A 69,662-nucleotide genomic window follows, 5' to 3' on the forward strand; every position below is an offset into this window, starting at 1 on the left:
CTACCCAGGTACGGTGTAGGAGCTGTGTACCCCAGAAGAAGAAAAAAATCTTCGTAAACTGAACCGATTGATGTGGGCGTGAACCCTGGCAGACAGGCCATTTTGATGACGTTCCTTCAGTGAAGGTGTATGTGGCCCAACTGAATTGGGATGGGTCTTAACCCTTTTCCTGAAGGCCTTACAGGGAGGGCCATAGGAAGCTGGACCCAGGAAGCAGCCAGAAGCCGGAAGTCAACAGACCCAAGGGGCCAGGAGAAGCTGCGTGTGCATCGCCATGGGACAGGAAAGACAAGGACCTGGGAGAGCCGGCAGCCTGCCTCCAGGCCACAGCCTTCTGGGAGAAAGCATCGCTTGAGGACGCCTTGATTTTGGACTTCTCCTTGTCTCAAAGCTGTAAGCCAATCAAGTCCTATTATCCAAGCCAACTTGTCATCAGAGTCGGTGTCTAGGTACTTGGCTTTCGTTGCTAGAGAGAATGGAAGGACTGGCCACAAATTAATCAATTTAAGCAATTAATCAATTAAGCAAGCAGAGAATTTATTGGGTAAAGCAAGAGAACAGAGATACACCTTCAGAGTTGAAGGCAGGGATTCTCAAGGGAGAGAAATGCCAAGGTCTGTCCTGGGGTCCCCTGTTTTAGGGGGATATGGGACTCCAGGGCCTGTGCTGATTAGCATATTTGAGAGGAAGCAGGGGAACTCTACTGGGTGATTTGGTTTGCTTAGGGGGTGGGGGTTGCTGTCCAGTGGGGATTGGCTTCCGGCTGCTGTCCATGAGCTCTGCAAGGCATGCTGGCCAGTGGGATTGGCCAATGGTCAGTGTCCACTAGATGTCTGATAACCTGAAAGGAGATGGGGGGAGGTAGAACCCTTCTTCTTTCCTGCCATGCAGTGATGTTGTGGCTGCCTCCTGATAATGCAGCCCTTGGGTGTGTGCTGTTGTAGAAGTCAAGAGAGGTTCAATTATTTGTGTATAGAAAGGCCAGGACTCAGGAATGATTTTGAGAAGGAAAATGACTTATTGATGGCCGGCTGGACTCGGGAGCTTTCTGATTCAAACCCGAGCCTGGAGCCTCAAACAAGATTTTCAAGTTTCTTTTATACAGGGTCCAGAGTCTAATGGTGCTTTTAGGAAAGAAAACTATTTTCTTTGTTAGTTAACTGTTTGCCTGAGTACTAGATAGGTTTTGAATTAACATATCACTCACATTTCAGGTGAGCTTGAATTAGCATCTCCCTGATGTGGGCTATGGGGGGGAGGCTGTTTCTTCAGAGATAACCTAAGCTGTCTGTGACTTGTGGGTGTGAGACAGTAAGAAACTGCAGTCCTGCAGTTGGTGACCATGGCAAGACTCCAGTCCCAGGAAACAGTTTAGCAATGCAAACTCTATAAACTTTAAATATTCTGGGAAAATGCAAACCAAATGTGCTAAAAGCTTATCTAGAATGTATGAAGTCCAAGCTAAATGTTTACCTAGGATGTGGAAGATATATATGCTAATTCAAGCCTATAGAGCACTGAAACAAAGAACGATTTAGCCCTTCCTCTGTATAAAAGGAACTCAAAATTCTTGTTCAGGGCTCAGGTTTAAAACAGAAAGCTCCCAAGTCCGGCCGCCATCAATAAACCATTTTTCCTTCTCAAAATCATTCCTGAGTCCTGGCCTTTCTATACATAAATAATTGAACCTATCTCAAATTCTACAACATCTCCACATTCAATGTGGATGCACCTTTGAATACACATTCAGCCTTACATCCTTCCTGAACATTCAAAACCCATAGGGCCTATATCATGTAACTGGATCTTTAGAGACTAGGCACACTTGGATACAGAATTAGGTGGTTTTGAATTTATGCACAGGCTGCATAAATTTATTTCCCATTCAAGGCCAAGGCCAAGTCCCCTTAAGCTTTGGCATCACCACCATCAGAGTTTCCCTGGACTGACTGGTATGTATATAGAGCGTGCATTGCTAAATTGCCTCTGGGGACTGGAGTCGTTGCCATGGTCACCAAGGGCAGGACTGCAGCCTCTTACTGTCCCACACCCACAAGTCAGGACAAAAAGAGATGAACAGCCCCCCACCCATAGCCCACATCAATACCCAAATTATGAACATATGTAGGTTTTCCATTTTCTCCCTGTATATGAAAAGCTTCAAGTCAGCTGCTTTTCTCAAGGTCTGAAAAGCATAAAACAAAGAAACTGCGCCTTAATTTTCATATAGGAGCATAACTGAACATATCCAAAACTAAAGCAGAAACTGGTTAAGTGAGAGACAAACACAGACTCCAGTTCAGTTCTTGTCCAGGCCTTCCAGCTCACTCAGGACAAGCCAAATAATCCCTCACCGGGACCTACAAGCCCCCCAAAGTCTGCTTCCTTTTGCTTCCCTGCCTTATCTCCTGCTCAACAGCCACTCTGGCACCTCAACTCTCTCGCACCTCTTTTCCGAGTACATCCGTGCAGCTTGCTTCCTCAACTCTTCCAGATCTTGGCTGAGCTATTATCTCCCAGTACAGTCTTCACTGGTTACCTCATCTAAATTGTAACTGCCCAGGAACTCCTCATTCTTCCTTCATTGTTCTCCTTCTGATCATCTAACATACTACCTATGATAGTTATGTATCTAGTTTATTATCTGTCTAGCCCAGAGTTTAGTGTAAACTCTATGAGAATGTTTGTCTTTTTGGTTCTCCATTTATATTCCCAAAAACAGAACAGTGTCTGGGACGCTGTAATCCCTCAACAAGTCTCTGTGGAGGTGTAGCAGCAGAGAAGTCAGGTGAACACGGTATGGAAGGCCAGGAGGTGAGAACTCTGAGAAGGAAGATGATTTATTTCGACCGGCTGGACTCGGTGGACTCTTGTCCTGATATAAACCAAGCCCCGAATAGAATTTTTGGGTTCCTTTTATAGAGGAAATAAGAGTGGGGAGTCAACCGGTGCTTGTATGCAAAAAGACTTTTTGTTCGTTTCTTCAAGTGTTTTATCTGAGTATTAGATAGGTTATTTCCTCCAGGTCAGCTTGAGTTAACACATATCCCCCATATTCCAGGTCAGCTTAACATAGAGTCCCTACATTCCAGGTAAGCTTTTAGCAGGAACCCCCACATTCCAGGTAAGCTTGACACATTTGACTTACATCCTTCCTGAATATCCAAAACCTATAGAGTTTATACTTCTCAATTGGTTTTCTAGGCATATTTGGATATAACATAAGTTTGAATTTATACACAGGCTATATTAGAGGAAATAAAATTCCAAGTTCATGAACGTGAAAGAAATATTGATTGTTGGGGGGATAACGTGATATTGTAATTATGTTTTAAAATGATAGAAGTGTACTGAAATACTGAGAGATAGTATTAGATGGTTGGCTTTGCAACAATCAAGGCAGTGTGGTGGCGGGGGTCTAGATAAAGCATACCAGCCAGTGATGTTGAGGCTGGATGAGGAGCACATAGAATTTATACCGTGAAACTGGAATGATCCATGATTTTACTAACCATCTTGATTTGCTTGAGCTCCCATTTTATCCAGGAAATTATAAAGAAAAAACTGGTTAACTGAAACAGGCTGATATACCAGTGATCCTTTGCCGTGCTGATAAAAACCCTGCCTCAGCCTGGGAGGAAGAACTATAGCAAAGAGTTCAAGCTGACTCCAGCAGGGGCTGCTGGTCTTCAACAGATGACCTCACCCTTACACCAACATCCTGCTTCATAATTAGCTGGGTCTCCAGGCCACCCTGCCCCAACAGTCCCTAAAGCCCTGTGTAGCAACCACAAATCTTGTCCCCTTTACCCTTCCCCATTCCCCACCCCTCCCCTTTGTCTCAAGCAGCCACATAAGCTGCTCTCCCAGCTCATCTCTTCCAGCAATAACCTTTTAGCAATGCTCTTGCATTAATGCAACTTTAGCTCAATAAACTTGCTCTGTGCCCCTTTGTAAGTCTTTATTTTGTTTTTAGCACAATACTATTTTCTCTACTTTTACATATTCTAAAATTTCCCATAAGTGTGTTTTTTTTGGGGGGGGGGGCGGTTTGTGCACTCTTTGTTAGGGTAATGAGAGAGGGAAAAGCATTCTGCAATTTACGAATGGCATATTTGTATATATTCCCTCTCCCTGGAGTTATCTCCATTTTACAGAAAAAAGAAAAGTGAGGCCAATGAGTGCAGAAAACTCCCCACAAGTATGTGGCTTGTATGCCGGGCACCTCAGCCTAGTAAGGGTCTCCGCAGACAGACCTGACCCCCGACAATCTCTTGCTGACAAGGCAAGCCAGGAACCCATATTTAATCACTTCAATATCTGCATGAAGAGAGACGCGGTGTAGACAAGACAGAGGAGAGCGCGGGGTGCCTGGACTTGCCAGAGAGGCCCGCCTGTCCTACTGCTCTCGTGTTGTAGATGTCTAGAGGGGTTCAATTATTGCATATGGAAAGGCCAGGAGTCAGTAAAAATTTTGGGAAGGAAAAAATGAGTTTATTTACAACCAGCCGGGCTCAGGAACTTCTCATCCAAAACCCAAGCCCCGTATAAGATTTTTGAGTTCCTTTTATACAGAGGAAGAGTTAAATAGTTCTTTCTTTCAGTGCTCAGTAAGTTTGAATTAGCATATATTCCCCATTCTGGGTAAGCTTTTAACATGACCCTTATACATTCCAAGTAAGCTTTTAACCTATTTTGTTTGCATTTTCCTTGAATATTTAAAGTTTATAGAGCTTCCATTGTTTTTTTTCCAGAACTGTAGTGGTTCCCATGGTTACCGTCAGATGCATACAGCTTAGGTTATCTATGAAGAGATGCACAGCCTCCCACCCATAGCCTACACCGTTAGTGGGTGCTGAGGGGCATGCGGGGCCTCCAAAGCTGCAGGTGCTTCTCTCCTTGCTGGGGGCCCTGTCCCCACCCTCAGGCACAGGTCTGCTCAGGGTGGCTGGGCCAGGCGCCGGGAAGGCGGGCTGAAGGGCAGAGCGGGCACCCAGAGGAAGGTGTCGGTTGCACACAGATCCCTGGAGGGTGCCCAGAACAGCCTGGCCCACTCCATGGGCTACAGGCTGCTGCCCCCCAAGGCACGGCACCACAGCCTGTAGAGAGCAGATGCACAGGCTTGCTGTCCTCTGCAGAAGGCAGCTGTGGTGGGCCCTGGAGAGCAGGGCCGGCCAGCAGGTGGGCTCCACGGTTCAGCCCACCCCGGCCTTGCACGACCCCGCGGTGGCCTCGAGGCCGTCGCGCTGGCCGCAGAACCTCCATGCACAGCTTCTGGGCCAGGATGAGGGGGACCCCACCCACCTGCCCAAAGGGGCCACGTCCCAGCAGAACACAGGTGAGGGAGGGAGCGGGAAGCCACACCTGCTGCGTCGGTCCGCAGTCCCAGTGGGGACACAGCAATCGTCACCCATCCCAGGTGGCGCAGGCGCAGGAGCAGTGAGGGGACCCCTGCCCCGCCGGCACCCCCTCTTCAGGACATCACTCCTGCAGCTGGTGGTAGAGGAGCAGGAAGGAGGGCCCCTGCCCAGTCTGCAGCCCGCCTAGTGCACACAGCTCACAGAGTGCAGGTACTAACTGTAATTCAGGTTCCCTTTATCATATTCTAAAATTTCCCAAATAAAAGTTTCTAGAAATGAAAATGACAAATTGTGTTAAAAAAGAAAAAAAGAAAGCCATGGAGGGAGACTAATTGGATACCCAGAAAGACTCTTGGGCTATTTTGTACGGGAAAAGCCCAATGTGAAGACAGAGGTATTCTCAGGACATCTGCCAAAAGCTCAGGATGGTTCCTGGTCCTTTATGTAACCATCTGGAAAACCTCGTAGTCTTTAGCCTTGCACTCAGAAATTGCTGTAAGAGCCAGGAGCCATTTTATGCAGAGCAGTGATCAATCAGCTGTCAAGAAAATTCTTTTAGAAATCAGTCTATTTTCTTGTTAAGTCTGGAATCAAACAGTTGATTACAGGCTTGGTACTTAAATAGCATTAAGTCTCAACCCTAACTGCCCGTGGGAAGCACCTGAGCCGTTTTAAAACTTTTTGCCAGGCCCACCCTCAGACTGATTAGTTCTAAATGGGTCCCAGGCAAAGGAGCTGCTACACAAGGTCCTCAGGTGACTGTAATGTGCAGTCAATGTGGAGACCACTGATCTAATGAATCAAACTACTTTATGATCTTGAGGTGCGCACTCTTGCTTTAGGGAATATTCAATTATTTTACATAAATAATGAGTTCAGAGGCAGGCTCATTTTCTTGAGACCTCAAAAGCACCATTAAAAAAGTTTCTTAAACTATTTTGAATTATGGATAGTGTTCATGTTAATCACCTAACTTGACCTAACTGCAGAGTCTGACTCAGATCTGGGTGGGATTTGAGATTCTACATTTCTAGCAAATTCCCTCCCAAGTGTTACCAGTGAGTAGCAATGCAGCCATGGGCTCTGCCAAGATGAGCTCATTAGAAATCCTAATTCTTATTTTTAAGATGGGAAGTTAGTTGCTGGCATAACAAAGCACTCCTTGTTTTCTATGTTGAAGGCCAAACTTATTACATAGGAAAACCAAAAAGTCTCAGAATTTTTACACAGTGGCAGGGATTACGTCTTCAGACATAGAAATGAGCAAGAAAATGACCGATAAACAAAACATGGGCTCTTCCTTATCAGTGTCCAAACCAATGGGAAAGAGATTCAGAAGGGAAACCAATGCACACTGTCGGGTCCAAGTTGCTCAGCCAGTGATGGACACTCTCGTCCAGTAGCGAACTGCAAGAAAGCACGCGGGGCAGCTGGTTGAGTGTTCATAGTTTAATCATCTTTGCCCTCCCTATTTTTCCCAGTGAACAAGCCATCGGCTTTGATACATTATATACAAAGGTGACCACAAGCCCACTGGTTATAAAAGTGTACACGTGAGGATTACATCGGTTGACTACATTAAGACATTAGATAAGACATTCTCGACCAGATATGCGTGGCCGGCAGCTGGTTACCACTGAGCAGGCTGCTTAACAGCTTCTTGCTCGTTTCCCCCTGCATGAACCCCTTAAACGGCCTGCGTTTTAAGGGGCACTCCTTGCCATAATACGGCTCCTTGGGCCCAGAGACCACAACAATCTAAGGAACAGCGAGCAGCATTCCACCAGTATGCCCGCCATCCCAGCTAGCAGTTCCTAGCCACCTCCAGGTGAGGGTTAGAGAGGTCCCCATTGGTGTAAAGGGTCTCGGGATAAGGCCTGAATAGCCTGCACTTCCCCATCCATTTCTAACAAAGCTTCAGCAACAGGATTCTGATGGTCAGGGATGTACACACAGCAATTCACATGTAGCAGAGCCCAAGTTCCACCCTGTGCATCCGTTACGAGGTCTAAAGCCATCTGACTCTGCAAGACATCTTTTCTCCTGTGGCTGGTTTCACCCATCATGAAGGTTAAGGCCTGGCGGGTTTGATTAAGGGCCTGGGTAGTATGCTCAGCTAAAGCCTCAGTATCTAATTCCACCTTGCTGGCACCACCCCCTGGCAAGAAAAGAGCCAAAGAGTAAAACCACCAAGCAACTCTTTTCTGACGGTCCCAATTTTGAAATGTTTCTGGCAGGGAAGTCATAATCCATCCCGGTACATATGGTGGGTCCCACGTACAGCGCCCAGTACAATTAGCACGTAGGTAAGGTCAGCCATGCCTCCCACACACCCGAAGATACGCCCATGGGAGCCTATCAGTAGGTTTAGTACCCACATACTTTTGTCCGTTCTACCAATCTCCGGTTAACATTAGATACCACACTGTGATTACATAGGAATTTAGGGGTCCATCCCACCACCTGCTGGGAATCTCCAAAATTTTGTTCAATACATTGTGGTGCTTTGTCCCTTAAGTCCACACGTTCTGCAGCTAACCAACCCCATCCATTTCGGATAGCATACCCAATAGGAAGATGGGAATTGTCCATATGCCAATGTAGTAGTTTCTCTACTTGACATTTTTACTTCCTCCCATTCAGAAGTACTTTGGTTGGTAGTCTGAAGCCACATCCCAATTACTTGCTGTAGCAAGGTGTACAAACAGCAACCCGGTATTGGTATCTACAGCCATAAGGGCATATTTATACCCTGAAGAGGAAGGTAGAGACCCTAGATAATCGACCTGCCAATGCTGCAAATGTTGACCTCCTCTCTTAATTACTCCCGTTTCTCCCAAGTTGATATCAATGCGAATTAGCAGCACAAGCCGGACACATCTTACTGGCATCTACCACTTCTGCTATAGAGATAGGGGTGCCATATCTACGGGCAATCTGTAATAGGATATAGGGCCCAACTATGTCAATGGAGTCACATAGCTTTTTCCCCTCCTTGTGTACATAATACATGTACCTTAATCAAAGCATCTGCAACATCATTACCTGGGTAATATTGTGGCCACTGTCCAGATACGTGAAACACAGTGACTTGACTGTGAGCACCATGCTTCCATAAGTCCTCCCACATTGGTTGTCCCCATATTGGGCGACCACTCACAGTCCAATTCCGAGCTACCCACTGGGGCAACCACAGGGTCAGCGCTCTATAAACTGCCCAATTGTAATTGTAATAAGTATTACAAATACTTAAAGGTCTGGGCTCATGCATAATGACCGTCCACTCATCCCATAATTCAGTCCAATGACTGCTTTATCCCATTCCAGTTTCAAACCAGATGTCTCCTGTATGTAGCCTTATCCCCCTGGCAGCCTATTAGGACGGGTTACCTCAACTGGATCCATCCACATACCAGGCCTCATCTGGTATGGGAAGTCAACCTTCTCTGTATGGGCTAGGCTGTTCAGGCACAGAGCTATCGATAGATCCTAGTATTTCCTGAAATGTTATTGGGCCTAAAGGCCTAAAGGTGAGTGGCCAATGGGCTGGTGCTCAAGGCACTAAAGAGGCCTCCCATTCACAAAAGTAGACATTTGAACCATTCCAGTACGGAGGGCCATCACCCATGACCATACCCAACAGGCTATGAAAAAGTGGTATAAACTGCTATCTTTTGAGAGTCAGAAACTGGTTCAGTAGCAACATACACAGCAGCCAACTGCCACTCAATAGGTGAATACCTAATTCCGCTACCTCCCATAATTGTGACCAAAATCCTATCGGAACCCTACGTTTACCATGCGATTGCCAGGATGCCATCTGAATCTTGTCTCATGGGAAGTAACATCCAACTGGAAAGGGAAAGTTTTGTCAATTATCTGTAAAGCTTGGGCCTGTGCTATTGCTCTTTTTGCAGCCATTAATGCAGTTTCCTGATTGTTTCCCCAGTCCCAGGGGGTCCCCTTTTTTATCAGCACATAAGGGGGGCACAATATTTGTGCTAGGTGAGGTATAAAGACCTCTAATAGCCCAACAGGCCCAAAAAAGCCTATAACTGCTTCACAGTAGTTGGTCTAGAATATGCCAGAACCTTTTCAATAAATGCTCAGTTGGGATTACTTTGGTCTTACTCAACCAGACAACTCCCCAAAATTTTACAAACAATCCAGGTATCTGCACCTTTGTCTCATTGATTGCCCATCCCCAGGCATCCAATGCATGGCACAACCGTCCGCATCTTCTAAATCTGTAAAAGAATCAGAAGTTAATATGTTATCATCAATATAATGATATAGGCAGACCCTAGGCTTTCCCTGCCAGGTGGCTAAACCTTGTGCCACCAATCCATGGCAGATGTTAGGACGATGTACATATCCTTGGGGTAGAACCACAAAAGTCCATTGTCATCCTTCCCAAGTAAAAGCAAATTGATTCTTACTTTCTGAAGCTAAAGCAATAGAAAAGAATGCATTAGCTAAGTCCACCACATAGTGTTATCATCCCAGTGAGGCCATCAAGTGGTCCATCAAATCCACTATTAAAAGCACAGCAGCGTGAAAAGGCAGGGTGACCTTGTTCAACTCTCGGTAGTCCACTGTCATCCTCCATGTCCCACTGGGTTTCCTGACAGGCCAAACAGGAATTAGAAGGACTACGCGCCATCTGCACAATGCCAGCCTTTTCCAACTGTGAAATAGTCTGTCCAATTTCTTCTTCACAGTCGATACTGACATACCTTCACTACCCATCTAGGTGTGGGCAACTGTACTGGTGAATGATGTGGATGACCATGAACCATGGGCCTGGCTGACTACTCTTACCCATAGCAGGAATTCACCTTGAGTTGTCTGCAATGTCCATCCCTGCAGTTTACTCACGCCCGAAACAACATTCTGGGATAGTGGAATCGTACACAATACATGGAGTTGTCTGATTCCCAGAACCAGCTTGTTTACCCGTATTGTTCAGCCTCCATACCCATCAATATAAGTTGTTGGACAGTTAAATCGGTCAGGATTCCCATATAATAAAATACATTCAGCTCCAGTGTCTACCAGGGCAAAAATGTGCCACACATTCTGGAGGGGAACAATAAATGGACCATTCTACATGTGGCCTCCGGTCTACCGAGTCCCCCAACCAGGCCCCTCAGCCAGCGCGTCAATCCAAAAAGTCTGACTCCTCTCCAACACTGGATAGCAAAACATCCCGAAACCGTAAGGGGCGATTTTCTGCCGATTTTTTGCCTTTCAATTTCGTGTACCGCTGCTGGGGGGCTAACTCCCTCCACAGGGACAACAATACTTCATTCGGTTGCTGGTCAATTTTCTCTGGATCCACCCCTGCGGCTAAAAGGTCTACCCACATCTGCAGGCGAGATACCTTTAGGGGGCCTTCATTTCTCTTAGCCCTGGGCCTCGGGGCCACTGGCTTTACACCTTGTTTTACTGGATGTGCCCGTCTCTCCCACCTCCGTACCTCTACATCTCCCAATCGGGCCATGGCGGTAGTTACCTCATATATATTACGGTCCACGTAAGGGGCTAAGATAGCGGTCAAAGCCCCAAAAGTCCCAGGAGGGGCGGTAGCTAATATCATGTCCTTCATGCGGGTAGTAAATAACTCATCATCCGGACCACGATACTCCTGTTGGAAGACCATCTGTCGCATTCCCATTTCCCGTTTATGATGGGCACCAAATCTATATATGTGGCCCACCTGCTGACGGTCTCAGGGACTTCACCTGCATTTCTCCATACTTGGCGGGCCAAGCTCATTAACCAATGAATAACAGAGTGGCTGCCTTGCGCCAGCAGCTGGCTGGTTTGTATAAGCCGTCTCAAAGTCGGGTGGGTGGTAATGGAGCTTAACTGCTGCATCTCCTCCCCCGATAATTCCAAACTGTTCATCCCATCGTCCCAGAGACCCAAAAGCCAAGCAGGAATGTCTCAGTAGGCTTCTGCCGAATCTGTCTAGCCAGCGCCCTCAGTCCCTCCGAGGTGTAAGCTGTGGATGTGGTCGGCGGCTGCACTTGGGGCGCTGCGGCCGCTCCACCCTCAGGTGCCACAGGCTGATCAGGCTCAATCTGCCGTTTTGTTACGGGGGGGGTGTGTGGCAATGGAGGAGTACTTGCCCGAGACAACTGCGACTCACTTCCTGCACCGTCAGCGCCACTCGGTGGCCGCACAGCCGCCTCTTCTTTCAACGCGTGTATCTGCGCCTCCAGGTCCTCCTGGGCGGCCTGCAGCCGCCGCACCTCTTCCTGTGCTGCCAAGGTCTCCTTATGTTGTTCTCTCAACACGGTAAGGAAGAGGCACGACACTTTGCCTGCCTTCTCCCGCCTGGAAGTCGATAAGCCGGGTTCAAGCTTTTTCAGGGCCTCGGCTATGGACTGGGGGGTACGGTCGACATGCTCCCAGCTCTGCGGAGCAGACCACTGCTGCAAAACGGCTGCCACGGGAAACCACGGGCCTGTGCGAGGCCACATCCCGTCGGGCGCCGGGCGTCCCGGAGCACAGGGCGCAGTCATCCTCACCGTCGTCGTCTTACTTCCCAGAGGCGGGGCCCGGAATCCTTAGCCGCAAAGGGACGCTGTAGCACAACGGCTGTAGAGAAACCCGGGACAAACGGGATATCAATCATCAAGCACTCCGATCCTCTCTATTTTCCTGTATTTTTTCCTCCAGTGAACAATCCATGGGCTTCTATACACCGTACACAAAGGCGGCCACAGCCAATTGGTTAAATAAGTCCCCACGTGATGACGTCAGAGGTTCGCTAACAATGCGGACTCATTCTCGGCCGGACAGCCGCGGCACGCAGCCCCTGCACCCATTGCGTAAGCTTTCCTGCCTAACGCTGCACACGCTTCCGCCTTTGGTGAATTCAACGCTGGATGGACACTCCCCACGACCTCTGACCAGGACCCAGGCTTTCCTATTGGACGGCCCTCGGACGAGCTGAAACCAACTAGTCATTGGAGGGATCCCTTCGCGAGGTCACAACCCCTACTTAAGACGCCAGTCGCCATCTCCCCGGCGAAAGCGCCATTTCCTCATAGTAAGCAAATTGCTTTGTCTACGATTTCGCTGTACCAAAACTACAGATGTGCAGGAATAGAGCCGCTCAAAACCACTTCCCACATGTACAGCAAGCCAGCATCAACAGGGTGGCTGAGACACTTATGAAACCACGCTCGCAAGATAAACCAGGTTAAAAAGCACCTTCTAGCCAGCCGCACTTAACTACATCTTCTAAGAGATACAGCTACTTTCTAGGCCACGTGGGTGGCTCTTAGAAGAGCCTTTGAGTTGGAAGTTAGACCTGGTAGAGCAAAGTTTTACGCCCTCTCGCCGCGGATGCGGCGGGCGAGCTGGATGTCCTTGGGCATGATGGTGACGCGCTTGGCGTGGATGGCGCAGAGGTTGGTGTCCTCGAAGAGCCCCACCAGGTAGGCCTCGCACGCCTCCTGCAGCGCCATGACGGCCGAGCTCTGGAAGCGCAGGTCGGTCTTGAAGTCCTGCGCGATCTCGCGCACCAGGCGCTGGAACGGCAGCTTGCGGATCAGCAGCTCGGTGGACTTCTGGTAGCGGCGGATCTCGCGCAGCGCCACGGTGCCGGGCCGGTAGCGGTGCGGCTTCTTGACGCCGCCCGTGGCCGGCGCGCTCTTGCGGGCCGCCTTGGTGGCCAGCTGCTTGCGGGGCGCCTTGCCGCCGGTCGACTTGCGGGCCGTCTGCTTCGTGCGGGCCATTGCGAAGAAATTGGATCGGTTTGGTAAACCTGACAAGAAAAAGGAAAGAAGTTCTCCTTATATATACGCAGGCGCATTCTGATTGGCCTTGCGACTTTTCAAAAGTCCCGCGCAGTAAACCCATTGGCTGAAGAGTGAGCAGCGTGATTGGTGAATTATTAGGCACTCTGATTGGATGAATAACTCCACAGTTCCATCCTCTCCTTTGTTAACAGTCTGAGATTCGAGGAAGCTAATTTTCTAATATCCTGGTTAAGCACTTTTCAAGCTGTATGGCCGTAACAAACAAGTGCTCCTGGAAAGATACTGATTGACTGAGCAGATCTGTGGGGGCCTGAGATTTCGAGGATCACGCTTTGAGAACGTATTTCCTTGAATTTTATTCCCTTTGCTCGCACAGTCCTGGATTAATCCACTGAACGTCTGGACTGCCACTTCCAGTATCCACTATATGAAGCCTTTTCCCGATGTGGCAGCGTTTCTGGGTGGAGGACCTGGAAAACTCGAGTAAAAGCGGCTGGTCCGGGTATTCCCGGTGGCGCAACGAGAGTTAATTCCTTTCCCTGTGTTAACCACGTGGAATTTAACTGTAGTCACAATTTGAAAGGCTCGCTGTTTTCCTGTCACTTTCGACATAACTGGCCCCTTGACATTACCACACACACTGTACTTTGTACTGGGTGAATGTTTCCTCGGAAAATTGGCTTGCTTCTTACTTTTGGCTTCTCTCCTCTACAAAGAATATCGATAGACTTGTCCGTCCAAAAAACCCAACGTTTTGTAAATGCTCCCTAAGTTCCCAGCTATACTAAGAACTGCCCTTACAGCATTACCCCGTTTCCCTATACCACATCCAATGGCACAGTATTTATGTCACTAAAAACCTTGAGACCAGCCTAGAACAATGCCACTTGCACTGAGTTAGGTGCGTTTAGGGTGCAGGTTGTGAAAACTGCCTGAAGTGCGATACTTTAAGAAGGCAAGTAGTTACAAGTTCCTTACGTGAAAAGGTGGATGGCTCTTAAAAGAGCCTTTGGGTAATGAACAGTGGTACTGAGTCAGACAAACTGTAGTTTGTTGCTTCACTTGCCCTTGGCCTTGTGGTGGCTCTCGGTCTTCTTGGGCAGCAGCACGGCCTGGATGTTGGGCAGCACGCCGCCCTGCGCGATGGTGACCTTGCCCAGCAGCTTGTTGAGCTCCTCGTCGTTGCGGATGGCCAGCTGCAGGTGGCGCGGGATGATGCGCGTCTTCTTGTTGTCGCGGGCCGCGTTGCCCGCCAGCTCGAGGATCTCGGCCGTCAGGTACTCGAGCACGGCGGCCAGGTAGACCGGGGCGCCGGCGCCGACCCGCTCGGCGTAGTTGCCCTTGCGCAGCAGGCGGTGCACGCGGCCCACGGGGAACTGCAGGCCGGCCCGCGACGAGCGCGTCTTGGCCTTGGCGCGCGCCTTGCCGCCCTGCTTGCCGCGTCCGGACATAGCGAGCTAAACAAACAATTGCCGATAAAGTAGAAAACTGTCTTCTAACTCACAAGATCTAGACAGTTATATTCTGCGGTAGTTTGGTAAACCAGCCTATAGTGTCGGTGGAACAGAAGTTGCAGCCAATCGAAAAGTAGGTTGAAAAACCTAATTTACATAAAGAATTTTTCATTGAAAGGTCAAATTAGTAATGGTTGAACTATGGGAAAAGCCAATGAGAGTTTGGAATGGAGAACTAGCCTATCAGAGGTTCGGATACAAGAATGTCCAATCAGAAACTTATCTCCGCAACCCTTAGTCTGCATATACATCTAACAAATAATAGTGGCGTTTATTCTGGGACACATTTTGTTTCCTGCCGCGAAGTGCCGTTGGTTTCTCCTTACAATGCCTGAGCCGGCCAAGTCCGCCCCCGCCCCGAAGAAGGGCTCCAAGAAGGCGGTGACCAAGGCGCAGAAGAAGGACGGCAAGAAGCGCAAGCGCAGCCGCAAGGAGAGCTACGCCGTCTACGTGTACAAGGTGCTCAAGCAGGTGCACCCCGACACCGGCATCTCGTCCAAGGCCATGGGCATCATGAACTCCTTCGTCAACGACATCTTCGAGCGCATCGCGGGCGAGGCGTCGCGCCTGGCGCATTACAACAAGCGCTCGACCATCACGTCGCGGGAGATCCAGACGGCCGTGCGCCTGCTGCTGCCCGGGGAGCTGGCCAAGCACGCCGTGTCCGAGGGCACCAAGGCCGTCACCAAGTACACCAGCTCCAAGTAGGCGCCCCCGGCAAGCGCCTTTCACCTCACCCCAAAGGCTCTTTTCAGAGCCACCCACGTTGTCGTTTAAAAGGTTGTAACTCGAATTCTCCACCCTCAGAAATTTTGTCTCCCTACTTTGGATTATTATTAATTATCTTGGTTGGGAGTAACTGAAGGCTACTTACAAAACCTTTCTCACTGTGGTTGATCCTGAGGCAATCTTAGCCGTTCTAAATCTTCTCGTTCCAAATCTACCATCTTTAAAATCCTGTTACTGAACATGTGTGTTTTCTTCCTTACATTTCATTATATTTCTTTGCAAGGTCAGGAACTCCCATCATCCACTCGAGTAGTCTACATGGCAGAAAATGGAGAGGCATCTGGCAACAGGACCACATGGTATAAAGAAAAATACCAAGTCCAGTGCTATACCATGTGTGATATTGGGGGTTTGGGGGGACCTGTCGATTCTCAAAACAGTGTGGAGAATGGCATCCAGTTGCTTGATTCCCAGAGAATTAGAATTTTGAGACTGTGACAAGAGCAGCAGAGAACATGTGTGGCCCCTTTAGCATATGTTGTCATTTGTTTTATCCTGCAGTCACCTGTGAGATGGGTTTTGCGGTTTACAAGTGCATTCCCTCAAGAATTAATGTTAAGTCACTTGCCTTTATACAAATCTAATAAAACCAAGGTTTGTTTCCCCACACCATGATTCATGGACCCCTCACCACTCCCACATTAAGACCTCTAGGGGGCTGGGCTGCACTGGGGAGGGAGGGGGTGAGAATTTAGGCCTAAGGGGAAGTAGAGTATGGAGTAAGAAGAAAGTAAAAACAGTCAGGAAACACACTTTCTTTGAGACAAAGCATATTCCTTACACCATTAAGAGTTTAAGTGAAAAATAAAAGACAAAAATATTTTTGGGAACTAAAGATCACTTGAAAGCAGGTTTAACTTTTCTAGGCATCGTGGTACGGAGAGGAAACCATAGGCATAGGCAGTGCTAAACCTAAGGACAAAAATCTCATTTTCTATTTATTTGTAGGTGTCTTTACTTACAAAGGCCTACATAGATTACTGTAAACACTGACCTGAATAAGTAACCCAACTTGATAGTGGGGCTGGTGGAGAAAATCCCGTAAATCCTCCATATAATTAAAACATTTACTTCTTGCTCTCCAAAAGCTAATTTTAAATACACCTAAAAGCAATGTATTCATGAAAAGAAATGTGCAAGTATGGTTAAGGGTGATAACAGCCCTGATTGTTTATGTTTGAATCCTGAACTTGGACAAATTACTTAACCAAGTTTCCTTCACTCTAAATCAGGAATAAAAATAGTATCTATCATAGGGCATTGTTGGGGTGTTTGATAAAGGAATACAGATAAAGCACTAAGAGCAATGCTTGGACAAAGGAAGTCCCCAAAAATGTTGGCTGTGGCCAAAGCCTCTGGTTGAAGCAATAAAAAATGCCTCCTTGGGCCAGTTGGGATTCCTTGTCTTGTCAGTGTGGCTAATATTCAAGTTCTTACAGTCCACAACCATCTTTAGAACCATCTCTTAAGATATCCTAGTTCTGTAACTGAGCGCCTTCCCTGCCTTTGATTATCAAACCAAGCAACATGTGTCATAATTTCTGGGGACCCTCCCATGTCCTCGTAACCAAGGGTTAAAATGTAACAAATAATTATAAGTACTAAATCATTATTTTGATGCCTTTATATTATAAAATAGCAAAAGGTTAATACCTGAAATTACTGAAGCTAGCTAGAGTGGTCCACCCCTGTTTATGGTTACTGTAAACTTAACTTATGGTTACACCTTGTGTTTGCTGAACTTTGTGATGATAATTCTAGATTGGCCTTACCCTTGTTTATAGATTAGGCTCACTTTTTGGCACAGACAATACTACCCATGGATAAGCATTTGGAACCACTGATTTGTTAAAATCCCTTCATTTCAATATTGAAAGTATCTCCAAGCCAGCTCAGCCAATCGGTGGAAGTAGCAGAGTTAAAGCAGAGATTTCTTGCCTATTTCTCCTAAAATTGTACCAACTTCTCACTTCTATTGTGTTTTAAGCATTTATATTCTGGTTTTTTTTTTTAATATTTATTTATTCGCCCCACCCCCGTCTCTGTGTCTATTTGCTGTGGCTGCATCTTGTTTCTTTGTCTGCTTCTGTTGTTGTCAGCAGCATGGGAATGTGTGTCTCTTTTTGTTGTGTCATATTGTGTCAGCTCTCCGTGTAGGTGGCGCCATTCTTAGGTAGGCTGCACTTCTTTCACGCTGGGCTCTCCTTACGGGGCGCACTCCTTGCACGCAGGGCTGCCCTACACGGGGGACACCCCTGTATGGCAGGGCACTTGCGCGCATCAGCACTGTGCCTGGGCCACCTCCACATGGGTCAAGGAGGCCAGGGGTTTGAACTGCAGACCTCCCATGTGGTAGACAGACGCCCTAACCGCTGGGCCAAGTTTCCCTATATTCTGTTATTATAAGTAGCCTAAACTTCCAGTCATAGAATTAATGCACACAATGAAAATTATACTTAATATTTTGTTATACTCTAGCAAAGCACCTTATGATATTTAAAAAAAGAAAAAGGCAGCCAGCAAAGCCACTATGGACAAGGATAATAGAGGGCCACTGCTGTAGTGTTAAAAAGTGTGGTCAGGAGAGCCTCAATAGGAGGCTCCTGACACAAGAAGTTGGAGAAGCAACTCCTATGGAGATGGGGAGCCAAGATGCCACACGGAGGGGATGGTCAGCACACAATCGCTGAGAGCTGTGTGCTTTGCCTTCTGGAGGAAATTCAAGGTGCCGGTAGAGCTGGGCTCAAAAGGAGAGGGGAGCATGTGAACTTGAGCAAGTATGGGAACTTGAAGCTGAAGAGGTAACAAGGGCCATTGAGTGGGATCTTGTAGTTCCCTGAAAGGACTTGGGCTTTTACTTGGAGTGAAAAGAGGCAGTGGAAGATTTTCAGCAGATGAGCGACATGATCCAAATTACACTCCATTGCAATCTCTCTGGCTGTTGTGTAAAAGCAGGAGAGCAACGCAGAACATGGCAGTGAGTGGGCTGCAGTAACAAAGGTGAGGAATGGCAGTGGCTTGACCAGATCCGTAGCAGCGGGGATGAGAAATGGGTGGATTCCACTTATACTTTCAAGGTAGAGCTGAAAGGACTTACTGCTAGATGGAGTATGGGGTGGGGAAGAAATAGAGAAACAAAAAATGACTCCAACAGAAGGGATGGAGTTGCCACTTACTAAATTCAAGGTGATGAGAGGAGCTGTTTTGCAGGGGTATTGTCGAAAACCCTGTTTAAAGGGGATGTTAACAGAAATGTTAAAGAAATGAGATATGTCCAGTCGGGACCTGAGTCATGTGTCTGGTTCAGGGGAAAGCTCTGAGCTATTGATTTTATTTTGTCACAGCAAAAGGACACATCAGGCCAGCAGATTCAGAGATCAGCCTTCTCAAGGTCACCTTAGAGGATACCAGGAGCAGCCACATCAGCGGAGGAGAGGCAATGCCAGAGCTAGGGCTTTCAAGCTGAGTTCCACAAACAAGCTTCAGGACCCCTGAGAACAACCAGGAACTGCATGCACAAACAGGCTCAGGAGGGCGCATTTGGGGAAGGGGGTGTGCCTGGATCTTCCTGTGACTCTAATTTTCAAGGCCTGAGTAAGAGATCCAATTTCATCACCACTGTGAAATCGGCTAGTAAGAAATGGTATCTATAGATGGATCTGGAACCCGGCAAAGAGTCCATGTGGCCATCAATAACCCCAAGATGGCTGCTGGAAGACCCCCACCCCCACCCCAAAGATTCTGCCACTCAGAACTAGATTTCCTCCGGGAGCCAGGAGAAGCCCCAGATGTTTCCCAAGGACTTCAAAACTGGGCCCTCCTGAGGGACTGATTGGTGGGGTAATCAATCAAAACAGCAAATCGCTGCTGTCCTCCCCTGCCATTAGCAAAGGGGTGGAATAATTAATGGTTTAAAAAGCCAGCAGGAAGCCCTCTTGCTCTCTTGCCTTCGCCCTGTCCCCGTGCCAGTCCTGGTGCGGGTCTTGCCTTGTTCCTGCCTTGTGTGCCTTGCTCTCGCCGTGTCGCCCCGCATGGATCAACACACTAGTAAACCCGGGGATTTATAATCTGTAATGGGGAATTGTAGTGTGTCAATCAGCCTGCTTTATCACTTTCCAGCCCTTTCCTTTCTACCTGGGACCCACGATCTGTTATTTTCTCCCATTTCTCTTCCCTCCCTACCTGAATAAATTATTGGCCTAACTCACCCGATATGCTCTTGAAATTCATTTCTACAGCATAGTCAAGAACGTAGACAAAATCCAGTTACAACTGACGACATTTTTCCATGACTGTAAAATAAGGATAACGTGTTCTGATTGGTTCTGAAAATTAGAAAACACACATAAAACTAAATTATGAATACGAATGCATGAATACAGAACAAGCATTCCTTTTCTCTCTGACCTAGGGCTCCAGCCTTGAACTGCTTCACTTCATTGTCAACCCTCTTCCCTAAGATCTCGCCTGATCTTCAGGCTTTTTTTTCTGGCAACTCCCAATTATGTTTCCAGCGCAGATCTCTCTCTTAAGCTCCAGACTATTATATCCAACTGGGTATTTCATATCTTCCTCTTAGATATTTAATGGACAGCTCTAATTCTACATGAATAAGATTAAACCTGTGGTTCTCCCCAAAACTTGCTCCTTCCATAGTTGTTGGGGATTGAGTCATGTCCCCCACAAAAGGCATGACCCCTGGTCCTATGGTGTGAACCCCATTTGTAAACAGGACTTTTGCATATGTTATTAATTAAGGTCTTTTTGATCTGAATGAGGGCGGGCCTTAATCCAATATGGCTGAAGTCCTTATAAGCCAAGGAAATTGGACACAGAAAGAAAAGCCAGGAGGCTAGAAGCTGGAAGTCAGCGGAACCCAGAAGAGAAGATGCAGCCAGGTATGTGCATTGTCATGTGAACAGAAAAGGCAAGGGCCAAGATCACTGCCAGCCAGCCCCAGAATGTCACCGTCTTCAGGGGAAAAGCATCACTTTGCTGAGGCCTCAATTTTGGACATCTAGCCTCAAAACCGTGAAGCAATGATTCCCATTCTTTAAGCCAACCTATTGTATAGCATTGGATTCAGCAGGGAGAAACTAAGACAACAGTCTTCCCCATTTGAGCAACTGGCACCTCCATCTTTCCTGCTGTGGTGCCTAAAACCATTGGAATCATTCCTGAATCCTGTTTCTCTCACAACTTACATTCATCCCTCAGAAAATCCTATTGGCCCTACCTTCAACATATATACAGAATCCAGCCACTTCTTCACAGCCTCCGCCACTGATACACTGGTCCAAGCCACTGTCATCTCTCAACTGGGTGACTGTGGTGACCCGACTGTAACCTACCACAACTACTGTGATGACCCTGCTCCCACCTGTCCCCATCACGGTCTCTTCCCCAATGGGCATCCAGATAGCTCATGTGAAAATATGTGCAAAACCCTGCAGTGGCTCCTACTTCACTCAGAGTAAAAGCCCAAGTATTTAATTAGCTTACAAGGCCCTAGAGGAACAACCCACCTTCCCCTCCACCTACCTCCCACCTTCATCATTTCTTCCACCCTCCTCCCCTCAGTCCAGCTACAATGCCTCCTTGTTCCCATGGGCCTTTTGTATTCCGCCTTCCTTCCATTTGGAATAATTTCCCAACACTTTATCAGTAAAGCCTGACAGGGCCATACCCTCTATAATACCTCCTCCTTCCACTCCGCATGCTCTTTCCTTACTCCGATTTCAAGTTTCCCCCTATAGATTACTTTCTGGTCACAGGAAGGAAAAACCGGATTTTTCAGTGGAATTACCACCTTAACCCAGTAACTTCTTTTAGTATCTTGAATTTGGATCAGACATCATCCACTCTTGATGTCATTTTTGAACTGTTCTGACAAAAAAAATAGCTTGATTTCAATAAAGTCTAGAAATCACTTCGTTTACGAGACACACAAAGTAAAGACAACAAGTAACAATACCCCTTCAGAAACAAAGTTCAGAAGGGGGACAGACTATAAGGCAACTGTCCTGGCAAGTCTCTTGACACATCAATGTAAAAAAAGAGGGGGGAGGGGGAGACGACAACGATGCCTCGGGGATGGGCGGGATTAAGAAAATCAAGACAGAACCAAAGGCATGATTGCATCCTTTTGAACAAACCAGCTATAAGACATCTGGAACAAACTGGGGACTTTTTATGTGGACCGAATATTAGATATTAAAGAACATGGTTTGATTTAGTTAGCTGTGATTATATGGGAGGTTCCCTATTAAATAATTACTTCATAATTTCGGGTGAAATATTGTGCTGCCAGACGCACTGCAAGAAATGCTGGGTCTGCTTAACAATTGCTAAAATTCAGGTGATGTTGACATTGCTTTTCATTAAACGCATTTCATTCTCATCATTCCTACCTACTTTTCTGCTTTAAAGTTTTCAAGCCGAAAAGCCAAACGCATTTAGGGTACACACTTAACACTTGCCAGCTCTCCCTGCATTTTAATTTCCCCCACGGCTTTTTGTGCAAAGCTTATACAGCAGGAAGGAGTGGCAGCGAACACCACCGCCTGGGGCCGAGCCCGGGGACTGCCCCGGGGAGGCCCGGGGAGGCCCGCGGCGCCCGCTCCCTTTGTTCTCCAGCTCCCTTTGTTCTCCAGCCGCGCCGCCGGCCGCCCGCCCTCGGGCTTTGTCTCCCGCTCCCCGCCATTTTGAGCACTGCAACCCTGGAAAGAGGGGGCGCATGGCCGGGGCAGCCTCCGCCAGGGGCACTTAAATCCGACTTCACCTTACTGGCTCACGGCCTCGAAAACACTTCAAAAGCAACAAAGTCCCCAAAGCAAAGGTGATAAAGCCAAGCCCCTCACTACCACCTGAGCGTTAACAACGAAAGGCTTGTTCACAGCAGGCCGCCACGGCAGGAATGGCGGTGGCGACAGGAGCCCTTACTCCAAGACCAGCTCCGAGACTTTTATTTACAACCAAAATGTTTAGCGCAAACCCAATCAACAGACCAGACCACTATACAACTGCAAGGAGAAGCAGATGTGCGTTACGCTCTTTTACTCGAGATTGTGGGCGGCCCTGAAAAGGGCCTTTAGTTGGAATATATGGACACGGTAGAAAGAGCCAGCCTAGCCGCCGAAGCCATAGAGCGTGCGTCCCTGGCGCTTGAGCGCGTAGACCACGTCCATGGCCGTGACCGTCTTGCGCTTGGCGTGCTCGGTGTAGGTGACGGCGTCGCGGATGACGTTCTCCAGGAAGACCTTGAGCACCCCGCGGGTCTCCTCGTAGATGAGGCCGGAGATGCGCTTGACGCCGCCGCGCCGGGCCAGGCGGCGGATGGCGGGCTTGGTGATGCCCTGGATGTTGTCGCGCAGCACCTTGCGGTGGCGCTTGGCGCCGCCCTTGCCCAGGCCCTTCCCGCCCTTGCCGCGACCAGACATGGCCTCTCACACAACCGAGCGAACTTTGCAGAAATGCGACTAAGCGACCGGCAAATCGCTTATATTTGCAGGGAGCGGACCTCGTTGAGAACCGAAGGCGCGCGCGCGGGAACGTGCCTCCGACCCGCTGACCCCGCCCCTCGCCGCCCAGCGCGGTGACGTCATGGCGGCTCCGGCCCCGCCCCTTCCCGCCGCGCCCTCCCTCCCTCCCCGGAAGCGTTCCCTGCGCTTCCTGGAGTTTCAGCCCCTTTCAAACGACAGGGTGAGACCGAGCGTAAGTGGACATTGCTCACTGGTAATCCGCTGGGGATGCCTTGGAACGACCGTGACGCCTCCCCTCGGTTGGGATGCGAAGGGACCGGCTCTGCTCCCGACTTAAAATTCCTCCCACATTTCCGCTCCCGGCGGCCAAGAGCGCAGTTATCAACTGCCGGCCTTAGCCCTTCTCCACCAAACCAAGGCGAATCTGACCAAAAGCGTTTTCTCCAGAGGCACTTAGTGAGTCCGTGGTGGAATTCTTGGCAGCGCGAAGGCCCGGGGCCCGAGCCTGGCTTGTTTGCTCTTTCCTAAGCACTGAAACATATCATTTTCAGGTAAATATCCAGCCATCCCGCACCTCTGCCCCCAGTAACTTACCAGTTTGTTAATGTTTACTTCTGTACTCCGGGATGTTGGTGGCAAAATCATATAATGGAGAATCGGCCATTTGTGCTAGCCAAAACATGGAAATAAACAGGCGAGCTTTCCCTGGTTTGCTTAGGTAGGGAATGAGTCAATCGTCATTAGGGAGAATTAAAGAGTCTTACAGCCGAGAAGCAGAGTGGCGCAGCGGAAGCGTGCTGGGCCCATAACCCAGAGGTCGATGGATCGAAACCATCCTCTGCTAGCAGCTTTTTTTCCCTCTGGATACGATTGTGTAGTTTAGCCTCACAGTAACATTAAAGAACAAAATGGAGCCAGATGCCAAAGAAATGTATTTGGAATTGACATAATATCTTCAAAATAATTTGAAAGTGTTTACTGTCCAAGTATACAGAACATCTCTCACAGGAGCACAGTTCCCATTAGTGACTAATATGTACTCATAAAAACCAGATTTCTTCTGATTGCCAAGGCAACTGTTGCCAACTACTTATCATGCCACTTCTTCGTTGCACTATGAGGCCGGGAAAATGCTAAAACGGGTTGGGAGCTGGGGTCTGGAATTTTGTTTCCTTCTTTACATAATTCCCAAAGCACTACTTGTTAGATAGTAGTGGCCAAGTGCTAAAAGCAATAAAATTCATTTAACTCTCCCCACCTAGAATCTTTGCAAGTACAAGTCCTTGAGATTAAATAAGTAACAGCTTTGAGAATGAGTACAGGGTTTAGTGGCCATGACTGAACTCTGACCTGATAAAACCACTTCTGCAGGAGCTACTGGTAAAGGTGCCCTCTACTCTCCCTCACATTCTCTAACAGAGATATTCTCTGTGCTAAGTTGGTAAAGCATATGTGTTGAATGGTTTCTATTTCTTTCTCTCAGAAATGATTTCTTGTTCAAATGTTTATTGAGTATTATGTACCAGACATTAGGCTAGGCACTAAAGAGGAAAAAAAAAAAAAGTTTTAAGTAGCCCACAGTCTAGACATGCTTTTAAACAAGAAAATATGTATAGTGCAAGAAGATATTTCTTTAAATTGATTATACAATTAGAGCAGTGGTAACAAAGGAAAATGATAGCTGGCCCCAGGAGCCTCACAACCACCCACTTTTTAATGATTTACTGGAAGGACTTACATGATTCAACACATTCATAGTTAAGATTTATTACAGCAAACGATACACAGGCAAAGGCCAGAGATGACTTTCTTGTCCTCCATATTTGGGAATGACAGGGATGCATCCTTCTCTCCAGCTGTGAATTGCAGGCATGTCTGGGAGATGCCCTCACCCAGCAAAGGCTCCTTGAGTCTTGGAGTCCCAGGTTCTTAAAGGGAGCTGGTTCCATACCTGCCCTGTGAAGAGCCGTGGGCTGGACCTGGTGATGGTTTAGTTCACGTGTCAGCCTGGCTGGGTTATTATCTCCAGGTTGTTCATCGAGCACTGGTCTGCTTGTTAATGTGTGGCCTGCTTTTTAATGTGAGGGTATTACAAGATGAGATTTACAGCTATAATCAGTTGATTGTATTTACAGTCAATAAAGGAGATTAACGTGAGAAACCTGGAGAGAATCCTCATCCAATCCGCTGGACGTCTTAAAAGCCAGAACTGCACTTTTCTGAGGTCAGAAGAATTCAAACTCAACTGTGACATTGTTTCTTGCTGGGATTTCCAGGCAGGTAGATTCACCTGAGAGATGTCAACTCAGCATTATATTTATGGGAGTTTCCAGCTGGGGGCCTGCCCTACTGAGTCCAGACTTGCCAGCCTCACCCCCAAGCCAGATGCTAGTTGCACATCAGAAATCCTCATGTTTACTTTACACATGGTGACACCCTGGTTCAGCTTGACCCACTGGTCCAGGTGTAGAGCATAATGTCATTACCCAGGAACTATGTCAACAATCCAGTACTTTCATTTTCAGAGTTTGACCGGGAGTCATCACCGTGGCTACAGAGCTAAGTGAAAACTCAGTGAACTTCTTAGCAATAACCAAAGATTTAACAGGGAATTAAGGAAAGGTGGCAGGTTTCTGAGCCAAAACTTAAAGGAACAAGAACTTGCCAGGTGAATAAGAAGAGCATTTGAGGCAGAAGAAACAAATAAAGGAGGTACAATGTCTAGGGATTTCTAGAACACTATTAATAATTCAGTGTGCTGGAGTGTGGGGGTAAAGGGAAGTTCTGGGAAGGGGGGATTTGGAGAGAAAAGAAAAGCAACTGGAGTTGTCTCAAAACAGGGAAAAGGCAGATCATAACGAGCATGAGTACTAAATGCAAACAGATTTCAATTTTATTTTCTGATGGAGAGTGGGTAAGCATTGACCAATTTTAAGCAAAGGAGTAATATGATCAGAGTATCTGTTAGAAAAAAATCTTCAGAGTTTTCGTGTTTGTTGTCTGGTCCTTGATTGATTGATTTTCCACCAAGTCATTTTTAGGATCAGAGAAGGGATGTTGGGTGAATATACACTCACCTATAAACGGAACACTCCACATTGGTTGTCTACACTTGAATGTTTAATTACAACTTGAACTTGATATGTCCAAATGGAACTCCTGATCTTAACAGCCCTCCTCCACGCCCCAAAATGCTCCTCCTGCAATCTTCTCCCATCTCAGGACTTTGTTGTTAAGAGAAAAACCTTGGAGATGTATATGACTTCCCTATTTCTCTTGCACCCCAAATTCAATCAGCAAATCCTTCAAAACATATCCAGAATTTAACCACTACCACTTCTCACCACTTTCACCTCCACCACCCTGGGTTAACCACCATCATCTGTCACCTGAGTATTGCAATACTTGAGAAATAATACCCATACTAAAGGCGATTGCAGAATTAAGTATACATATAAGGAATTCAGCACAGTCTTTTTAGTTCATAGTATTTGCCACATACTATTCTATGAACAGAGAAAGAATGAGTCTTTAAAAGGCCCCAGTTTCTCAGAGATGTAGTCACCAAATACAATGAGTGTCTCATGATGATGGAGGAGATTGTTGTTATGGGGGGAGGAGTGGGGTGAGGGGGGTGGAGGGTATATGGGGACCTCATATTTTTTTTATGTAATATTAAAAAAATAAATAAAGACAAAAAAAAAAAAAAAAGGCCCCAATTCTGTGCTCTGGAATCTGCTAACTTACTAGTCAAGAAAGCCAAGACAGTAGCGTGAATGGGCCTAGATGGCCAAGTCAGACACCTCAGGGCTCTGTCCCCCGACACAGGCTTTGAACAACCAGCAAGACCTCATGGAAATATTTTTCTAAAAGTTCCCCAAAACAGCTAAAGGCATGCATAACAGGAGGAGCTCCAAATGAATTTTAAAAAAACACTTAAAAGCCTTAGAAGGATCTCTTGGCCCCTGCCTGGTCCCTCCCCCAACTCTCATTGGCTGGGGCTCACTCCCAGTGCGGATCCCTGCTCCCAGTTTGGGAGGTAGCAGAGATACCCTCCTGCCCAGACAGGGAGCATGTGTGCCTGGCGCAACCTGTTTGGACGTAGCCTGAGGGACTCACTCTCCCAGAACTTGCTCTGCGTGCAGAAGACAGCTCAAGGAGCTCTCCTACAGAGGCTACTGGAGAGCAGTCAACTCGCGCTGCCCTGGGCAAGGGATTGCTGGCTGGAGGACAGACAGTGCCGTGCCAGGATGGGTGAGGAAACGGCTTCCAAGGGAAGAGGGGGCATTGTACCTGTGTAAACAGGGGAATCCCTAGGGCCACACGGCATGCCCAAGACAAGGGGTGTGCACAGAGAGGATCTGGAGAGCCCCCATGTGTTGGCCAGGAGCTATTCAGTTGTCACAAATGCATAAAATGTAATGATAAGTTTATAAATATGTAATTTGTGATGAGCCACACAAAGAGGGGAGCAGAGGGGTACAAAGGAGCATGGTTTGTGTATGCTGTTGAAATTACATTGGTGTCAAAGAAAATGAGATTGTTATAGATTAAGTTCAAGCCCCATGATAACCACAAAGAAAAGAGCAGAGAATATGCAAACTCAAAGAGTCAGAAATTAGAGTGCAGATTACCAGGGATAGGGTGCACGGACAATGGAGCCCTAATGCAAAATGAGTGTAGGGATTCTGTTTGGAGGGAAGGGAAGTTTGTATTAATGGATGGTGGTGAGAATCCTGCAACACTGTGAATAGGATAAGTCACTGAATGGTGTGCTGGAGAGGGGTGGAATGGAAAGATTTATGTTCTTTCCACAAGGAAAGAAAGAGAAAGAAAGGAAGGAAGGAGAAAGGGAGAGAGAAATTAAAGAGACATTGTATGCAATTAAATGCAATACATGATATTGGGTGAGATCTGAGAATGGAAGAAAGGCTCAAAAAGGCATTATTGGGATGTAAGAATAAATTGGAGTAATGTATAGAATGTAAGCTTTATATCAATGTTAAATTTCTTGAACTTGATGACTATACCTAAGGTGATTATATAAGTGAATATCCTTGTTCATAGGAAGTGTACATAAAAGTATTGTGTTCAAGAAGTATGATGTATGCAACCTGCTCTCAAATGTTTAGAAGACAGAAAGATAAGCTGATGATAGATAGAATGATATGGCAAATGCGGCAAAATGTGAATATTGGTGGGTCTGGGTATCTGGGTATGGTGAGGGTGTGTTGGAATTCTCTGTATAGGGTTTACATTACTCTTGCAACTATTCTGTAAGTTTGAAATGTTTAAGAAATGATAACAACAACAAAGCCAAGACCTATCACACATGAGCCAGGAGAGCCATGGCTCCCAGGGTCTGAGATTTAAGAAAATTAAGGAACTGTCTTACATTGACATTATCTTCAAACAAGGTATATGAAGTCACAGAAATTCACTGACCGGCTTTAAGCAGCCACCCAAAGTATACAAACTTTAAATCTGTATCGTGTTATGAGGCCAAGTATTCTACAGAACACTATAAATCCTGAAAATATCCTGTCCATAGAACAATTTTGTTGCAGCACTTTTTTGTGTTTAAAAACCTTATCTGGTAAGTGTAAAAATTAAAGGCCTTACCTTTTCTTTTTCTTTTTTTTTTTTTTTTTTTTTTTGGTAATCCTATTTTAGTGTTTCTTCATTTCTTAATATATGGGAGCCTCGAGCTATTCTAAAAGCCCTTGACCACCCTAAACTCCTGAGAAACCCTAGAAAAGCTTTCTCTTCCTTTTCAAATTAGGGGCAAACTGAAAACTGCTTTGCTGTCACGTAACAGGGAAATTCCAGAAGAGCGTGGGAAGGGGGAAATTGTCCCGCCTGGGAACCTGCAGAAAGCCGTGCGGGGGGACTGGAAGACTGCGCAGGCGCTGCTTGGGGGTAAGCCCTCCTGCCAGGCGGTTTCCTTGACAACGGTCCAGGCAGACACCCCAAAGACTTAAGAGTCTGAATGTGAGTGAGCATGAATAGGAAAGAAACCCTAGGTCAATTTATGTTTGAATATGCCTCAATGCAGAGAAAATACAATATTTTTGGAATCTTTTAAGTCCCATAAACTCCACTTATTTTCCGCCCTCGGGAATCGTAAAGCTAACGACTTTTATCTCCACGCAGTAGCCATGGACTCCAAGATCTGAATGATTGTTCATTCAGTACTTCATAATGTCTGACTCCGTGGCCTCAAATAACCCACATGTTCTAGAGCTTCCCTGTTCCCGGTGACGAGAATCGTAGATGCCACTGTCTTTTTGTCACGGAGTACTTGTAGGAAATGCCCAGGACGGGCAGAAAGCTGTTTCTACCTCACGAGTGTTGCAAGAGAGCCGGTGTGGGAGGACCACGTGGCCTAACGGATAAGGCGTCTGACTTCGGATCAGAAGATTGAGGGTTCGAATCCCTTCGTGGTTGGTTTTTACTACACCTACCCGTAAAATACACCGCCATGTGTCATTTGGGGTTAGGTAGCTGAAACACATTTGGTATATGGGGTTTACAAGACCATTCTTTCATTTTTCTTCCTTCTCTCCTTTGAGAACCAGTGTCATGACTAAAAGCTTAGTCCAATCTGAAATAAGGCCATTGGATAACCGGGTGGATTTCGAATTTTGTAATTTTTGCAATTTTCTAAAATTACAGAGTGGAAATATTAAGGTCATTTAAAAAGCCCAACTGTTTCTGGAACTGGTGTGTAAACAGGAAGTCAGAGAAGATAGTCATGCAAAAATACATAAAAACACATTTTGTGTGCCTAAACAGTTTAATAATAATTCAGGATAAAGGGGGAAAAAATTTTTCAGGTTGTGTGATGTCGTGTTGCAATTTTATTGTGCCTGACTACAAATAAAAAATGTGTGTATCTGAATCACTGTGAGAGTAGTAGGTGCATGCTCCAGGTCAAAGCAAGTGTCTTCCTTTCCCAAGCCTCCTTCTTAGGTCTCCAGCCTGCATCTGGTTTCCTCTAGTCATTTGTCGGCTCCAAATTGATGGTTGGTTCCCAGACTTTAAGATTTCTGGAACAAAAAAAAAAGTCAATTTCATAATGTTATGCAAAGTTATTGCCTGTTTCCCTCTTCTAAGGACATTTTAAGATGAATAAAGTTTTTGTTAAGAAATACCCAAAGAATAGAAAAAAATATTTATGTTGCCCACATTTTTCATGTTTCCTCCCAAAACAGGCAAAAGCTTTTTCCTCCCTCCCTGAGCTGTGCCAGAGGACGAACAAGACTTCCCACAGAGGCTCCACCCCTCTCCAGGTGTTTAAGGGAAGTAGACATTCTGATCTAAGAAGGTAAAAATATGCCTGACATAAATTCTTTTGCTTTCTTCTCTTTCCCTTGCAGAGACAGCAAAGGATGATAAAAGGAAGAAGAGAACTTTTCTAGGCTGGGAGATGCCAAAGAGAAAAAAACTGAAAAAGATAGAGCAATCTGAGGATACCCTGAGTCTTAAATGGTGATTGGCACTCAATGACATGTCCTCAAATCTAGAGAATGAAAACATAAGCACCCCCTGAAATATGTGTAAACCTTTCTGAGAGGGGATTTAGAAAAACAGCCTAACACTCTTTAGAGATGGATTTAAAAAATTGAAAGAACAGAAACAAAGAAGAAAGATTCCTGGATGTAGACCACAAACCCTGGGAGCTGAGCCCTGCTAGACTGGGGATGAACAGGCTCATAAATTTAATAAATGTTTACTGTACACCTGCCCTGTGCCACCTCCCTCCCCATGCACTCTTCTGAGCACTAGGATTCTAGAATCTAGATTCTCACGGATCACAGAGAACAAAGCATGTATAAAAATCCTTGTTAAGAACACAGTGGGCGGGGGTACACGGCAGGGAGAAGGGGAAGGCAGCAACACAGAAAACACAAATGAATAAGTAGATTATCTAATATAGCAGAAGTAGATTGTACTGTATATCTGGACAGATGGGTAATGTGATGATTTGGAGCTACAGGTACCCAAGAAAAGCATGCTCCTAAAGTTAGTCCATTTCCATGAGTGTGAAGAATCCATCATAAGTAGGATGTGTTCATGAAGTTTCTTCAGTTTAAAGTGTGACCATCTCAATCAGGATGAGTCTTAATCTTCTATTGGAGTCCTTTATAAGAAAATGAAATACAAAGAAAGAGAGACCCACAGGAAAGCTAAAATTCAATGGAACTCAGAAAAGAAGGGAGAGGCCGGGAGAGGCTGCCATGTGCATTGCCATGTGACAGAGGAGCCCAGGGCCAAGGATCACCAGCTGCCTGCCCTGGAACGCCCGTCTTCAGGAAGAAAGCATGACCTTGATGATGCCTTGATTTGGACTTCCTTTTAGCCTTAAAACCATGAGTGAACAAAGTCTCATTGCTCAAGCCAATCCATTGCATGGTATTTGCTTGAGCAGCCTAGGAAACTAAAATAGTTGAGGGGATGGGGGTGGGGGGTCGTGGTGTCAAAGACCAAAAAATTTAGAAGGGGATTCGGCCAGTGGTTAAGGCGTCCACCTACACATGGGAGGTCCACAGTTCAAACCTGGGGCCTCCTTGACTCGTGTGGAGCTGGCACACGTGGAAGGAGTGCACCCTGTAAGGAGAGCCACCCAGCACGAAAAAAAGTGCAGCCTGCCCAGGAACGGCGCCACACAGAGAAACACAGACTCCCATGCCACAGAAGCGGACAAAGAAGAATACGCAGCAAATAGACACAGAGAACAGACCACTGGGGTGGGGTGGAAGGGGAGAGAAATAAATAAATCTTTAAAAAAACAAAAAAAAGCAAAGGATTTTTGTTAGGACTTGGATGGCACAAAGACTAGGTATCTTGGTCAACTATTGCTCCATTACAAAAAGCCATGACATCTCACAGGCACATAACAATAAGCATCTATTACTCAAGCACCTGTATGTGCCAGCTGAATGTCAACCAATCTTCATATTAAAGTCAATTTTCATAATTTCATATTATGTAATTATAAATTACATAATAATCTGGCATTAAAAGCTGGGCCTTGAGGTTGCTAGGAGCTGGCCTGGCATTCAGAGCTAAGCCATGGTGTTCTGTTGAATATACACAATTTCCCAGAACAAGAACAAAGAAAAGGACTTCTGCTACCATAATGAAGCATGAAAAAACAAGAACAGTCCCTACCATGTCTGAGCACAGACAAAAAAAAGAACATTGTCCAAATCACAAAAATGACCAGCTGTCCCCTCCTTCCTTGCTGCTCTGAGTCACTGCTGCTCCTTTACCAATTATAGCCATGGCTCTGCTTTGTTCCTCTCACCTTCCAAACAAAAATTAATTTTGTGTGATCTATGTATCTTTAAAAAAAAAAAAAAAGACAATGAAAAAAATTAATAAGACACCAAACATAAAATTACTAAGCCCCTCACAGTCCCCAACAAGCCAATAAATCTAACTTTGTTCAACTGGAAGTATGTCCCTGTTAGTCTTTGGCAGGAGATCATCAATAAACTTGAATTCTGGAACACTAGATATGACAGAGTTGGAGGCAGCTCACGTTTCTACAGCTCCTCACCTTTGCCCATCACCAACAAAAGTAAAAGATGAGTTAAAAAGTTGAAGACAATCACTGCATGTCATATGTGGACAAACAAACTCTGCCAGTTTGCTGTATTTTAACATTGCTTTTTTTGTTTGTTTGTTTAGCAATGGGATGCTCTGAGGCAAATGGAAGTTTTTAACTTTTATGTAGCAGCTTTAGCAACCTTTTCCTTTGTGATTTTTCTGATACAATATAATGTTCATTGGCCCCGTAGTCTTCTATTGTTCTGGAATAACATAGTTTGTATAACTAGTCCCTTACTGATTATACATTGTGATGTTACAAATTATTATAAAGAGTGCTGTGTTGTACATTGCTGTAGCAGCTTAATATTTGTACATGTCTTATGTTGGAGGATAAATTCATAACAGTGGCACTTCTGGGTTAAAGAGTACTTTTGAGACTTTTGATGCCAATTGCCAGTAGTCCTTCAGAAAGGATTTCTGGAGTGCTGTCCACTACTTATCAGAAATGACTTTATTGTATATATAGTGTTGCCTGTCTCTTCTACCGCAAGTAATAATAAAGTGATAGGTTTCTAATTTATTTTATTGAGGTAGCTTAAGCACCTGAGACAGTGCCTTGTTCATAACAGGTGTTCAATCAAGACTTGTTGGAAAAAGGTACTAGGTGCTGCAAGAAAAATCAAGCAAGGGAAGGGAATGGGGCAGTGGTCAGGGAAGTCCCAGTGGAAGTGATCTTTTGAGCATATGAAATGAAGGTTTGAGCCAAGTAACTATCTCAGAAGAGTTCCAGGAAGAGGGAATAGCAAGTGCAAATGCCGAGACGTAGGACTGTTCCTGGAATGTTCATGGAACAGCAAAGAAGCTGGGGTGACTGGAGGAGACTGAGCAACAAAAGGCATGACAGCAGGTAAGGCCGGAGAGGTCGTAGTGGACCAAATCATGCCAGGCCTTCCAGGCCATGAAGTGACTTTGGCTTATACGCTGAGTCACAGGAGACAGGGTGGAAGCTTTGCAGCAGAGGAGCATCATCTGACTTACCCTTTGGTAGGACTCCGCTGGCTACCGGATTGGCAAAAGATCGTAATGGGCAAGGTGGGAAACAGACACAAATTAGGTGGCTTGGGCTTCAGTGCGAGCAGTGGAAGCAGTGAGAAGTGATTTATTCATTTATTTAATGAAGAAACCGATTCAGAGAATTCAAATAATCATATAAATCTATCTATATATGTCAAAAGATTATAATATATTATACACACACATGTGTATATTTGTGTATAATGTCTAAGTAATGGCAGGACCTTAATTTCAATGAGTTCTTGAATGACCCTGTTTTCTTGTACTATTTATTCTTAATAGAAGATTGACTTCTCCTGCTTCAACCATTTGCCATTTTATTGTTTTATTTTTAGCTTTTACTTACAAACATTCCATAACCACCAAGCATACTCTGTCCCTGGTGAAAGTGGTATAAAATAATGAGGAGCAATTCGATTCTGGAGATATTGTAAAGTGTTTGCTCTTTTCTTCTTAATGTACTCCTTTTTCTTCCCCTCTAGGAGTTAAGAGGAGAAAACAGAAGCTTTGGGTTCAAAACGGGGCAGGGGCAGAGGCACAATGGCCGCATTTCCCTCTGTACTCTGTAACGCTGCAAAAGACTTGGGTACACGTAAATCATTGTTAGGTGTGTCATTAAAGGTGTGACAAATGCCCTGCTTTGACAGAATTGCAATCCCTCCCCCCACCACACACACGCAAAATGCCTTCAAGCATTTACTTGTTTATTTTTGATGACGTGATCAGATCCTCTGAGAAGTGGTTTGTAAACCAGCAAGGAAGATGATGCAAAGGATAAAATGTAAATAGGATAATCCAGAAATTCTCAGGACATCGCCCAGTGAATTGCATTGTAACACGTGAGAGAACGGTGCTGGCTGCAGGGCCTGGCTCAGTATCCTCCTTGCTCCCCACTGCCTCTTCTACATCTTCATCTCGAGGAGAAAACCAGCTGGCGTTTTCTTCCCTTCCTCCTCACCCTGTCCTCTGCCTGGCTATTCCTTCCCAGTCTTCGGTGGTGTTAGCTCGTAGCTTTAGATCTTCTCCCTATTTCCTGGCGCCATCACACGAAGCAACTTGAAACTCCGAGTGAGTGGACTCGAGGCAATGTGCTGCGCTCACATGGCTCCTTGACCTCAGTTCAGGGGTCTCAGTTCCAGGTCCTTCACCTTTACTCCCAAATGCTAGACTCCATCATCTCTAAGCATTTCTCTTACACATATCGCTTGAGTATTTACTGCGTACAAAGTTGGAGGCAGAGGATATAAAACGGCGCTATGCCTTGAACCTTATTCCCAAGGATGATTAGAGGGACTGTAGGTAGGTAGGCCCGTCAAGCATCACTGGCTCTGCGTTAGAGAAAGGCACAATACACAAAGCGTTATCACCCAATGCCTGAAAAACACACTTTGGCTTTCAATCTGGGTCAGCACCTGCCAAGTTGTTTTCATTTCCAAGATTAAATCAAAGTTTATAAACCATCTTTGAGCCACGTATGCGTGTAAGGAATATTTTGTTAGGCAAAACTTAGAAACAGTTATTGCCCAAAAATTCTCTCTTCTTAGCCTTCAAGCCGCACACAGCTTTGGGAGATTCCCACTTAATAGAATTTAATTTCAGTAGCGTTTTCAAGGCGTCCCAAGTCACAACCGCGGTCTCAGGATTCAAACCATTTGGTCCAAAACGGCCCTGGTTCCTTGGGCCTTCGTGAGGTAAGCTTGGTTCTGTAACTTTTAAACAATTGGCCTGACTGCTCTTTACCTCAGTTTCCCCATCTGTAAAACAGGAAGAGGTGATAAAGGGGGTTTTTTGTTCGGTGATATAACCTCTAGGGTCCCTGTCAAAGTCGCTAGTCCAACCTGCATGGATGGCACCTTGCTTTAGCTCGCTCTAAAGTGGAAACAGGTGACTGGTGAGATTTTGTGGATTACGTGCTTAAAATTAAGGTCCACGAGGCAGAAGAGGATCAAAGAAGAGACAACTGGAAGCTGTTGGCGCTTAGAAAGGACATTCCATTTCAATCAGTTGAAAGAAATAAAAAAGAAAAGAAAATCAGTTCAGTTCAAAAAAGAGAACGCCCCTTTCCGTTTGCAGCTTCACGGGAAGGGGGACTACACGTGCGCTAGGCTGGCAAAACAGAATGTGCCAGAAAGGAGCGGCGACCGTCCCGGGCAGAAGGCACAGAGCGAGCAAAAGGAGAGCGTGGGGACAGGGTCCGGTAAAGCGAGGGTTTGGCCAGAGCGAGAGGTGGGGAGAACAGGCACTAGGAGGGTCTAGAGCCGGGCCTGGAAGTGTGCGTGGGATTAGCAAGCCGCAGAGGACTCCTGCGAAAAAGTGCCACGAGCGAGTAGGGCCAGTGAGTGGGGAGAGAAGCGCGGCCAGCGGTGCTCGGCCAAGGAGATCCTTTGGAATCACCTGCGGCGCCACCGTCAGAAATTCAGGTTTTACCTGCCCGGGTGGGGCTGAGCGCTCCGCGTTTTGGGAAAGCATCCCAACTGCGTGCGAACTCCCACCACTGTTTGGGCCGCAGGCAGGAGAGAGCACCCGGCCTGCTGGTGCAGGTGTTCACCAAACAACTATGAAGGCCAAAGTGAGAGGGTTTTCCAAAGATTTCCCGTGCAGCGGCTGCAGGAGCCAGAAACACAGCTCGGCCCGGGCGGGGGAGGTGGAAGACGTTTCTTACCTGCGCTTAAACGCGCTGCCAGGGTTTGAGCAAATCTCAACTCCGGAGTCCTCTATAAAATGGAATCTGCACCTACAGCTTTTACGCCAGGTAACAGGTAATGGGGAGGTGTCATTCAAGGAAAGATAAAACCTCAACCTCGCCCGGCAGCGGGAGGAAAGCGAACGACGAGGATGGGATTCGAACCCACGCGTGCAGAGCACAATGGATTAGCAGTCCATCGCCTTAACCACTCGGCCACCTCGTCTGTGGGCGTCCGCTTCCCGGGTGCTCTATATGATTCTTTATAGGGCAGGCTGGCCTTTAGCATCTGGTGTTTTATAGTATGTTTCTAAGAGAAGCGCTTGCCTTTACTCTCTATAAATGAGCCCCTGTTTTAATAAAAGAATAGGAAATAAGCAGGAGACTACAATCGGGAAGTGGGGTAGGATACCTGACAAAGACAAAATAATTTCTCAAGGGAAAGAGGAAGAAACGGGAAAATGGTTAGTGGCCGCTTTCATTTTAAAAATCAAATCGGATTTCCTCATTTCTATTAGGCCATGCATATTAAGACCGTCATTAGGCCAGGTGTGTAGTATTTATTTTTGCTCCCCTGGACGCTCCTCGGCGCAATGCCCACTCTGAACGATGCCCGCCGTATGGGGTAATAAGCTAATTACCACCCCTCTAGGAAGCGTATGGGGTGATAAACTAATTACCACCCCTCTAGGAAGTCCAGGTGGGGCATGGGGTCAAGGTGGGAGAGTTTGAGTTAAGGTTAAATTGTGATTGGTTCCCGAGGTCACCCTAAATGTTTTGGACCTGTTTTAGAGACACGTGGGCATGTCTGAGGGGGCTGGGTTGGGTTGCTGGCTTTCCTTTGCTTTGCAGGGGAAGCTCTAAAGGGGAAAAAGCCAGTTCTCGCTGAGGTTCCAGAGCCGGGATGAGACGGGTGGCTTCCGAGTCCAGGGCGCTGAGCGTTCTCTCCTGGGGGCTCAGGGAAGAGCTTGCTCCTCCGATTCTTAGGTACACGCTCGCATCACCCCGATGCCTTTTGAGAGGGCTCGAGCGGAGAAAGAATCGCAGGCGCATACCTGAAGAGGGAACCAGGCCAGAAGTGGTGGCTGAAGAAAAAGAGAAGATTCAGCAAAGGCTGGAGAAGGATACCAACTGATGCTCTTCAGCGACCACGGGAGAGAGTAAGGGGCGGTAGAGCGCCACCCTTTCTCCTCGGGAGAAGACACCCCAAGTGGAAGGTTGGGTCCACGCACGCCTGGAAATGCTCATTATTTGATTAGTGCCGGGACAGGTGTACCAAAACGAGAGAAGGTCCCACCGAGATTTGAACTCGGATCGCTGGATTCAAAGTCCAGAGTGCTAACCATTACACCATGGGGCCCAGATAGGGAAAAGGTCAGTGAACTATCTATGAATATTCATTACAGCGCATGCTCACTATTCACTGACTTCCAGGTTCAACGTACCTAACAAATATTGACTAAATATCGACTGTATTCAAGACAAACACTTCGAAAAGAACACAGAAACCTGACGGCAGAGACGCACATGCCATACGGACTGTCCGGGTCTGAGCTGATGGTTAGAAGCTGCTGGAACCTATTCAGTAGCTCCAAAAGGAAGAACTGAGGTTGGAGGTGGGGGAGTGGCATGGGCCCTCCAGACTCCAGGGCCATCAGCAAGGAAGGTCCCGGGGCACCAAGGCAAACACCAGCCTCAAAGGCGAGAGGAGGAAAGGAGAAGGGTTGAAGGAGGATTTCCTGTGGCAAGTGTACGGGACGTCTTCACTTGGTTGTTTTATTTCTTGTTCGCTTTTGGTAAAGGGTCTCGTTGCAGATTGGGATAAGGTTTCAGGTTTGCAAGTGACCAGGTACCTACCGTGAGGACTTGGTGGGGAGGAGGAGGAGCGCCAAAACAGGTCCCACCGAGATTTGAACTCGGATCGCTGGATTCAAAGTCCAGAGTGCTAACCATTACACCATGGGGCCAACGACGTTTTGATTTCTTGGGAGGCCTTCGGCAAAGCGTTTTCAGCGTTGGACGCGTGCGGTGGAGAGGTTCCTGGATGCGTGGAGAACTTGTAGGTTCCCGGAATCCAAAATGACATCTTATCTGTGCGCCTTCTTTTTCCTGTAGGATCCAATCCAGAACAAGGCCCCGCTTCCTAGCAACCGCATCAAAGTCACCCCACGCAAGCACAAATGCTGTCATAAGGCCCTTTTCAACACCCTTTTTACTAAGGTTTTCCAACAGCAATTAACCCAATTTCTTTAACTACAGATGTGTTTCTGGTGGTCTGGCTGGAGGGCATTGAAATAGGTAAAATAATAATGATAATAACAATAAAGAATTCTAAAGCCGAAAGTGAGCTCACCTTTACTTGAAATTGGTCTTACTTGCCGCGGAAGTTTTGAGTATGGGCATTCCTTGCAAAATCAAACCTACACTCACTGAATTTCTTATCTGGATCACGAGCGCTTGTTTGTCTACCTGTGGGTTTATAAAGGAAAGTTACATCACTTAGAAATCTCATAGGATGCATGTGGAAAACACATAAAGAAAAAAAAAAGCCAAATAATTACAAGTTTCGGGAATTCACTGGTAATTTCGGGGATTTAAAAAACTTACCTTTAAAATATTTTTTACTTCCTTCTCATTGCTTACCTGCATTTCCTAATGGATGGATGGATTGCTTATGTATTAAAGATAATACTAAATTTCTGCTACACTTACTTTCTTGCATGTGTATGAGAAAGAGAAAGTACAAGAGCGTTTTGAGGAAGGAAAAATAATTTTAAAGAATAAGACTTAGCCAACGTCTGACAACAGTTCTGAAAATTCCCTATCTGGTATTTCCTCTCTGCAATTCTGACTCCGGGATGTAGTGAGAAAGGGGAGGAAATATTGGACATTTCTGCTAAAAATATCGATTCCAGGACATCAGTTTGCTCACGAGTACAATGCACTAAATATACCCAAATTCTTTGAAGATCAACAGGTATAAGAAATCAGAGGCAGGAGAGGCTTGGGGAGTCAGACCTGAGCTGAGCCTTTTCCTACCTCAAGTATTTCAGTTAAGAATGATAATTTTGAAAGTGGTTAAAATGGGAAATTTTATGTTATGTATATTTTACCACAATTTGTTTAAAAAAGAAAGAAAGAAAGAAAGAAAGAATAATAGGGAGAGAACAATTAAAAAAGAATTAGTCAAAACAACATTGATTTGATTATTTCTTTAGTATGTATGTAATGGAATCAGAAATCCCTGGTGTTTTCAGCAAGTTACCAAAACTCATTTTCAAGCAATTCCTCTACTTACTGTTCCACAAAACGTCATTAAACTGGTTTCAATTTTGTGGAGAAAGATAAAAACAACCGAGGGAAACAAACCTATTCGTTGTGATTTTGATAACCGGTGTTCAGATTTGGCCCTGCAGATTTTTCTACAAAGAAAACGCTCGTAGTCGGCAGGATTCGAACCTGCGCGGGGAGACCCCAATGGATTTCAAGTCCATCGCCTTAACCACTCGGCCACGACTACATACACAGACATAATATCCGGATATATTCCCATGAGGAATAATAGGGTTCATATTAGAAAATGTTCGTATTAGTAGTGTCTATAATGAACGCCTGAGTGCCTGTAACCACGGCCTGAAAAAAATAAAAACTAAAGACTTCTGAAGGTGGAGATGATTAGAAAAGTTACAAATACACCAGTCCGAGGTATGACGCACTGTACCTCTTACAAGAGTCACATTCCAACCTTTGGGAGACTTAGTGCTCCCCAGGTCTGGGAGACCGAAAACTGCATATGGAGATCTAAGATATACCTCGAAGTTCAGGGTGGTGTAATTGATTTTTTGTGAAGTCTGTATTAAATAATAGGACTAGCAGAGGATGGTTTCGATCCATCGACCTCTGGGTTATGGGCCCAGCACGCTTCCGCTGCGCCACTCTGCTCCACGAGACAACGGTTGTTTCAGAAATTATACAAGGCTACAATTTCGGGAGTTACGGTTTCCTGTCTTTCAGCTTCCCTTTAGTCTGCCTCCGAGAGCACCTTAACATCCGTACAGTCACACACTACCGTCAAATGCCATCGGCTTAAAACTCTCCCCGGAAAGACGCAGACCCGCCAAAGTCGGAGGAGGAACGTGAACCAGCCCACATCCCCAAGTTCACTGGCGCCCGAACAGGATTAGATGTTTCAGATCTTTGGAAAAGCAAAGCATGCTAATTAGCATAAACTATAAAGTGAGATTGCAATAACGACGGTATCTCTCAACTTCGGTTGGTGGTTTTCAGTGAAAACGTTCTTTTCCTGCAGTATGAAAATTATGATTGCATTGGCCGGGAATCGAACCCGGGCCTCCCGCGTGGCAGGCGAGAATTCTACCACTGAACCACCAATGCTTTACGGGAGACAGGTTTTCAGTTGGCTCCCATATATATACAAGTGATCTCAGTACAATAATGAGAATGTATTTTGAATAAAGAGTCTATTGTCATTTTGTTGCGGAGAGCCAAATTCGGCAAAGAGGTTATGGTCATTAGAAGCGGAAATGATAGAAACAAGCATCTTCCAAAGCGTCCTCCATACCTAACTCCCCATTACGCGCCCAATGCAGAGAGTGACCTCCCGGTGATGGGCTGCTGTAGCCATGAAGGTCCCTTTGGTGTGTGGGGGGCAGGGGACTATTTTGATGACTTTCGGTTGGACAGGAAAAAAGCCAACACATAGACTACGACTGATAAACAACGACCAGTAAATTTTCTCTACTGAAATAAATCCTTAGTTTAGTTTTCAAGGAGGTACTGGGGCTTAGGTAGACTGGATTATAAAAGTGAAAGCTAGAAATTTTTCACATGCCTCTCATTTAATCCCTCTAATCTCTATCTTTTCACCTCTTCTTCAGAATACAGACGTTACTGTACCATGTCCTGGGAGGATTTATTTGGCAACTATGATCAGGAAGCTTTGACAGAGAGGAAAGGCAGGAAACTGCAATGCAAATTAAGAGACTATTGTCCTTTGGAGAGTTCTTTGTGTCACAAACTAGGTTTTTCCAAATCTTAGCAGTAGAAGAATCTGATCCGGGTGGAATGAGTGATATACAATAAACTTGGTTAAGTTACATAATTCTTAGTTTTCATCAGCGTAGAACAGTAAATACTTTAGAATACTGAACTCATGTTAATAGAGGCAGTAAACTGTGAGGATGGTTTCAATTCGCGCATTCAATACAAGGTTCCCATAAATTATAGATGTATTTTCCTTAAGAAACTTAAAAGCACATTATTTTTTTTAAAACTCTGGAAAAAATCAGCTAGAAAATATTTTAGTTGTCTCAATAAAATTTAAAATACTCATTGTGTGAATATGCATCCTATTGGAAATTAAAGCATAGTGCCTGGTATTCCTTGATTCTTAGTTAAACAAGGTTTGGATTAGCATTTTATGGAAAGAATACTTGGGTATCCGCTTTGAAATAGAGGCAGAATACAACACTTCCTTATCAAATATTGGAGTTAATAATTATGCTTATATCAGTATGTCAGACATTCTGGCTAGAAGCACTGAGGGTGAGAGTGGGGAATGAGCCCCAAATGCTCAGTTAAAAGATAAATCTGGTGAAGACAAAAGTGTATGCATATACAAAATCTAAAATTGGGGAACCCATATGTGAGATCAAGTACAAACATTATTTTGGAAGACAGTCAACCTCCCAGACGCGACTACAGTTTTCTTGTGCTCCCAGCTCCAAGGATTGGGGCGGTTGCAGCTTTACCAGGAGTGCAAACTCAGTGAAATTATCACCTGAAGGTAATTAGGAGACTGATGTTTTAAATCTGAATACAATTCAGCAATTTGGCAGGTTGCTTATAACATTTTTTTTTTGAGACTAGAATAGTCACATCCCCAGTTCAGGTCACCTTGATCCTGACTGTGAAGATTTCTGGAGGGAGATTTAATGACAAGAAGGGTTCTGGTGATAGACTAACAGAGGCAATTTAAGTAGTCTTGAGGATGTTTCACATAGGGTGTGATAAAGCCTAATGGAACTGCTCAAGGTATTCATTTAAAGGAGATTCCTACCTGTTATTCAGTCTCATGTTGCAATAGCCCAACAATTACAGCTCAACAATCCACATATTCTTCATGATACAGAGAAATAATATTGTAAGACACAATGTAACATTCTGCCTTCTTAACTCCTATTAATTTCCTTCCATTTAACAGATATTCAAAAATCTCCTACTATGTGTTTGAACTAGGCAGGGTCCTGGGAAAAACTTATGTGATTTCTGCCCTCAACAGGTTTAGAGTTTGATGGACGAAACAGGCAAGTGAACATACAATTTACATAGTTTACTGCAGTGACAGAAGCATCTTCAAGGTGATATGGGAGCATAAAAACAAAGCACTTTTTAAAGTTTATTGGGTATTTTAAAATAATCATACCACCTTTTCATTCATAAAAACCTATATTAGTCAGGGTTCTTCAGAGAAACAGATCTAACATACATACATACATATATGCATATAAAAATAGATTTATTATAGGGATCGGCAAGTCCAAATTCTGTAGGGCAAGTGGCAAGTTGGAAACTCAGTTAAGGTGAAGCTGAATTCCCTGAGAGAAGTGAGCTGGCTGACATAGAGATAGAAATTCTTGGAATGCTGAAATCCTCACTTATTTGTTTTAAGGCTTCAGGCTGATTGGATAAGGAGCCTCCTCTCATTGTACTGTTGATTGTGGATGTCATCAGCTGTAGATGCAATCATCTGACAAATGACTTAAAGCCACAAAGTAACCTCACGGTAACAGTCAGGCCAGTACTTGCTTGACCAAACAACTGATCACCGTAAGTCAGCCAAGTTGACCCAAAAATTAATCATCACACCCATGTTAGAAATCCTAGAGCTTTTTCTGTCATCTATATAAAAAATTTTTTTAAAAGCGTATCTACCCAGATTCTGTAGATTATTTTCTCTGCCCTCCCACCCTTTTTTTTTTTCTTCCAAAGTAACTCCCATTTATTGTTTAAAATTCTGCTCTGGTGTCCTGCTCTCTGAATTCCTAACTGTATTAGGCAGCAGAAGAGGTGCTGATGCAAAATACCAGAAATTGGTTGGTTTTTATAAAGGCTATTTATTTAGAGTAGGAGCTTACAGATACCAGGCTATAAAGCATAAGTTACTTCCCTCACCAAAGTCTATCTGGAGCAAGATGTCTGCTGATGCCTGCGAGGGTTCAGGCTTCTTGGGTTCCTAAGTTCCTGGGGCTTGCTTTACTCTGGGTTCAAGGTTCCCTTCTTCCTGGGGCTGGCTTCTCTTTCCCCTCTGTGCTGGCTTCCCAGGGCTCCAGCTTAAGTCTTCAGCATCAAACTCTAACATCAGAAAAACCCTCAACTCTGTTCTTTGCCATGCCTTTTATCTGTGAGTGCCCACCCACCAAGAGGTGGGAACTCAAGGCCCCAATCAAAACTCAATCATGTCCAGGTACAGATCAGATTACAAGCATAATCCAATGTCTATTTCTGGAATTCATAGCCACATCAAACTGCTACACTAACTAAAGCCCACATTCTATATTCTTGACATTCACCTTGTCAGATAGTCAATCACTGTCACATCTCTACACTCTATCTGGGTCATGTATATACTTGTCCTGGTTTACCCTAATTGTGAATTGATACTATCTCCATACTCTTATTTCCTTTAAAGCAGAGCCCTTATTTGTGATTCATCTTTCTATAGAATTAGTACAGAGTATATGCTTAGTAACTTTTAACATAATTTGTATATTTTCCTCTTTTCAAATAAAACCAATCTATCATAAAACATTTGAAAAACAGAAGTCAGCAAAAAAGCAAGTTAAAATAATGTCTAATTCCATACCCACAGATAATTCTTAATACTATTGTGGTGTTACCATTTAACAGTTAACCATATAGATCATAAGACTGCATAATTTGATTGGCCTATCAGAGTACACAGTAAATAGCTGCTGAATACATCTTTTTTATATTGCAAATGTCTTAAAACTTTCTATACCATTAGTCTTCTTTGATATCATTTTAGTGTCTACACAACATTTCATTCTATAATTAACAATTTTTTCAAACCAGTCTTCTGTCAGTGTTCTGGATTGGTTATAATTTTTTCACTTCTATGACTATGAATAAGTCCTTGGATATCTTTGCTGTGTCAGGAAAAATAGTAAAAGTCTTCGAAATGGACACAAAAAAATCACTGTCATTGATTGCACACTTTGGATGGATTGTGAATAAAACTGGGTTTTTTTCTCTAATTCTTGTGTCCTGTCCAGAGCACATCTGAGTTATTTGATTCTATAGAGGCCTATACCCTTTATTGTGTTAGAGTGATTTTACAACTCTGTAAATTGTAGAAAACTTATAATGCAAATAACTCTTTACCATAAAAATGTAAATGGCTTGTGCTTTATGGAATACAAGTGATTATTAAGTGATTAGTGTTCTGGAAATACTGACTATTTTGCATCTATTTATAAATTCATTTCAGCATTCCTAATTGCCTGTGCATGTGTGTTCTTGGTTTTTTTTTTTAATTGTCTTTTTTTTAAAGATACATAGATCATAAAAAACATTACATTAAAAAATATATAAGAGGTTGTATAATGTTTTTTAATTGTCCTTTGAATTGGTTGGAATAGCTATCAGGTTTCATCATTAATTATTCAGTTAAATTAATTGTTGGCATACACTCATTTTATATTTGCATGAAGGTCATGATGTTATTATTTTTTAAAAGTAACCTTTAACAACCGATCAACTACATGATCTGGTGTCAGAAAAAAATCTAAGTTCCTATCTGGTTTGCCCCTTATTTAGATTATGACTTTAAGCATGTTCTTTATGGCAATTTTCATTTTTGTTACCTGGAAAATGAAGAGTTAGATAAAACTCACGGAGACGGGGGGGTTGGGAGAAATGCCTAATGTCAAGCATCTAGCATCATGCCTGTTACATAACAGCCAGTAAATAATGCTCCCCTTACCCCTGGACCAGTTCCCAGTTTAGGAGGAGACTAATGAGGCCCAGAATAAGACACAGAAAATAATGACTGTATAATAACTATACAGTTTGACAGAAAACACTACATCATACCTTTCAGGAATAGTGATGTCAGAAACGTCAACTTGATTTTTTTTTTTTTAATGAAAGTTATCCCCTTTCCACATTTTGGGAGATACTCATGTTTCTCACTGTCTTAAATGGCAAAAGACAGGTCAAGTGTTCCGAGATTTTATGTAGGTTCTTGGCTATGCTGCAGAAATTAATTTTGAAAGCATGCCGGGTGAGTTAGGCCAGTAATTTATTTAGGTAGGGAGGGAAGAGAAATGGGAGAAAATAACAGAAAAAAACAGAGCAGGGGTCCCAGGTAGGGAGGAAGGGGGTGAAAAGGGATGAAGAGGACTGCTTTACAAGCTACAATTCCCCATTATAGATGATAGTCCCCAGGGTTACTTGCGTGGCCACATGGAAGAGGAAAAACGGGACAGCAGCATACAGAGAGGAGGACAGGTCCACAGGCGAAAGAGTAAGGCGAGAAGAACACTCAAGCCTCTCGGTTTGCTTTTAAATTGCTAATTATTCCGCCCCTTTGCAAATAGAAGGGGAGGGGGGTTAGCTCTTTGCTGTTTGGATCGACTTTTCCACCTTTCAATTTCTTAGTGAGGACCCAATGATTAAGTTCCTAGAGAACATCCGGGCTTTCCCTTGTTCCCGGGAAGGAGTTTTTGCTCTGAGTAGCAGAATCCTGGAGGTGGGGTTCCTCCAGCAGCCGTTTTGGGGGTTTCTGATGTCCACGTGGACTCCCTGTTAGCTTCCAGATCCGTCTATTAATTCCCTATCTTATTAGCCTGCTTCACAAGGAATGTCAAAATATATGATCTAAGTAACATAAACATGGTAATCCAATTTGTTCTTAGTAGGGCAATACCCTAGCATTTTCGTTGCATAGGTTCATTTTATGGGAAATAAAACATTTTATGGGAAAAGGACTGTTCCGGTAGAGGATGGTTTTACACCTTGTTCTTTGAGTTGCCAGGGCAGGGTGCGCCACTGCACCACCCTGCGCCCTTTGGAGAAACGTTTAGCCAAGCCATAGGAAAGCTAAGAGTGAAGTATCTGCCATTTCCTTCCATTGCTCCTCAAAAATTAGCGAGTGCCTTTTCTGTAGGACACATGGCTAAGCACTTAGGCTACAATCATAAACAAAAAACACAGACTCATCGACAGACCCAGTCCTCGCAGAGTGTACACTGCAGCTTGTAAGTGTCAGATGCAACTTATTGCAAGAGGGTAGGTGGTCCAGGGAGAGTAAGGCTCCAGGAACAAACACCTAGAGGACCTCGTCTTTTTTTTTTTTTCTGGATGAGGGATTTTTTTTTTTTTAAGATATATAGATCACACAAAATGTTACATTAAAAAGTATGTAAGAGATCCATTAACTATGTGGGATCTAAGCCCCCTCTCCATATGGAGTTGGAGTGGACATCACCATCCCAGGGCCCACAGGATGGAGGAATAAATTATGGATTAGAGTGGATTTACTGGTATTCTACTATAGAACTGTTGTGACTAGTAATGGAAGAAATTGTAGCATTGATGTGAAGAAAGTGGCCACGGGAGTTGCTGAGGGTGGGGAGAGGGAAGAAGAGATGTGATGTGGGAGCATTTTTGGAATCTGGAGTTGTCCTAAATGATATTGCAGGGAGGGACAGATGCTGGACATTATATATTCTGCCACAACCCACTGGATGGACTGGAGGAAAGTGTAAACTACAATGTAAACTATAATTCATGCCATGCAACAGTTCTCCAAAATGTATTTACCAAATGCAATAAATGTGCTATAATGATGAAAAAGGTTGTTGATGTGGGAGGAGTGGGTGGGGTGCGGTATGGGGTATATGGGAACCTCTGAAATTTGTTTAATGTAACATTTTTTTGTGATCTATGTATCTTCAAAAACAATGCAACTAAAATAAACAAACAAACAAATACATAAATAAAAGAAAAAATATGAAGGAGGACACCTTGTTTTGGCATCAGGGGAAGGCTTCATCGGGGAAAGTGGGATTTCGTTTCGGTTGACAATTGAAGGATGAGTGTCTAAATCATACAGCAGAGGACAGAGAACTTTTCTTTTTGAGGAAATGGTAGCTGCAACAGCCCTGAGGTGGGCAGGAGCATAATGCATTGAAAGAAGGTCCGGGGGACACAGGATTAATATGCACCGTCGGTAGTTTTCTTTTCTTCTAAGCAGGGGAACATCAGGATAAGAATTGCTTTTAAAATTAAGCATAAGAAGGGGGCCGATTTAGCGGACAAGAGATTTCCTGGAGACAGGGCGTTCATGTCTATAGCCGGGGCAAGGAGAAAGTAATGAAGGGAGGAGGCCACGTGGTGATGGAAAGAAAAGAGCAGATGGAACACAACGCTTCAGCAGGTAAAACGAGGCAAGCCTCCCTGCTGGCTTAGGAGTCCAAGAGGCTCCAGGCTGCGCACAGGCCAGGGAGAAGGCCTGCCGCGGAGGAGGCAGGAGAGCAGAAGCAGCCTCAGGAAGCAGGGCTGAGGATGGGTGGAGGAGAGAGGGGCCTGGGCAGCTCAAGGGAACGAGAGGCCATCAGAAAAGTAGAGGGAAAGCAGGAGACTCCGCGGTCCCCGGCGCCACGGAGGGGTGTTTGAACTGATTCTCTCTTTGAAGGAGACTGCTGAAGCAGCTCTGCCCATGCCTCCACTTTAAAATCCCATCAGCAAGCCGAGAGCAAAGGAGAAGACACATCGCCGTCCCAACGGGACTCTAAGTGGGCTTTTTGTGTGGGGTCCGAGGAATCTCAAATCGGGGTATCCTGAATCTTGGAGATCAGTGGCCAGTCAGAATAGTCGTCTACCCTCCCACAAAAGGGGTGCCTACATGACCCCGACGTGACTTGAACACGCAACCTTCTGATCTGGAGTCAGATGCGCTACCGTTGCGCCACGAGGTCACGACTCCCGCAGTCCTTCCCCCCGTCACGCCCCTTTTTCCTCCTCTAAATAAAGGACCTGGACACGTGGATGCACAGCAGCCCCACTCCAGGTCCAAAGGAGTAATTTTCTCATGTAGATTCAGCCTGTTCTCCCATTAGGTTAAGCAACTGAAGCAGTAGCCCAAAACGCTCCGGGTGAGACTGTTGTGGAATTTAAGAGAAGTTCAATTATTTGAGAATAGAGAGGCCAGGACTCAGGAATGATTTTGAGAAGGAAAAATGGTTTATTGACGGCCGGCCGGACTCGGGAGCTTTCTGTTTGAATCCCGAGCCCGGAACAAGATTTTCAAACGTCTTTTATACAGAGAGGAAAGGCCAAATGGTCCCTTTGTTTCAGTTCTCAGTAGGCTTCAATTAGCATATATCTCTTTCACATCTTAGGTAAGCTTTTAGCAAGGACTCCAGACATTTTAGAAAAGCCTTGGTTTTTGCATTTCCCCTAAATACTTAAAGTTTATAGCCCTTGCTTTGTTAAACATTTCCTGGGACTGGAGCCTGCTGTCACCGTCCCTAAGGGCAGGACTGCAGCCTCTTACCGTTCCACACCCACAAGTCACACAACTTAGTTATTTCTGAAGAGACACAAGTCAAACAGCTTAGTTATTTCTGGAGAGACAAAGAGCCTTCCACCCATAGCCCGCATCATTCCCCCCTTTGTCAAAGTTTACTTGCTAAGCTTTGGCATAATTATTGTTGTAGCTATGAGGTGGATGACTGTTTGTTGTCTTGACTGATTATTTATCAGTCTTTAGTACAGCATCAAGGACCGTTTTTAGAAGTTTAGAACTTTTCATTCTGGACAGCAGAATCTTGGGCAGGGGCCTCCCGCAGTTATTCTGCTGCCACTGGCACTCACGTGGATTTCCAGTCAGGTTCCAGATCCATCTATTACTTTTATTTTACTCTTAAAGAGTTTACACCTTTAATTTAAAAGGGGTGCTGAAGGGAGACGATCTCTTTTCTGTAACTGCTTCCTGCTGGCCATGGGCTGTAGTCATTGCCTAATAAGGTGTAAAAACTCTTTAATTTATTCTAACTGGAGGAAGATGGATCTGGCATTCTGTACGAAGTTGGATGAAGTTTTCATATGGTTAATAAGATGTTCACTCTGAAAGAAACAAACTTAATTAAAAATTTGGAATACCCGTTTTTAAAAGAGGACACATTGGAGACAAGATTAGATGCCTATAAAGATGGCATTCCTTAAAAGCTGGTGGGAACAGCATATATATTCTTTTTTAAGTTATCCATCTTTAGAGAGAAATTGCAACAGACACTTAGCTTTGTCTGAAGACACATTCCAAGCTGTTCAATGATTGACACTCATTCGCTCTGTCAGATGCTCCTGGTGAACTGGCACTCCTTGGGCAACTGGCTTCACTCAGGATTAGAACACTAATTTGGAAATACTCTTAGTTTTCACCTGTGGGAGTGATCAGAACTACAGAATAAAGATTTTTACACCTTGGTTTTCATTGTACAATTTCTAGCAATTTTGACTTGTTCAATAGGTGACTCACCATCAGCAAGCAAGCCTCACTTTTGCTAACTTGAGACTGGCTGAGACTGCCACCTTATTCTATAGACATGTTATTAACTGTTTAGAAAATGATTTTACCAGGAATTTAACATGTCTAATATACTTCTGCACTTGATCCAAAATAGAAAAGATAACATTACAATTATTAGGCATATATTTAGTACAGGATAAAAGTACAGCACTTAATATTAACTAATGTATTACTTAATGCATAAGGATTCAGAGTTGCCATTATTAGTTTTGAGTTTCAGGTTTGTAATACTTTACATGTTATCTCTCCATGAGAGCAGGCCATAATGCCAATTGTGCTCAAGTTTTACTTACAGTCTCCTGGTATCATGGCTCCACTCAGCATGTTCTTCAACGCAGTGAGCAAGTTGCAGCATCCTTCCAGTATTCCAGAGATTTTCCAGTATTCTACTAGCCTGGTGCATAGTGCTCTCTGGCACCATGGAACAGTGCCAGTCTGGAGGCGATATCCATTGTACACTTGGCTGTACCGAGTCATTATTGGCTGCAGGAGCTTGAAACTGCAATATAGTTTCCATCGACTTCAGGAGCAGAACCAGAGACTGATATAGCACATATTTTTAATTGAGGGGTCAGTGACCAGCCTAGCCAATAACTCACATGGAGAGGCCACCTGTAATGTATACAAGGCCTGGTTCGAATGCACAAGAGTTTGACAATGTTAAAGTTTATTCCTTGTTTTATATATATTTTAAACAACTTAACGCAATACATATATCAAATGACTATTTACTTACACAATTTTACTATGAAGATAACAGTAGGTGCTTTACTTTAGTAATAGAGGAAAAATATTATTTTTCATTGTTAGAATGAAAACAATTTTTCCAATGGAATCAAGACAACTTTTTATTACCATTTACTTAAATGTGTATTTTGCAGTGGCCTTCAGACAGGTTTATTATCATGAAGTTATTTCTGCTACCAATACCAATCTAAGTTTCTTTAGTTAACAATAACTTCTACAACTAGAACTATTTAAACATTTTCAGTTTGGAAGATGTTTTACAAACTCTTTATAATTGACTATAACCACATTGAGTAGCCACTTCATGTTTAAATAAACTTACTAAATTACAATTACTAATGAAAGAAATTTACTCTCTATTTAAGAGAGCATATCTACAATCTTTTCCCTTTAGCTTAATTTTACCAATGTGAACTTACAATTTTCACTTACAATTTTCATTACTGTAAAGATTTTGTACATATGTTAATTTAGTTTATAAATTAACTATGGGAGATTACACTCAAGTTAAATAAAATTGAAACCATAATAGTTTATGCAAGGAATGTTCTCTTTTTCCCTTACAGGAAGCTAAAAACTTCTTTTCTTTAAGTTATGAAAATTATTAATTTAAAAGCATAACTGACTACCAGGTTTTAAAACACATGCATACTGACTTCCAGGTTTCAAAACACATTACACAATTACTTAATTTTTTAAAATCATAACCCAGGAAAGATCTCTCCATAGTTTTTATAGACTTTCCTTTACTTACTGAAATTTGTTAATAGAGCCACTAATTACCTTATTTTGTTGGAAAGAAATCTTCTGGAAGAAAATAAGGCTCACCAGATTGTGGAGAAGAAAATACTTTATTCTCAATCTTGCAAGAAGGGGCGCAGAGCCAGATATGGCTGGTGCCCCGAACAAAGAAAAATGACACAATTTATACCCCTAAGCCTAGCATGCAAGCTCTTCCTGTTTTTCCATAGATTGGATACTTCAGAAGTTACAGCTTATCTGAGATTTAACTTTCCCATGCAAAAGTTTGATTTAACTGCTTCTTCTATCACATTCCAACCATTTTAGTTTTTACCTGCTCCCCCCCTTTTGGTTTTGGAGATAATAAAACTCCAGTGGTCATTTAACCTTATTCTATCAGGCAGCAATTTATTTAGTTTACACTTGAATTCATGAGAGAAAGGGTTACTAACACCAGAAGAGGAGACAGTGATGTCCCAGCTCTTCTCAATTATGAAATAACCACAGGCAAAGGCAAAGGGCGAGGTTAGGCCCGAAGCAACCATAAACAAAGGAAAGGTTAGTGTAGAATTTACACTTAAATAATAGTTTCAGGCTAAATTCACCCAGCTATAATCTCAGTTATTGTCTTTCCACTGTTTTACAATATAAATGCATTTATAAATGATTTTAACTCTTAGTTACAGTTTTTATTAATTTTTAAAACCTATTAATTTTATAACACCTTTAAATACCTTTCATTCAACTTATAACATATTAAATGAACTTAACCATTACTTTAATTTTTCCTTTAAAGTGAAAGAATAAATCTCTTGCAGTTAGTTTGAAATAAAAGGCTACTTTTCAGGATTTGATTTCTAGAACATAAAATGTTCTTTTAAAAGAACTTCAAACATTGAGGATATGATGAGGTTAAAGCACAAGAAGCTATTGATAAAATATTTTCTTTGTATATTGATCTTACTCAATTTAATCATAAAAATTTCCCTTCCACAAACCTTCTACACTTTCAGTATTCATTCAGGTTCTGTCCCACACTCTACTCTTCCCAATAATCAATCATTTTATCTTAGGACAAAATCACCTTCTGTTACCTTAACAATAAAAACCCACTCCATATATCCCACATACTAAGTTACCAGGCAAACTTCTTACAACATATAATTGCCATTAATACTAACCAAGTTTGTTAAAATAATGAACTTTTCTTCACTTTAAATACTTAGTAGCATGTAATACCAGAAACAGTTTTTTTGGAAGCAAGTTGGCAGGGGAGATTGGCTGCCGAATAAGTTTGTTATAAAATTGCCTTTTATTATTATTATTATCAATTCAGTTTTGTTAAATAATGACTTTCTGCAATTAGCCACTTAAATACCTTAAACAATGCTTTGTAAAACTTTTATAATTATTTATACCCTTAATACAAAGTTTACCTTCACAGAACACATTCTCTTACTTAAGGTTACTACAATACCTTCTAAGAACCTGAGCAGAATGCAAACGTATTTTGGCTTTGACACCCTAAGGAGGGAACTTTACTGCATTTATTCTGATTCTGCTTTTCACCTCCTTCACTTCCCCCCCTTCCAGGCAGTCGGGTGCACAACAAACAGGAATGCGGCTTATGAATAGAAGGGTGGACTCACTGGAAAGGGGCAAGCCGCTCCCCCCTTTCCAGCTTTCAGCCAAAATGGGCAGACAGAACCTACTCAAATTTGGCAACTCTCCCAGGAACCCAGCCGCCCTGACTGGGACATTCCCAACAGACTTGGGTGCTTGGCGCGGACACAGATGGCCTCCAAGCCCCGGCAAAGGGCCAGACCAGAGACAAGACACCAGAACATGCACAAACATCTAGACTCCGCAAACATCCAGACTCCTCAGCTTTTGCCCCAGAATCATTTCACCCCCTTGCCAATGGCAAGGGAGGGCTCCAGCTCAGCTGTAATTCTACTTCATGTAAGGACACAACTCCAACACTAGCCTTGAGCTGACACAGACAGAAGCACAAAGGTCACTAATCTGACTCACAAGTTTATATATTTATTTTCACCACGGCTGCCCCCACAGCCATCACAAACCTCAGAACACTTAACATTTGGTATAAAGCAAATTCATTCACAAATTAGCACCATAACAAAAGATTTCAGCTAGACTTTTCCACTGTTTAAACTTTACACCCAGACCAAGCTCCACCAGAAAAGCTGATCCATTTTCCTGTAACCAAGTTTTGTTTTCCTTAATCTAGACCAATTTCCAGGATATTAGGACTCGAACCTATAAATACCCTTCCTATTAAAATCGAGACTCCACTCCTTTAGTGGATATAAGACCAGTACCAGATTCTAACATGCAGTTAGACAAACCCAAAACACCAGGGCTTTTCCCCGGTTTTCCTCCTTTTCCCAAGCCTAGAGAGAACGGCTTCCCCCCAGCCTTCTGGGGCTACTAGGGTTCTCTCGGGAGGTGATCAGCCTCCCCTTCCTAGCAATTAAAGCTAGGGCCTTCCAGACTCTGCTCACCCGGGGAGTCTTACCTTCTTCCATGTTCGGAGTTCTTTTTCGTTCCCAGAATCCTTCTCTTCAGACCTTCCATTGCCCCCGATTTTTGTCGGGAAGATTCTGGTGGAGCCCACATCTTTTCTGGATTAAATTTAATCCAGGGGCGCCCAGATTTGGGGTTCACCCGAGTCCTCCCGGCTTCCTCGGGGATTTGGAAGGGGCAGCAAAATGCTACCGTCTCTGGCCTTCATTTTTGTCCCTTCGTGGTCGCCATTAATGTTGTGGAATTTAAGAGAAGTTCAATTATTTGAGAATAGAGAGGCCAGGACTCAGGAATGATTTTGAGAAGGAAAAATGGTTTATTGACGGCCGGCCGGACTCGGGAGCTTTCAGTTTGAATCCCGAGCCCGGAACAAGATTTTCAAACGTCTTTTATACAGAGAGGAAAGGTCAAATGGTCCCTTTGTTTCAGTTCTCAGTAGGCTTCAATTAGCATATATCTCTTTCACATCTTAGGTAAGCTTTTAGCAAGGACTCCAGACATTTTAGATAAGCCTTGGTTTTTGCATTTCCCCTAAATACTTAAAGTTTATAGCCCTTGCTTTGTTAAACATTTCCTGGGACTGGAGCCTGCTGTCACCGTCCCTAAGGGCAGGACTGCAGCCTCTTACCGTTCCACACCCACAAGTCACACAACTTAGTTATTTCTGAAGAGACACAAGTCAAACAGCTTAGTTATTTCTGGAGAGACAAAAAGCCTTCCACCCATAGCCCGCATCAAGACCACTCCGCGGGGTGTCACGTCCCAATTTCTCTATTTCGAGGAAAATCGAGTACATGCTGAGTTTAGATCCGCAGGAAGAAGCACGGCTCCGAAGGCTGCACATTAATGTTCTGTAAACCCGCTGGACTCGCCCTCCCCTGCCCCCTTCCGCGCTGTCCGCAGCAGGTCCCCTCCTCGCCCCGCGGAAAAGCCGCTTGTCTTGGACAACGCGTGCCCCGACGGGCGCCCTTTGCCATTTCCTACCCGCCCCGCGCGAGCGGCTCCTAAAGGCGGATATCGCGTGTAGGTTTCAGGGCCCCTCCCGCATCGGGTGCCTAGAGGGTGACGCTCTGGAAGTGGGGAGCAGGGATGGGTTTGGGGAGCAGGACTGTTAACTTTCGGGCGCAACTTTCAGCTAGCTGCGCGCGGGCTGCCTCCAGCCCAGGGCTTCTCAAAGTGCGGGCCGCGGACCGGCGAGCCGCATCGCTGGGAAATCTGTGGAAATGCCAATTCTCAGCCGAACCCTGCCGGACCTGAAGCTCCAAGGGAGGGGGGCCCAGGACCCTGACTTTGAACAAGCCTCCCGTGAGTGCTCTGCGCGGAAAAGGTTGAGAATCACCCCTCCAGGTGACCCCACGTTTACTCTTTCAAGAAAAGAACCTCCCGGGGGAAGAAGAGGCCGGTTCCAGGGAAAGCAAGGGCGAGCAAGGCCTGCGCCTCCGCGCCGGGCGAGCACCTGCTCTGCTGCGGAAATCTGGGGCCGCTTGGCTTTTCCCTCCATTGGAGGATTTGGCTTTCTCAGCTCCTCCCAACTATCGCTCTGCAATCGGCTTTCCAGTTACAACATTTTGGTGGTGTTATCTCCTTTCTCGAGCTTTTTCCTACGTGGACTTTATCTTTCGGAATGTATGTTTTGGGTGAGAATGCCGGAGTGCGCAAAAGTAATTCCGGAGCTTCCCTGGAAGCGCCGCGGCGGTTCCCGCCGGCTCTGAAGCGAGCTGGGGCAGCTCTCCGCCTGCAGCTCCGCCTCGGGCCTTTCCTCCGTGGCCTGCAGCCCATCAAAAGGTGCAGCCCTTCGAGGCTGGTTATCATAGTCGTGGAACCTCTCTCCGGTGTCATCTTGTAATTTTAGAGTAACTTTGATCATTAGATTAAAACTGTTTCCCCAGCTAGTCTGTAAGATTTTCTGAGGTGTTGGAAATTCCCTGGCTTGCCATAAATATGTTCTCTAAATTGCATTTATCGCTCAAGAGAAGAGGAGCAGGAGATTTTTCTTTCTAAGAAATGTTTAACGCCCTTTCGGATAGCTTAGCGGATAGGGTGCCTAGCGGATGCTAAGTCCGAGGTGACGATTCTACACCTCTTTTATCCTTTCATTTTCCTTTGGGGGTTAAAGCCGGTAATAAACAATCTACTCATTTTTACCTTAGTGGTTTTATCCTCTGCACTCCCTTCCACACCCCTCGGCTTTGATTGTTTTTATTCTTACTAGAGAAGTAGTAGGTTTAGTTTGCAGGAACACCATACATAAACTGCAGAGTTCCCGTAACCACCTACTATGAACACCTTGCATGGCATACCTGGTGTGGGGCATTGTTGCGTTATCTTTGCTTTTGAGTCTTTCCCTCCCACAGTTGTCTCAGTTTATCTCGATCTTCACGTTGCCACCTCTGGGCTGGCGCTTCTCAGACTTTGATCCGCGGACCAGCAGCAGTGCCCGGGAGCTTGTTGGAAGCGCGCGCAAGAACCTCTGCGGATGGGGCCAAGGGATTGCGTCTTAAGCTCTCCAGGGGATTCCAACGCCCGCTAGAGTCTGAGAATTATTTAGGCCTTCCAGTTTGCAGTGTTAAAGACCCCCAGTACTTCTCGTCCACCCAATGAGAAAGTGCAAATACCTCAGAGCCTTTTACAAGGTAGCACCAGTCTACCTGGGTCCCAAGGTTGTCCTAACGGAGAGAATGTCAAGACAATACAAAAACGACGAAAAAGATGGGAGAATGTTCTGGACTAAAAGGGACTAAGGAAACGTTATAATCTCATGCAATGGATGGACTCTGATTGTATCTTGGTTAGAAAAACTGGTTCTAAATGACATTGGAGAAATTTAGGTAAATATTGGATGTTAGATGCTTTTAAAGAATTGCTAGATGTTTTGGTTGTGGTAATAGCATTGTGGTTATAGAGGAGATGTGTTTAGGTGATAAACATTTATGTATATAGGTGTAATGCCATGATGGCTGCAAAAGATTTTCGTATGATTCAGCAGAAAAAAAAAGGTAAGGCTAGTAATAAATAAAAGCTTAACAATTTTTGAATCTGGGTGGCAACTATACAGATAATTTCCTATTAAAATTTTACATGTTTGAAATTTTTTATAATAAAAATTCGATTTGAAAAAAAGATGAGCACAGAGCGCAAAGCAACAAAGCAGAGGGTCGAGGTGAAGAAATCATCTTTTCTTGTCTCAGGAGCCTCAGTCCCCCTTAACAGAGCAGCCACAAGAGATCTGAGGTTAGACAGATGCGGATGACAAGAGTCTCCCATGTCGTTTGTGATCTTCCCTGTGGGCCACAGGAAACCTTTAAAAACTTTAAAGAGGGGAAGTCAAGTTAGCATTGTTAAATGAACACATGGCTTAGTGCTAACATGGCCCTACCTACATCATACCCCTAACTACTCGAGCTTTCTCTCCCACAGCTGCCCAGGTGGAAGGAACTTTCCAGGGTTCCTCTCATGTCCCATGAGGTTTGAGTGTAAAACACTGTCTCCAATTTGGCTCACTCCTCCACAACCTTTAAGTCTCAGCTTAAATAGGAGTCATTCTGTTGTGGAATTAGAGAGAAGTTCAATTATTTGAGTATAGAGAGGCCAGGACTCAGGAATGATTTTGAGAAGGAAAAATGGTTTATTGAGGGCCGGCCGGACTCGGGAACTTCTGTTTGAATCCCGAGCCCTGAACAAGATTTTCAAACGTCTTTTATACAGAGAGGAAAGGCCAAATGGTCCCTTTGTTTCAGTTCTCAATAGGCTTCAATTAGCATATATATCTTCCACATCTTAGGTAAGCTTTTAGCAAGGACTCCAGATATTCTAGATAAGCTTTTAGCATATTTGGTTTTTGCATTTCCCCTAAATACTTAAAGTTTATAGCCCTTGCATTGTTAAACATTTCCTGGGACTGGAGCCGCTGCCACTGTCCCTAAGGGCAGGACTGCAGCCTCTTACCATTCCACACCCACAAGTTAAACAACTTAGTTATCTCTGAAGAGACAAAGAGCCTTCCACCCATAGCCCACATCAATTCCACAAATATTTATGGAGCACTCACAGAGGATTCAGAGATGGAAAAGATAGAACACTCACCTTTCTTGGAGTCTAATCACGTTCTCCAGAGGACCACCCTGTGGGGATCCCTGCAAAACAGGGTCCCAGGAAGCCTGCAAAGCAGACTCCAAGGTTCACAGGAAGAATGTCGTTAAGGAAGGAGGTGCCCCTGGGCACGGTGATGTGCTGAACAAAACAGGCTAAGTATGGACAAGAATTCCAGGAAAACTGTTATCAGAGGGCTAATGAAAAGAAGAATTACTATTGTATTTGTAGTGACCTACAAACAAAAGCTTCCCTTGAGAACTGCTGAATGTGCCGGTGTCACTGAAGGTATAGAATAAAGTGCATGACTAACCTGGGTGTCTGGGAAAGCTGCAAGCTCCTGCCAGCTCCTCACGGCCCACCTGCCTCCCGCTATTTCCTGTCTTTCATTTCTTCACCCTCTCACGCCCCCTCCTCAGAACCCGGCAGAACCTGTTCAGCTGCCACTGAGCTGCGCGGGTCGCGGCACCACCCAAGACCTTGAGGTGGGCACTAGCACCCCTCCCCCGGGCTCTCATGGCCCAGTATGCCTCTCACTTGCCATACGCAATTGTAACCGTTCACTTCCATGATCCTTTTTTCTAGCGATCCCGGAAAGGAATCGCAATGTTTTGATTGCCGTTCTTGACTGAATGAGCAACACCTAGCAAAATGCTTGGCACACGATGGTGCTCAAAGTAAAATTTTTGAGTGAATGAATGAAAAGAATGAATGAATCATTTCAGAAACCTGACTGTGGAGGCCAGAAGAATTCTAAGAAATTTGTTACAAAAACCCACACCAGAATCAAATTAAAAACAAACAAAAATTCTTATACCAGAAACGGTGAAGACCTGATCTAAGAAAATGGGCCTCAGACAGGGGAAGCAAACCAGATATGAGAAATATTGAAGAAGTTGAATTGAAGGCCTGGAAATCGTTGGGTTGTGGGACAAAGTCAGAGAGGAAAAAGTTGGGGAGAGACCTGAGTCTTTCTTTGGTTTTGGTATCTGGGTGCTCCTATCAGAAACTTGAGTTGCTGGAGGAGTTTCAAATCTGGGGAAAAGGACAGAGCATCATTTTTTGCATACATTGGTTTTGAGACACCCATGGGCATGCAAGAAAAAAATAACTGAGGTGACTGGATATTCTGGAGCTCAGAATAGGGGCCTGGGCTGGAAATAATTTTCAATCCATCAGCACCTAAGGAACAGTTTAACATTCACACCTCACTCTTCTGTTCATAGACTGGAGCCATTAATGAAATTAAGAATCTCTGGTTTACAACACATAAGCACACACACTCAAAGATTTAGTAGGGGTAACTTCAGAAAGGTGAAGATCCTGGGATTTGGTTCTTGCTTTGGGAGGTGGTGTTTATATATATTTTAAAAACCATGGCCCACCAAGGATCAGGCACAGTCGTTCTCCCCCTGCATGGGAAAGCCAGGGGCAAAGAAGAGGATATGCCTCTCAGATGTATTTTCCCCTGTCCTGTTTCATTCATAATAAGCCTTTCTGCTACTTTAAAATATTTTTAACTTTTCGGAGAGACAGGAGATAGGCGTCCCTGTGAAACATTTGGGCGATCCTGATTCTCGAATTGAGAAAGGACAGTTACAACCGCTAGCACTTGTTGGGCCTTTACCGTACTCCAGACAAAGTGTCTGAAGACAAAGGAACATAGATGTCTGATTTTTAAATTGAGGATAAATTTCCCAAACATGTAATTATTACTTAAAAAGTATACAGATTTTGGAGGTTATTGAAACGTATTGCTGATTTGCTTTTTAATAAACACCCAAAAAGCGTTCTTCGAGAGTTTACCACGTGCCAGGAATTGAAGTCGCTTAACTACTCTCCAATTTCCTTACTCGGATGCTCGACTCTACGTTGTTAAAATTTTTGATAAAATGTGGGTACAATAGAAGGCACACGGTACTATGAAGCATATTAAAATAAGGGCCAAGCATCTGTAGTCGTGGCCGAGTGGTTAAGGCGATGGACTAGAAATCCATTGGGGTCTCCCCGCGCAGGTTCGAATCCTGCCGACTACGGGTGCTTTTCAATTCTTATATGGTCTTAGTTGGTGGGCTAATATAGTCTATTAAAAGTCACTTTAAAACACATTAAATTTCACATTCTTTTCAAGTTTACGTAAAAATGTAATATTCATGTTCAGGAAGGAATCATTCTTTATAACTAAAACAAAGTCAACCAATACATCTTGTTTTGTTTCAGTTCTGAGGTTCTTTTGGGTTTTAAGTCCTGGTAATTGAAAGAAACGGTCACACACATTTAGTTACAGTAATTAAAACACTTTCTTTTTCCACAGGTTTAACCAAGGGAAGCCTCATAGGTGGGGGCCAGTGGCGCAATGGATAACGCGTCTGACTACGGATCAGAAGATTCTAGGTTCGACTCCTGGCTGGCTCGACCAAGATTTTCACATTTTGAGGTTCCACAAATTCCCCTCTTATTCCACATCCCGAGAGACATCACTTTACACAAAATAACAAAAAAATTTGTAACATAGGCTTGACATTATTTCACTACTTACAAAGAGAAGTTTTTCTTTAAATCACCATCACTAAATCGGTTGTTTTCAAAAGTGACCAAACTTTGCAACAGTTGACAAAAGCTCAATGGAATGAGTGAATAACCTTTCAAACGTGCCATTTGGTGAGAATTAAGATTGGGAGTTTCACCAAAAGACTTCTAGATAGCAAAACTCTTAGGTTCTTATTTGTATCAGTTTTACATACATGTAAGTTTAAAGAATCAGACATTTGACAAGATCTAACAACAACCATGTCTGTTCCCCTGCTCTTTCCCCATTTCCTCCTCTCTATCTGATTCTCGAAAATAATATTGCCCAATAATAAGATGATATGGTCCTTTTGTCGACTTCACCCGATAATTCAACACCAAACTCTCCACCATTTGTCGAAATCACCTCTCAAGAAGCTCAAAAGCTTGCAGAGTTTATAAATGTCTTCTTCCTTAAAAAGTGTCTCCTGCAACCTTGGCCTTTTGGAATCTGTCCAGTTGCCCTCTGCACTTAGTGCTCAGCTGACCCTGGGAGTCTCATTTCACATCATGACAGGGATTCCAGTGGGTTCTTTCCTACTGTGAAGCATTCATTTCTATGCCCCGTTGCTTCCTCTTTCTTGGTTTGTGCCCTAATTTTAGAGGGGAATTCTCCAGTTGCTTGCTGAGAAAGCACAAATGGAAGGAAAACTTTTTGAGATCTCCCATGGCTGAAATGTTTGGATTCTACCTTCTCCCTTGGTTGATAATTGGGACAGTATACTCTATTCAGAAGCCGTCAGAATTCCAGATTCCCTCCTCCACAGCAGATCAACCAACACACAATGCTACCATTACTGGCAATCTGCTACCATTACTGGCAGTCAAATATTTTTATCTGAATAAATAACTAGAGAAACAGAGCAAAGAAATTTTGGAGATTAATAAAGGAGTACATGAATGAAGAGACGGTGCAGGACAATTGTGTGATTGTAATAATTAGGAAATTATTAGGAAAATATTTCTGAATTTGCTGGAAACATCAAAGTTTATACTTATGCAGAGCAGTTTAGAAGGCTATCTTTTGTTTTACTGTTTACTAGCTGCATAACCTTGCACAAGTCAACAAACCTTTGGACACTTCAGTATTTTCATTTGTAAGGTGAGAGTAATAATAATATCCACCTTGTAGAATTGTGAAAATTAAATAATTTAGAACTTGGAATACAATTAATAGTGCATGACAATTGCTAACTGTTAGATAAATTCATAATTGCTGCTCTTGTTATTTTTGACAGTCGATATTTATATCGTTATATATTGCACCCAGGGAAGCAGAAACCTAAAAGAAGTGAACAAGCCTGAAAGAACTGCTAAGACAACTGATCAGAGCCTTGTTTCTGCAAGTGAGGACAGTAACCTATTTAGGAAGGAAAAACACAGCTAGCAGAGGATGGTTTCGATCCATCGACCTCTGGGTTATGGGCCCAGCACGCTTCCGCTGCGCCACTCTGCTGCTAGAAACCAGTGGTTTCTGATTAAGTTTCAGTTGTCTACTATTGTGTAGTGGTACTGTAATGACAGCCATGGGTGTAGTCTAACCACTACCGAAAGAGTGTGAGAAACAAGAACATTTTAATTTGGATACACTTCTTTGGTGCTTAAATGCATGATTAAATAAAAAGTCTGTATATTGTGTGAACATGCACAATTGCATCTATAACTTCAAATGTCTGCTGAGTTTGAAAATCATGGAAAATTACACAAAATAATACAGACTTTCTGAAGAAACGAACGACACTTTCCTTTTCTTTCGAGCTCTAATGTCGTTCTGCATTACCTGTTGGGGTCTCTCGAACCCCAGCTGAGAAAAATAGGCACATTCATGCATATTTTTTTCACTGTTGCAGGGAATTCACTGAATCTCCAGCCCAGGGTGTTTTCTCTGATGTAATGATTCGTTTCTTACAGTCTCAGTTTAGTAAAATAACTGTTCACATTTTCTCCCCCTGGAAATGAACTGATTCTTCTTTTTTTTACTTGTAATGTTTATATTTATTATGATAATAAAAATTATAACATGTTCATTTGTGCATTCTATTTTAACTCTTGCATGTAAATGATTTAATTGAACTCTATACAGTCATGCCGGTTGTGGCAGCAGTAAGGAACACAATTAAAAAGTGTCCAGAAACTCAACAGTAAAAGAGCAAGCAATCCAATTAAAAAATGGGCAAAAAATTTAAATAGATATTTCTCCAAAGAGGAAATACAAATGGCCAAAAAGCACATGCAACAATGTTCAGTAGCACTAGTTATTAGGGAAATGCACATCAAAACAACAACAAAAATATCCTCTTACACCGTATAGAATGGCCATTATTAAAGAAAACAGAAAACAGTAAGTGCTGGAGAGGATGTGGAGAAACAGGAACATTCCTTCTCTGTTGGTGGGAATGTAAAATGGTGCAGCCTCTGTGGAAGACAGTTTGGGATGCCTCAGGAAGCTAAATATAGAACTTCCATACGATCCAGCAATTCCTCTGCTAGGAATATATCCAGAAGAACTGAAAACTGTAACACGAACAGACATCTGCACACCGATGTTCATAGCAGAAATATTCACAGTTGCTGAAAGATGGAAACAACCCAAGTGTGGTGCAATCAGCTCACAATAGGTTGGCTCTAAGGGAAGGCAATGTAGAACTTTACAAAACAATGGACAGAGAGAAAGACACAAGAGAGGAAACAAAGCTGGGACCAGGGGACTCACAGCTTCTGGAACTGAGAGCCTCGATCCTAGTTTCCACCTCATATTTTTTGGAAACTACCTAGAAGCTGTTTGCTATCAGAACTGCAATATCATCTACACTCATAGGGAACAACTGCAACATCTAACAACTGCAACAGCTACAATAGAACAGGTGTAATATTTACAATAAGGAACAGGTAAGCCAGTTTCCCACAACACAAGAGTACATCTACTAATAAGTGGATAAACAAAATGTGGTACATACATATGATGGAATACTATCGTAAGAAGAAATGAAATTGGGGCACATATGATAACATAGATGAACATTGAAGACATTATGCTAGGTGAAATTAGCCAGACACAAAAGGACAGATATTGCATCGTCTGACTGATAGGAACTAAATATGAAGAATAAAACCGAGAGTATAGGTTATTAGGAGATAAGAGGAGGACTGAGAAGAGGTACTGATGCCTAATGTATGCAGAAGTTTTAATCAACTTCACTGTAAAAGTGTGGAAATAGAGTTGATGGTAAGACATTTAGTGAGTAGAGCTAATGCAGCTGGTTTATGAATGGGATTGATACCGAACAGGGTAGTGCAGGGATATGTTGATCGAAAGAGCTAGAGGACTGAATAACATAGTGAATCCAGAGGTGGATGAGAATTGTGGTTAATAGTACAAATGCAAGAACGTCCTTCTATGAACTAGAACAAATGTGCATCACTATTGCAAGGTGGTAAGAATGTGAAGAAGCATGGGGAAAATACAATTAATGTAACCTATGGACTATAGTTAACAGCAACCCTGTAATATTCTTGCATCAATGCCAATGATATACTGTGTTAATAATAGGAGGTATGGAAAAATATATCAAATGTACCCTTCGCGCCATATTAGGGGTAATAGTCTGATGATATTATCTCATAATTTGTAACAAATGTTCCACAACAATGCAGTGTGTTGGTGGAAGGTTGTTGTATGGGAATTCCACATACGTGCATGATTGTTTTGTAAGTTCACAATTTCTCTAATAAAATTATAGTAGAAAAAAAAAGTGTCAAGAGCGGGGAGCAGGAAGGGGAAGAAAAAGGTCAGAGGCTCCCTGGGTGCAGTTTCTTTCCCAGGGGCCAGGGACCCGCCTTTCTTGGACAGAAGTGCTCTCGTTGTTCAGCCTCGTGGCTCCTCGTGGCTGAATGAGCTAAAGGTGGGTTAGGAGGTGAGGGCAGGTGGGAGAGGCTCATCAGAGAGCAAGGGGAGAAAAGTCCGTTTCTAGGCTTCGTCCTTATACTACGACTACAGAACATTTTTAAGCATCACTCTACACCGCTGAGCTATTTACAAGAAAATAGAGATGTGCGTAGAAAGATGGGGCAGCGAGCCCCGAGGTGAGGTGGAGAGAAGGCAGAGGGTTAGTAGGTACTGCTGAAGACTGAAATCAGAACTTTTGCAATAAAGGAGTAAAGATATTACCTATGGGCCCAGAAATTTAAAAGGAATAATATTCCTGTGTATACCTGCCATTTAAAAAAAAAAAGTTATTTTGAAGGGATAAAAATAATTGACCTTGAGCCCCTCAAATGCTACCTAAATTGAGTTGACTTACTCGTAAGCTTAAAAGCTTTCTCAACTTCTTGAAATTAGTGATCAAGTCTCCGAGGTAGGAGGCGATGGTTCACTTGGAAATTAAGTTTCTGAGTGAGCAGATGGACCCCTGGGCTTGCAGGTCGGCCGCCGAAGGCCTCCTTTCCTTGCCCTCCGGGTTTGACTCCGCACAAAGCGCGCGCCCTTCGCCCCTCACCGAGCCGCAGGGCGGGCCAAAAGGACTGACCCCGACGTGATTTGAACACGCAACCTTCTGATCTGGAGTCAGACGCGCTACCGTTGCGCCACGAGGTCCACGGTCGCGCCCCTGCCACCCGCCTGTCGCCCTCTCTCCGGCATTTAATTTTGGGAGGCTCCGCAGGGCCCGCGCGCCTCCAGAAGGGTTCCAGCGCCGTCCCCCAGCCACGCCCCGCTTTTCCTGCTCGCGTCTTGCTTCTCCTTCTCCTCTTCCTATTCCCATTTCCCTCCTCTCCTCCCCTAGTCTCTCCATAAACACAATTCGGGGGCGTTGGGTCGGGTTTTGTCTTTTCAGATCTGCAGGCGTCCTGGTAAGAGCCTGGCGCCGCGGGCCTGGGTGCGGAGGAGAGGGAGCCCAGAGGAAACCCTGCGGCCCCGCGCCCTGCTGCTCCGCTCGTCCCCGCACGGGGCCCGCTCCCCGGGGCGAGCTCTGAACTCGTTTCCGGGGTGGCTGGGAGCCTGGCCAGGGCGGCCACGACGTGAACGCACAGGGGGCTGCACCCTCCCGGGACCCTGCTTAATCCACACCGTCGGTGTCCTCCAGAATAGATCGCTGGGTGGAAAACCACCCCAAGAAGAGCAAGGAGCCTGTTTCGGCCGGAACCCCCAAAAAGCCATCTCCTCGCTGAGATCTCCACGGCCACCTCGACAAGACGCGGCTGCCCCGTGTGCGGGCCGTCTCCTGCCTGCGCCCCTGGGTAGACACCTGTCTGCTACCACGCCCTGCACCACGTCTCCCCTCTCCCGGGGCGCGTCTCCCGGCTCCCTGCAGTGGGGCTCCCCTCCCCAAGTCTGCCCAGCCTGGCGGAGCTCAAGTCCCAGCCCGCCTGGACGTGTGGGGAGAGAACACAGGCAAGTGTGATCGTGGGTGTAAGCTCCAGTTAGCACGGAAGGCGGTGGGTGTCGCACTCAGGAAGGCGGAGGGGCAGAGCTGAGGAGGAGCTGGGGGCTAGAAAAGGTCCTCAGCGGTGCGACGCGGCGGGTGCTCAACTTCTCTCCTGGCGGGGAAGCGGGAAGAACTGCGGGCGCGGTGGAAAGGCTGGTGGACGTGTCACTTGTGCCGTCACAAGGGTCCACATTCCAGAGGGCTCCGCGCTGGGTCTGAGGCTCTGCTGTCGTCTTCTTGAAATTCCCAACATTTTTTTTGAAGGGACCCACTTCCGTTTACTCATTTTGAGGTACGGAGGTGTCTCTGTGTTTGCCCTGGGCCCCACCCCATGCGCCGCCAGTCCTGACGTTTCCCTGACTGCTCCCCTGCTGGGGACCACCGCGGTGCTAGGAGGGGCTGCACCTCCCAGAGCGCTGACCACGAGGACCCCCTCCCCCACCATTCTCCCCTGGATTATTGCAGTGGCCTCTTAATGGGGTTCGGTTTTTCCGTTTGTCTCCTTGGGGCCTTTTCTCAACACAGCAACCAGAGTGATCCTGCTGAAGGCAGTTGGCTCCCTCTTCTGCTCAAAGCCTCCCTGCCCCCTGGTCTCCCTCAGCACAGATGCGGGTCAGCACCGAGGCCATCAGCCCCTGGCGGTCAGGCCCACTCCTGACGGCTCTGGGCTTGTCCCACTCCTCTTCCTCTTGGTTCTTGTCCAGCAGCGCTGGCCTCAGCCAGGGTAATGGGACAACACTTTCCTGCAGGAGGGAAATGACTTCCCACGGTGCCTTCCTTAGTGGGACTCCTTGATTTGGTTTTCTAGGCTGCCCTGCAATGGGGTGGCTTAAACAAAGGGGGTTTATTGGCTGACAGCTTTGAGGGTGTGAAAATGTCCACATCAGGGCACCCTCAGGGTGATGCGCTCTTCCTCAAGACCCGGTGCTGGCGGTCCTCAGCTCCTCTGTCCCATGACAAGGCACTTGGAAGCATCTGTGGGGCTCGCCCTTCTCTTCTGGGCCTCACTGATTCCAGCTTCTGGCTTCTCTGGCTTTCTCTTTGTCTGAATTTCTTTCTTTTTAAAGGATTCCAGTGATAGTGATGGATGTAGGATGACCGACTACCTGAAAGTAACTTGTTTCTCTCCCTATTGCTAGGATACAAAGAAAAGAATTGTACGTAAATCAGAAGGTAATGAAATGCAACCCTCTCTTTGGGCCAAATTCTGCTTTTGGTGGTCAAGAATCTCCTGTTGAAGCAATGAAGTATGAAAACCAGCTTCAACCAGTTGGCTGGACCTGCGCAGAAGCAGCCCCTTGCTGTCCTCACTTCAACTTGCTTAATCAACATAGTAAAATTCCCACCCAGGGGTGGATTATCCGCCCCTTTCTTGATCAAGCAATGTATGTGCAAGCGTGATTTCCTGAACATACTAATCATACAATTATATAACCAGCTATATGTGTTCATCCATATGCATGAAAACTAATGCATAATCAAAGCAAATGTTAAGTAGTAACTTGGGCATTTAAACAAGAGTGAAACTGCAGCATGGGGAGTCGGGATTGAGTCACTTTGAACTGGCCTTGGTTCCTTACCCAGCAGATGTAATAAATGTGAGTTTGCCTAACTCTTGTGTTGAAGTTTTCTTCATGCCATCTCTGCTTATCTTTAAAGGCCCTGCTTTGAGGCCTAACAATAAGATTAAGTCCCATCCTGAGAGAGTACACACCTTAACTGAAGAAGCCTCATCATAAGGTCCTGCACCCACAGGAATGGATTCGATTTTAGAACACATTTTCTGGGATTCACAGAGCTTCAAACCACCACACCCTCTTTCTCTGCATTCATTTTACTTTGCACTACCTACCCCCTTGTAATTCCCAGGCAACGCTGTGCTGGTAAATGGTTAACAACAGCTCTCTAGGAAGTAGAGGTATATCCCTGTGCAGTGTTAGTCAACCTCATTGGAATAAATCATAAATTCTCCCACCATAGTTGACTTCAAGCTACCAATGGGACGTCACTGAAGTTCTGAAATTCTGAGCTGGGAAGAAATACTGGCAATTGGTTCTCCTAAGCCTGTACAAACTGGCTCCAGCTAGTCTGGGCTAGTCTCAACAGTAGTGACAATGATAGGAAACTGTGATGGTTAGGGTAATGTGTCAACCTAGCAAGGAAATTGTGCCCAGTTGTTTGGTCAAGCAAGCCCTGGGCTATCTGTAATACAAGGACATTTAAGGACTTTAGTCATCAGGGAGTCTACAGCATAGATGACTGATTAAATATACAATCAACCAGGGAGATTGCTGTCAGCAATGAGTGACATTTTATCCAGCCAGTTGAATGATTAAAAAGGGAAGTGAGTTCAGCATTCAGAGAGAACTTCCCAGCTTGTCTTTGGACAGCCAACATCTCCTAGGAACTCATAAAGGACCTTCATCAGACTTTCATCAAAGCCCCTGGTTGCAGCCTGCCTGTGGAATCTGGGTTGTGCCTCCCCATAGTCATGCGAGAGAATTTTATGAAATCTCATACTCTTTACAGATATCTTCTGTTGATTTTGTTTCCCTAGAGAACTCTGACTAAAACAGAAGCTAATCTTAATTAAGCACTTACTATGTGCCAGAAACGTTCCTCTAAATTTTCATGTGCTCCATATAATCACATTCGGTCCTCACAAAGTAAGTCTGTGAGATCAGTGTGGAGAAACTACCACACTGCCCAGGCAGCTGGCAGCTAAGAGCCAGGGCCACTGAACATAAACAACTTGTTCCGTGTAAACAAGAACCAGCCAAAGGCACGTTGTCGCCTGTGGTGATACAAGGCGGAGACCAGATCACTCCATAGTATGTCTGACCTGGAAAGAGATGAGGCCACCACATCCTTATCAAAACTAGGTAAAAACTGTGCTTTCTTACCCATGCCATCCACAGTTCCACTTTAATTTTCCTGTCTTCCGGCAACTATTACAGACACCTGGTCAGTGAATTCCCCTGCCTATGACAGCACTTGGGTCTGATTCCTTTCCACTCTCCTTAGAATCTTCCAGCACAAGCCCAAATCCCATAACAAGCTTTTCCCACCTCCATCCACCTCGATGCCCCACTGGTCCTCTCACGTACATTCTCCCTTGGTGCAGCAACGCAATAACCCTAACTTAGTTTAACCACAGGTGGATTGTACTGTAGTCTTCTAGTCAACAGCCCATTTTTTTTTCTGGTTTATCACATTCAAAAAGTGGAATTCCAAGTGTTTTATTTCATATTGATAATCTGTCTTTGTAATATAATGGCCATGGGCCTAGTCTACCTACTACGGGAAAAGTTATTAAGAAAAATTCAAATGCCTGGCACATAGCGAGCTCTCAGTGCATGCTGGCATAATTACTATAATTACTATTGCTTCAGGTTTGGTGACATTCTTATATGCATTTGCCCACCAGCTTCTTGCAGCAGACGCTATGCTGGAACTTGTATTTGTTAATTGTTAGAGTCTTCTGTAGATGTAGACTTTGGTTTTATCAAAGAAAATTGCATGAACTGCTAATGTCAGATGTTAGAATTACTGTTTTTCTTTAGTAACGTAAACAAAACATTAGCAAAAATGGCCAATATTCTAGGTTGTTTTCAAAATGACAAGATAGGGCTGCAGATGAACCCAGAAATTAACATCAATTCAAACTGGCAATTGGA

At 44.7% G+C, this 69,662-nt stretch overlaps 4 protein-coding genes, 1 long non-coding RNA gene and 13 other non-coding genes across 18 annotated transcripts; 6 read left to right on the forward strand and 12 right to left on the reverse strand.

Annotated features, from left to right (window-relative positions):
• Positions 1-6,794: 6,794 nt before the first annotated feature.
• On the reverse strand, positions 6,795-13,111 carry LOC139437312 (histone H3.1). The gene is made up of 2 exons (XM_071211006.1): positions 10,876-13,111; positions 6,795-9,607 (listed from the first exon to the last, which is right to left on the reverse strand). The coding sequence occupies exon 1, from the start codon at positions 13,109-13,111 to the stop codon at positions 12,701-12,703; it is 411 nt and encodes a 136-aa protein (XP_071067107.1). The 3' UTR covers positions 6,795-9,607; positions 10,876-12,700.
• LOC101440601 (histone H2A type 1) lies at positions 6,795-14,631 on the reverse strand. The gene has a single exon (XM_058285356.2). The coding sequence runs from the start codon at positions 14,584-14,586 to the stop codon at positions 14,194-14,196; it is 393 nt and encodes a 130-aa protein (XP_058141339.1). The 5' UTR covers positions 14,587-14,631; the 3' UTR covers positions 6,795-14,193.
• A 199-nt stretch (positions 14,632-14,830) lies between these two features.
• LOC101441042 (histone H2B type 1-C/E/F/G/I-like) lies at positions 14,831-15,617 on the forward strand. The gene has a single exon (XM_004463522.5). It carries the CDS (start codon positions 14,977-14,979, stop codon positions 15,355-15,357), a length of 381 nt encoding a protein of 126 aa, XP_004463579.1. The 5' UTR covers positions 14,831-14,976; the 3' UTR covers positions 15,358-15,617.
• Positions 15,618-22,503: 6,886 nt separating this feature from the next.
• LOC101441470 (histone H4) lies at positions 22,504-22,922 on the reverse strand. Its single transcript, XM_004463523.5, has one exon. The coding sequence runs from the start codon at positions 22,875-22,877 to the stop codon at positions 22,566-22,568; it is 312 nt and encodes a 103-aa protein (XP_004463580.1). The 5' UTR covers positions 22,878-22,922; the 3' UTR covers positions 22,504-22,565.
• A 198-nt stretch (positions 22,923-23,120) lies between these two features.
• Positions 23,121-32,822, forward strand: LOC131275351 (uncharacterized). The gene is made up of 2 exons (XR_009182786.2): positions 23,121-23,470; positions 30,299-32,822. It is a non-coding gene; the product is annotated as an uncharacterized lncRNA (long non-coding RNA).
• TRNAM-CAU (transfer RNA methionine (anticodon CAU)) lies at positions 23,692-23,763 on the forward strand. Its single transcript has one exon. It is a non-coding gene; the product is annotated as a tRNA-Met (tRNA).
• TRNAR-UCG (transfer RNA arginine (anticodon UCG)) lies at positions 29,294-29,366 on the forward strand. The gene has a single exon. It is a non-coding gene; the product is annotated as a tRNA-Arg (tRNA).
• Positions 32,823-36,378: 3,556 nt separating the features above from the next.
• On the reverse strand, positions 36,379-36,460 carry TRNAS-GCU (transfer RNA serine (anticodon GCU)). The gene has a single exon. It is a non-coding gene; the product is annotated as a tRNA-Ser (tRNA).
• A 1,062-nt stretch (positions 36,461-37,522) lies between these two features.
• TRNAQ-UUG (transfer RNA glutamine (anticodon UUG)) lies at positions 37,523-37,594 on the reverse strand. The gene has a single exon. It is a non-coding gene; the product is annotated as a tRNA-Gln (tRNA).
• Positions 37,595-38,129: 535 nt separating this feature from the next.
• On the reverse strand, positions 38,130-38,201 carry TRNAQ-UUG (transfer RNA glutamine (anticodon UUG)). Its single transcript has one exon. It is a non-coding gene; the product is annotated as a tRNA-Gln (tRNA).
• A 1,471-nt stretch (positions 38,202-39,672) lies between these two features.
• On the reverse strand, positions 39,673-39,754 carry TRNAS-UGA (transfer RNA serine (anticodon UGA)). Its single transcript has one exon. It is a non-coding gene; the product is annotated as a tRNA-Ser (tRNA).
• A 350-nt stretch (positions 39,755-40,104) lies between these two features.
• On the reverse strand, positions 40,105-40,176 carry TRNAM-CAU (transfer RNA methionine (anticodon CAU)). The gene has a single exon. It is a non-coding gene; the product is annotated as a tRNA-Met (tRNA).
• Positions 40,177-40,558: 382 nt separating this feature from the next.
• On the reverse strand, positions 40,559-40,629 carry TRNAG-GCC (transfer RNA glycine (anticodon GCC)). The gene has a single exon. It is a non-coding gene; the product is annotated as a tRNA-Gly (tRNA).
• A 7,556-nt stretch (positions 40,630-48,185) lies between these two features.
• TRNAW-CCA (transfer RNA tryptophan (anticodon CCA)) lies at positions 48,186-48,257 on the reverse strand. Its single transcript has one exon. It is a non-coding gene; the product is annotated as a tRNA-Trp (tRNA).
• An 11,691-nt stretch (positions 48,258-59,948) lies between these two features.
• On the forward strand, positions 59,949-60,030 carry TRNAS-AGA (transfer RNA serine (anticodon AGA)). The gene has a single exon. It is a non-coding gene; the product is annotated as a tRNA-Ser (tRNA).
• A 306-nt stretch (positions 60,031-60,336) lies between these two features.
• On the forward strand, positions 60,337-60,409 carry TRNAR-ACG (transfer RNA arginine (anticodon ACG)). The gene has a single exon. It is a non-coding gene; the product is annotated as a tRNA-Arg (tRNA).
• A 1,537-nt stretch (positions 60,410-61,946) lies between these two features.
• On the reverse strand, positions 61,947-62,018 carry TRNAM-CAU (transfer RNA methionine (anticodon CAU)). The gene has a single exon. It is a non-coding gene; the product is annotated as a tRNA-Met (tRNA).
• Positions 62,019-65,084: 3,066 nt separating this feature from the next.
• TRNAW-CCA (transfer RNA tryptophan (anticodon CCA)) lies at positions 65,085-65,156 on the reverse strand. The gene has a single exon. It is a non-coding gene; the product is annotated as a tRNA-Trp (tRNA).
• Positions 65,157-69,662: the final 4,506 nt, after the last annotated feature.

Source organism: Dasypus novemcinctus, chromosome 22 (assembly GCF_030445035.2).
Source record: "Dasypus novemcinctus isolate mDasNov1 chromosome 22, mDasNov1.1.hap2, whole genome shotgun sequence".
Classification (NCBI taxonomy): domain Eukaryota; kingdom Metazoa; phylum Chordata; class Mammalia; order Cingulata; family Dasypodidae; genus Dasypus; species Dasypus novemcinctus.

Excerpts from the sequence above, each read along its gene's own strand:
- LOC101441042 (XM_004463522.5), top strand. The coding sequence starts at position 14,977 with ATGCCTGAGCCGGCCAAGTCCGCCCCCGCCCCGAAGAAGGGCTCCAAG.
- LOC139437312 (XM_071211006.1), bottom strand. The coding sequence starts at position 13,111 with ATGGCCCGCACGAAGCAGACGGCCCGCAAGTCGACCGGCGGCAAGGCG.
- LOC101441470 (XM_004463523.5), bottom strand. The coding sequence starts at position 22,877 with ATGTCTGGTCGCGGCAAGGGCGGGAAGGGCCTGGGCAAGGGCGGCGCC.
- LOC101440601 (XM_058285356.2), bottom strand. The coding sequence starts at position 14,586 with ATGTCCGGACGCGGCAAGCAGGGCGGCAAGGCGCGCGCCAAGGCCAAG.